Genomic DNA, 72,089 nt, shown 5'->3' with positions numbered 1-72,089 from the left:
TAACAAACTCCCCCTTAACATAAGCTCCCCCTTGAGTTATGCTCGTGAAATACTTTAACTTTATGAAGTGAGATCCTTGTGGTGTTGATGATGGCCAACGGCAACTCGATCATCTTCATCTTTTGAGCGCCTTCTCGTCATGTCTTCATTCCAAAGCTTGTCATTGACCATGTTCTCCTTGCCTTTAGAATCTGCACATGCAAGAAATCTAAACGCGTAATGAGAACAACTGCTTGGAATATATTATAAACAAATGACACACGAATGACCATGTCATAATCAAACACCGTCCGACAGTTTGAAAGTTTAATAAATTTTTCAATTTTAGCCTTTAACTTTCAAAACATGCAAATTTCGACCGTTTATGAAGATTTAGTCAATTCGGTTTTCGTTCAGGTTTCAGGTAACGAAGACTCGAGCTCCAACATCGTACGATCGAAAATAAAGCAGAAATAAAATCCTTTTGGCTTTTATAAAGTTTATATTAAAACACGCCTAAAATCTTTTTGGTATTTTTGAAAGTAAAAGACAACAATTTAAAATCCTTTGAGTGTTATCAAACGACATCACCGCTAATGTCGTGCTGATATGCACCAAACAACGAAACTGTTTAAAAGAAGAACAATAAAAGTTAAGCAGTAAATAAATAAATATATACAGACATTCTTTTTGGCGAGTTTCGAGGGTAAGAGAATCATATCAGTGTACGGTCATGCCAAAACACTCTTGTTGTTCAGTTAGTTAACATTAAAATAAGCATCCTATAACAATTATCGGTATTGTTGTCCACTTAAGCTCAACTTATCAGATGTAATCATGTTTAGAGGATACATTAATGTATGATTTATACTTACCGACCGGTGTTCATCCACATCACGACACATTCCCGTATCAAGGTATGCACGAGAGTTCATCTTACCGGTGAGTATACCGATTATCATCTGTTTGACCGTATAAATTGTGAGATACTCACTTATTTTGATTTGAAAACAAGTCCTATGTGATATAATCACTTATTGATGAGGAACTTGATTTTCGTATGCATGAGGGCACAGGTGCAAGTCCGTGAACAGGTCAGTACTTCCGTACAGCAGAGAGACGAACTTGACACCCGGATAAATGTGATATTTTTATCACTTATTTGATTTGGACATGTGATTGTTTATCACTTATTGAGGTCGAATGCAGTATGCAATATGTACACGTATGTATAGTATCATGGAAGATCTAGACTTGCGTCCCCGTTATTTTTCGGTAAAAGATACAACCATGATACCCAGATGATAAGCAGCATAAAGACCGAATATCTCAGAACCTCGGCAATCTATCAAACGAAATTTCGGTACTAAGACCATATGCCAATGAATGGTTCCCACCTGATCTTCAGTCGATTAAGATTTATATCACCCTGCACACTTTAAAATGATTGTGAGCCTACCGATACATCTTATATAGAGCTGCTTATCGTTTTTCATTTAAGGTTTAAAGAGGTTTGGATAGACCACTGATGTACTATCATTTTCTCTTTTGCTCTCCAGGAAACTCATTTTTGATTTTCTATTGTTTTTGTGTTTTTGAAATTTTTCGATGTTTTTGTATTTTCCGATTTTTGGATTTACTCCCCCTAAAATCAACAAACTAAGAGAAATTTAAAAACACACAAAGATATTTACAAAAATGATTTTCCGATGATGGTTTACTCTTGCTTGACCTTAATGCCATTTACCAATAATAAGAAGTCAAATCTAGATTTGTCAAAAGCTTTGGTAAATAAGTCGGCACGTTGGTCATCGGTGTGGACCTTAACAACATCGATTAGCCTTTTCTCAAAGCAATCACGTATGAAGTGATATTTGATTTCGATGTGTTTGGTCTTAGAATGCTGCACAGGATTTCTAGTGATATCTAAAGCAGCAGAATTATCAACGTAAATAGGAGTAGTTAGGAATTCAAAACCGTAGTCCCGCAATTGTTGTTGGATCCAAAGAACTTGTGAACAACAACTTGAGGCAGCAATGTATTCAGCTTCGCATGTTGATGTAGCTACACACGTCTGCTTCTTGCACTGCCATGTGACTAGGCGATTTCCTAAAAACTGACATCCAGCCGTTGTGGATTTGCCGTCGATTTTACATCCGCCAAAATCAGAATCACTAAATGCGACCAAGTCAAAGTTATTATCCCTAGGATACCACAGACCGGTGTCGGGGTAAGCCTTCAAATAACGAAAAATCCTTTTTACAGCTGCAAGATGTGAGGCCTTCGGGTTGACTTGATATCTGGCAAGTAGGCACGTTGGGTACATTATATCTGGCCTTGATGCTGTGAGGTACATAAGGGATCCGATCATCGCGCGATAGTATGAAGGGCTAACAGGTTCACCCTTCAAGTCAGGAGTTATTCCGTGATTAGTTGGCAGTGGGGTACCAATGGGCGTTGCATCGGACATCTGGAACCGGCTCAAGATGTCTCCAACATATTTGGTCTGATGGATGAATATCCCAGACTCCGTTTGTTGCACTTGTAGGCCCAAAAAGAAATTCATTTCCCCCATAGCACTCATCTCGAACTTATCCTGCATGATGCGCTCGAAATTCCTACACAAAACATCATTAGTAGAACCGAAAATAATATCATCAACATATACCTGAACCAGAAGAAGATCTCCATCTTGTTCTTTGATGAAGAGAGTACAATCGATAAGACCTCTTCGAAAACCGTTCTCCAGCAGATATGTAGATAAGGTTGCATACCAAGCTCGTGGTGCTTGATGAAGACCATAGAGAGCTTTGTTGAGCAACCAAACCCGATCGGGATGAACAGGATCTTCAAAACCTGGAGGCTGTTCGACATATACCTCTTCTTCAACCACACCATGTAGAAATGCACTTTTGACGTCCATCTGGTAAACCTTGAATCCTTTGAATGAGGCATAAGCCAGAAAGATCCGAATAGCTTCCAGACGTGCAACTGGTGCATAGACTTCGTTGTAGTCGATTCCTTCTATCTGACGAAAACCTTGAACGACTAAACGAGCTTTATTCCGAATAACCACTCCACGGTCGTCTTTCTTGCACTTGAAGACCCATCGAGTGCCAATCTTCTTGTAATTCTCAGGCTTTTCAACAAGCTTCCAAACACCAAGCTTGTGAAATTGCTGCAGTTCTTCCTGCATGGCCTCAACCCAAGCACTGTCTTTCAATGCTTCTTTCCACGACTTTGGTTCTTCTTGTGACACGTAACACGCGAAGGACCAGTCATTTTGTTGGCCAGATTCTCTTATAGCTGAATACAAACCAGCATTCCGGTTGTTTCTCAGCTGATTACGCGTCTGCACTCCGCGATGGACATCTCCTATGATATTCTGCTGGGGATGGGTATCGTGAATCCTCATTTCAGGATTATCCGGTACATGAGCATTGATACCCAAATTGTTCAGATCAAGATCAACAACCAATTCCACACCAGGAATGTGGTTAGAAGTGGATGCATTCCCTTCAGCAGTATCGATATTCTGCGTATGAGGTGTATCACCAGAGGCACCTTGAACAGGAGCAGCTGGAGCTGAAGATCCTTCGGCTGCATCATGATATTCATCATCTTCAGAAGAGTCATTATAATCAGCAGCATCTTCATAAACCTCATTTTGAACCATATTATTGACTGACGTAGAAGCTTGAGGGTCAACAACAATAGGTCTAACCAATGGCGAGACAGCAGCGTTGTCACTTTCCAACAGCATCCGAGCAGCTGCTGATTCTTCGTCAAAGGTTGGCAGATTGAAGGAGTTAAATAGTCCATCATAATCGAACATCCACGGATCACCCGGAGCCCTAACAGGACTCGTGTACCTTTGAACCCTAACTTCGCTCCATAGCTCAATCTTCTTGGTAGCTAGATTCCAAACGCGAAAATTAGGAGTAGCATATCCAAGGAAGAAACCCTCGATAGCTCGTGCACCAAACTTTCCATCCGGCTCAATCATAGTACAAGGAGCACCAAACGGTTCAAGGTAAGAAAGATCCGGTTTCCTTCTCTGAAGGAGTTCGAAGCAAGTCTTGCCATGTCTCTTAACTGTAAGAACTCTGTTCAACGTGTAGCAAGCAGCCGATACAGCCTCCCCCCAGAATTGAATAGGGAGTTCCGACTCTACTAACATTGTTCTTGCAGTTTCAATAATAGTCCGATTCTTCCTCTCAGCGACACCATTTTGTTGTGGAGTATAACGAGAACTGTACTCATGAAGAATGCCTTTAGAAGTACAAAACTCATCCATAACTTGATTCTTAAATTCAGTTCCATTGTCGCTTCGGATCCTTTTCACTTTCAACGTATAGAGATTCTCCAACATTGTAAGAAGATCCTTGAGGATGCCAGGAGTTTCACTCTTGTGTGCCATAAAAGATACCCAAGAAAATCTAGAGTAGTCATCAGTAACTACTAAGCAATAAGCATCACCAAACGTTGTCTTGTGCTTCATAGGTCCAAAAAGGTCCATATGAAGACGTTCGAGAGGCATGCTAACAGTGTTGATTTTCTTCAAAGGGTGAGACTTCTTCGTTTGCTTCCCCTTTTGGCACGAGACACAGATATCTTGCAAATGAAAACTTCTTACAGGCACACCATTCACAAGATTATTTTTCACCAAATGGTTCATTTTTCTCAAGTGAATGTGTCCCATTCTTCTGTGCCAAGATATAGACTCCTTTTCTGTGGCTTTTGAGACAAAGCAAGTGACTTGTGCAGATGTTGTAATCGCCTGGCTCATGTCGAGAATATAAAGATCATTAACTCTCGGAGCCGATAAGAGAATCCATTCTTGTGGAATTTTGAATCCAGGTTTCAGCACATAGCAGCCAGCATCATCAAAAATCACTGAGAACTTTTTATCGCAGATTTGCGACACACTGAGAAGATTGTGATCAATTTGCTTCACATAATTGATCTTGTCAAAGCACACGATACCATTGGAGATACTTCCTTCTCCAGTGATGTACCCGCCTTTATCACCCGCAAAAGCAACATACCCTCCTCTAATATTTCTCACGTCATACAGGAGCCGTAAGTCGCCAGTCATGTGCCTGGATGCCCCACTATCAACAATCCAATGACTATTAATAGTTCCTCCTAGAACATCCTGCACATGTCAATTAAACACATCAGTTGAGAATGGGGACCCAAGCCTTAGTGGTCTTGGGTCGTCCCTTGGCATCACGATACGTAAGCTCTATCTCTTGATGGTTTTCAAGAACAACTGCTCCCCCTGAACTGTCACCCGACTTAGGTAACCAAGTTTGTCTTTGCCTACCAGTTTTTGAAGATTCTGGTTTTACAGGTTGTGACACTCTTGGTTCCTTTTGAACTGTTTTAACTCCAGATTTTAAAGCTTTTTCAACAGTTTTTATGTTCTTACGTCGTTGTTTAGTTTCTTGTTCTTTTACAGTTCGTTTATCTTGTTTAGGTGAAACTGACCGACGTTGAGGGTGAACTGCTTCAGGTGGAGCCTTTTCAACCAACTTCTTCTTTGGAGCATTTGGGCAATTTCTGATAATGTGCCCAATTTCTCCACATTTGAAACAAGTTCTCCTTTCAACAGACTTAGGAGAACTTGATCGACTACCAGATGTTGAGCTTGTAGAACCTGAGGTACTTGCTTTTTCATCACACCCGTTTGTGTGTTGGGTGTAATTGTTATCACTGTTTCGTTTCAAAATCTTGACTTGTTGTACAAAATCAGTGTTTGATTTGTTTTCAAAAGTCTCAATTTTATCTGTACCTCTTGATGCTACAAACTTAACATCTTTTCCTTTCTTCATGTAACGAGCTCCTTTTGATTCAACTTTAGCCTTGGGCTTTGGAGCTCGTTGTGGTTGTTTACCCTTAGAAGCAGTCGGTTGTTGATTGGTTGGAGATTTTTGATTACCAAATTGTTTCCTAATCTCAGCCTTAGGAATTGGATCACATTGTGTTACCACAATTCCCGGAAGTGTTTTTCCCAAAAATTTGTTTGTATTGTCTTCAAAGACTTTGTCAATCAAAGACTTATTTACATTTTTAATTGGAAAAACATGATCTGAGTAGATTTTATTATCTCCAACCAAAGTGTACAACACATTACTGCTTTTAACAGTAGACACACCTGTCTTTTCAACCTTGACAGGATCAATCACTTGCTTCTCAACAGATGGAACCTCAGGAGTATCAGGATCACAAAGGATGTGATTCTCTCGTGGAATATCTACTCCTTTCATCTTGCTAAGTGATTTATCCTGATCACTTACAGCCACATCTGATTCATCATCCGATGTCTCATAGTCCTCGATAATTGGAGGACTTTGTTTCATGGATGGTGAAGTTTCTTGTTCCTTAGGGGCTGTGTTTGAAGAACTGTCCGATTTGAACCCTAGGCCAGTAGAAAATTCCTCAAAGTTCAAAGGCACACTGGGTTCATACCGAGGCATTTCCTCTTCATCGGGCATCTTGGTATAGTTGTCCATCAAAGGGGGTGGACACGCCTTATACCCTACACCTTTCACGTTACCTTTCAGTTGTTGAACGTCTATGATGTGATCAAGCACAAATCGGGAGTTAGAATAACTATCCAATTTCTGTTTGATCGCATCATGCTTGCATTGGGCAATGGCTAATTGCTTCTTAGTTTCTTCCACAAGGTTAATGTATTCATTTATACTTACTTGTTTGTGGTAAACTACTTTGTTAACCTCGGACACATTTTTCTTTAATGTTTCTATTACAGATTTAAATTCTTTTTCATTCCGGGTTAAAGCCATGTTTGCCTCTTGGCATTTTGACAGTTCAACAACCAAATTCTGGTTATGACTATGAAGCTTTTCTGATTCAAGCTTCATCTCTGCACATGATTTACAAATACTAGGAGCAGGAGGTTCAGAAGTTACCTGACTAGTAGAAGCTGAACCATTTGCCATAAAGGCAGTTTGAAAAGAAAAAGCTCCATCTTCAGAGAATAGCTTTTCCATTTCCATTGATGTAGCAGCAGCCTTCCTAATCAGAATTGATTTCTGACATTTAAGCTCATCAGCTTCATTCAGTAGCTCCTGTATATCATCATCTCCTTCTTCGTTCACATCAGGCTCTGAGTGATTATCCCCAGAAACAGAGCCTTCTTCATCCGAACTGCCCGAATAACCAGAACTGTCATCGCTCCCAGAAGATTCTTCTTTTTGAACCTGCTCGATGACCTTAGCATACAATGCAGTTCCACTTCCCTGATCACCATCACCAAACTGAACTGACCAGTCACATCCTTCATCAGCTTGAACAGCCAAAGCCCGATTGTGATTGGTAGCTCCAGGCTGTCCCTGATTGTTATTCACTGCCACCATCCTCCGTTCACGGTTTTCTTGTTGGGCATTCACATTAGTCTGGTTTCTGAACGGGTTGTGATTGCCGTGTTTTGTTGGTCGAGTGCACTCACGTTTAAAGTGCCCTTTCTCGCCACAGTTAAAGCACGTGACGGCATTAATATCAAACCCATACTTCGTGTTTTTCTTTCCTTCCAACGAAGTTCTTCCAGTTCGTGCCATGAAATCTTTTGCCCTTCTAACCGCACTAGCAAAAGCCCATTTAATATCCATCAACTCCATTTCTTCCTTGTCGATCTGATCATAATCTTCATTGGTCATGTTGATGTTCCCAAGCTGACCAGCTACCAAACCACAGTAAGCACTGACCATGGTGTTGATAATTTCCATATGTTCCTTAGCAACTTCAATACTAAGGTGTGAAAGATTTGAGTTGTCGACTCGGATTGTGTGATGACTTTGAGGCTGAGGTTGAGGATTGCTTGTATAGTGAGCTTGCTGTTGTTGTTGTTGAGGTTGTGGTTGTGGCTGTGTTGGAACAGGAATGTAAGACCTCAGATCGAATTGAGGTTGTGGTGGAGCAGCTGTTGATTGAGAAAATGGAAAGGAACTCGTATTGGACACAAAAGCAGTTTGGAGCTTCGGTTGCTGAACAGAACTAGCTGAAGGACCAAAACCAGGCAAATACATTTCTGTATTCTGAGGAGCTGGAGCACGCCTTGCTTTCCTAATTTCTTCATCATTTTTATGTTCCAGCTTCTGAATGAACTCATAGATGTTAATCTCATCTAGAGCTTTAGTATGCTTCAACAGCTCAATAAACGAACTCCATTTTGGGGGTAGGGCGTCAGCAAACCTATTCACCATGTCTTGTTGAGTAGCTGCCACCCCATAAGCACACATCTCACTAATCAAATGATAGAAACGTGTGGTCATATCATTCAGAGTCTCGTTTTCCAAAAACTGAAAGGATTCAAATTCTTTCTTCAACAAATCATGCCTAGACTTTCGAGCAGCTGCATTGCCTTCTCCTCTAGCAACTAAGGCATCCCACAATGCTTTCGTGGTCTTGCAATATGAAAACTGATGGTAGATGTCTTTGTTGAGTGCTTGAGTAAGTATGGCATAGGCCTTTTTCTCCAATTCATAAGCCTTCTTGTCATTTTCAAGCATGTTGGCGTAACCTTCTGAAGTGGATGCTCTGCTTTCAAGACTTTCATTGAATGCATTGACAAAACACATCCAAAGGTCGGTGCTTTGTCCTTGAACATATGTGTGAAAGCGGCCTTTCCATGACGGAAAATCGTTCATGTGGTTCAGCTTTGGTGGACGATTGTTACTGCCTGTTTCACTTTCACTAATCAGAAGATTCTGAAGACTTTGACTTTGATTGGATACCAAAGCCCATTGACACGAACTTATTGATTGTTGTTGTTTTGGAATGGCACTCGTCATATATTCAGCCATCGACATCTGTTTCAGATCTGGTTGTGGATCCGTACTCCAATCCCAAGGACTTGTGCAACTCATTGTGATCAAAAATTAATAAATAACCTACACACCACAAACTGTTAACAACAAACAGACAACAATTGAAAGATACAATCTGATCGAAAGATCAAGACTTGTTCGAAGGATCAACAGTGATCGAAGGATTACTGTTGAGTTTCGAGCAATAGTCTTCGAGAGATTCTCAATGAAAGATCCTTATCTTTCGACTGATTATCACGAAAGATTCAATGTTCGAAAGATTTATATCTTTCGAATATTGATCTCGAAGGATTCACAATGAAAGATCCTTATCTTTCGAGATGTATCCTTATCTTTCGGACAACCAACTTTCGAAAAGATTCCAACTACGAAGGATAACCCTTAGACTTCGAAAGACTACTCGAAGGATGCTTATCTTTCGAGCTGCCTTTGATCGAAAGATGTCGAAGGATATCTTTCGATGTCGAAGGATATCTTTCGACAGCTCTGACACACTGACACAAAGTACGACGGGTTGGTGAAAAAGGTGATGTGTTGATGTACCAACTTTCGGCAGAAAGGATGGTTCTGCAACAACTTTTCACCAAACAATTGACTTTCAAAAATTTTTGCCAAAATAAGCAACCTTATCTTCAAGAACTGGTCACCGGAAACACACCGGAGATATGGCCGGAAAAATCAAGGTTTCACAAAAACGATTTTTATGTTACCCAAACCGACCCCGAACACTCCCGATAGGTTTAGTACGCGTTTTTATGCAGAAAACTACCAAAAACGGGTGCTAAACCAAGTGTCCAAACACACCAAGAACTTGAACAAACCGGTTTTAAACAAGGTAAAGAGCGAGGCTCTGATACCACTTGTAGGTCCCTTTTCTCGGAGGATCGAGAACAAACCTAAACCTTGTTATACTAACCCACTAGCGAGTGCGGAATCCAAGCTAGCGGGCAAACCGGAATGATGCAAGAACAAACACAAGAACACACAAAGTTCACCGATTAACACCACTGTATTAATACGTATGAAGATTTACGGTTACAAGCACAATGTTTACAATCTTGTTTGCAAACTCTCTAAAGTGTGTGTGTGTGTGTTTTCCAGCAGAGTTTCTCTAACTCTCCAAATGTGCATCTCTCTAACACTAACACACTGCATGGGTATTTATACCCATACATAGCAGATCTGGTCGAAGGACTCGATAGATGGTCCGAAGGATCATCTATCGATGACAGGGAGCTCGAACGATCAGCATGGACATCGAAGGATCATCCTTCGATGTCTAATGGTTGAACCATGGTCGAACCATATCTTTCGAGCACCTCGAAGGATCAGTTGTATCCTTCGAGGCTATCCTTCGATCCAGACAACATCATGTTGTCCAAGTCAAACTAGGAGGATAGTTGACTTGGTCAACTTACAGACTGACTTTGGACATCGTTTATATACAGACCGAATACAGACAAAGTACAGACACAAGTGCACCAACAAATATGAATATGAATACTCATTGTTGTTTTTTACTAATGTTAAGTATATTAAACGCCAACATGGTATAGCCCAGTTGATCATGGGAGTTTTCCGTAAGGTTTCTCCTCTGGGGAGGGGAGGTCCCAGGTTCGACTCCTACTGTGGGGTAGTGGGTCCTTTGGCCCCTACAATTGCCGTATAAAAAAAAGTATATTAAACAAAATATTAAAAACAAAATAGTAACTGCTTTGCAACACATGTTCATAATTAAGAAACTATTAGTAGGTTATACTGGCTCATTCGGATAATACATTATAAGATTATAAGAACATGTGTAGTGGTGAACAAAAATAATGCCCCCATCATAGGGTATTATCCGACACGTGGCATCCTAGTCAGCGTTGGGCATTATAGCAAAAGTGGCGTAGTGAGGCATTATTCTAATAACGCCCATGCAATCATTTCCCAATTATTTTTTTTATTTAAAACATAAAAAACTTCATTAATTTAAAATAAAAATTACACTACTTGAAATAAAAAAAACTGAAAAAAAATAGAAAATAAAAAAACAAACTGAAAAAAAAAAACAGAAAAAAAACCGAAAAAATATAAAGTTAAAAAAAAAAGAACATTATCTAGAGTCCATATTTTTCTCTAATTTTTTGGCAACGCATTTGCACAAGGATCAACGCATCGCCTTGGAGGTGGTCGATAGGTTTGGACAAAAACTCAATGTCCTTTTCCATTTGCCTCGCCTCTTGCATCTCGTTAAACTTTTTGGTTTCGGCCACTCGTTCTTTCATAATATCATAACGTTGGTGGGCGAGGTCGCAAATGTCTTGGAGAGGACGGTTCATCTCCTCGAAATCTTCCTTTAACTCGAGATCGGAAGACGACTCGACCGTTTTTTTCCCGGTTCCCTTTCTTCTACCGGTGGGTCGGGTCAACTCTTCTTGAATTCCCTCGTCAACGTCCACCACCTCATTTAAATCGACATTGCGGGCATCCGATGTCGGAGTTGACGGGTCAACGGAGCATGATGTTTTTGACCTTTTAGCTCGACGTCTACTACTAGACGTCATTGGATTAACTAGCGCTCACTTTGAACTTTTTCGTAGTAGCTCCCAACACTTATAGTACGTGAAAGGGCATTTCATCCTCTCGAACTCCTCCAAAGTCCTCGTTAAAACCCCGACGTCACTTTCACCGCTCGGGCGAGTATCGTAGTTACGTTGGTAAACTTCTTGGAACGCGTGAGACTTGTTGTTGATGTCGGTCCATTTGCTAGAAATGGAATCTTTGTCCCGATGTTCGCCTTGACCCCACGTGTTAAAAAAGAGTGCACGAACCCTATCCCAAAAAACGGAACCCGTTTGAAAGTTTGCTACAAATTAAAAAAAAAGTAAAAATATAAGTTGTATGTTAAAAATAAAAGTAAAAAATAAGTAAAAAAAAATTATAAAAGAGTTACCTGTTTCTTCGTCCTCCGAAACGTCGAGCCACGCCCGAGTCAACGTGAATTCCTCCTCTTTCGTCCATTTAATGATAGTTTTTGTACGTCGAGGTTCGTCCTTATCCTTCTTCTTATGCGACATTCTGCCGCGTTTTGATTTGTCTTGCACCGGTTCGGGTTGCGTCTCCGGCACGACATCGACATCGGGTTCGGATTCGGGTTGTTGTTGTGACGGTTGCGACCCGCCGGCTTGACCATAGCCGAAGGTGGGAGGTACAAACGGAGTGGCGCCAGTCAAGTAAGCCGCGTACGGTAAAAAGCTCGGGTCCATGTCTTGAAGGTTATACGAGTTTTGCGGTTGGGTTGTGTTCGGGTTCGTGGGTCTTGCGGGGACACCAAAAGGGGGTCAGAATGGATGCATGATTGTATAAAAAATAGGAGAAAGTAGGTGTTTTTTATAAAAAAAATAGAAGAAAGTAGGAGAGAAAGTAGGAGTTTTTTGTATAAAAAATATGATAAAGTGGGTTGATATATATAATGGGTAAATTTTTAAATTAAAAAAATTAACTATTTTGACCGTTTGGCAACGGTATAATTTGGATCCCCAAGATTTTTTCAGCGTTTTAATTAAAACGCCACATGCATTTTTTTTTCAAAAATAACGTTCGGTAACGCCCTGTGTAATGGCGGTCGGGGCGTTATAAGGCGTTTTTTTTTTTTAATTTTTTTAAAAATCACGCCCCACTACGGATGCTCTAAGTGGCTGAATAAACGATCCAACCTAACTGTCCAAGCTTGCTTTGCCTGAATATTTGATAATTTGGTATTTTTATCATTTCTGATTTGGATACTATTTGATTGTGTTAACTTCTTAATTCTTATTTGAGCCTTGTAAAAACAAAAACATAAAAGATCATTACAACATAAAAAAAAATTTGTCTAGGCATAAGCTGACTCAAATTGAATACAAGTAATTAGCTTCCAACTCGAATTCGACATCATATTTGAGTCATCCAACTTGTAATGTTATCGAATCAAAAGGTCGAGCTAATATCTACTTGATATAAACTCGGTCGTTAAACCACGATTAACTATTAACACGAGATAAAATTTTAACGTAATTGATTTATTTTAAAGAAACGCCTCTACTTGAGGTGTACAATTTTTATAAGGTATTAACGTTTTTTTTTACTAATATCTAAACTACAACGTATTTATCGGTAGAGGAAGGTTCATTTGAGAAGAATATTCTTATAAGAAGAAAAATAAATTAATCTAGACCTTATATTTTTTTATCAATGGTTGTGAATCAAAATATCATTTTTGTCCACTTTTAATTAATGTTTTAATTACTAAGGGTAGTATAGACAATTTGATATAGAATATTAATAAATATTTTAAAAAGTTACTCAAGTCTCATTAATGCAACCATAATTTTCTCCTTCACCGCCAATAATGTGTTGGCTCTTACACCAATTTTATTAGAAGTGAAAAAATTATTAAAAAATGTTGTGTCCTACACATATTTTATTATGAGTCGCAAAGTTATTTAAAAGTGTTGTGTCTTACACATTATGTACCATACACCAAAATATTGTTTTAATGGTGTAGGAAACGTTGAATATGTAAGATCATGTGCGTGATTGTTTTTTTATGTAAGGTGCACAACTATTTTATAAGATAGACTCATTAAGTGATTAGTTCATTAATTTGATTAGCAAAAATAAATAATAGACTCATTAAATAATTTGTTCAAATTACTTTTGTATCATTTATTTTTTTGTTCTTAATTTGTAATTTCTTCTCATTTGAACTTTCCACTTTATCAGTATTTGTAGTGAAAGAAACTATCATATTGTATTCACTAATCACTAGGGAATAATCTATCACCACTAAATAAAAATAAGGTTCTATATCAGTATGTGTGTTCATATAAAATGTCCTTTTTAGTATGCGTGTGAAGGGTTTCTAGCCATGAATCAATGAAATGTTTAAGATTACAATGGTGGTAATGTTTAAAATTAAAATGGTCGTAAAACATCATAATATAATTTGAGGACTGTGGGGAGGTAGAAAATTTTGTCCTCTGTAATATAATCACGCCTCTTAAAAATCGTAGCCTTCCTACTTTGTTGAATCACTAAGTTTAGAGTTCGTCCAACTTTAAACTTTCAATCCTACTATCGAGCCCCTTTTTTTCCAATTGTCTGTTTATCAGCCCTAGCCTTCCTTCCCACTTCAAACCTTCAATCGTCAATTGGCCTTTTTGTGTTGCCGCCACTCACCACTTTATTTAATTGGGTGTAAAGTATAATTTAAAACAATATTGGGCAAATGAGATTAATTGAAATATGGATTTAATTGTTTAATGGGCCTAAACTAAATCGAACCTTAATGGGTTTAACAAAAACCTTGGTTTTTTTTACTAAGAGTAAACCTCGGTTTTATTAATACTAAGAGTAAAGTGTCATTTCGTCCGTGATGTTTTGTCACATATGCCACTTTCATTCAAATTGAAATTTTCTTTTTCTTTTTCATCTTGACCATTAAGGTTTACAAATCTTGCGGTTTTCATCCAGTTTTTTAACCATCCAATAGTTTTGTTATATTTTTGTTAAAAGTCCAAAATACCCTTGTTTAAAAAGTCTTAATTTATAAAATAAATAAAACACATCCCATCCCACCTTACTTCTCTCTCTCTCTCTCTCTCTCTTACCACCATTACCATTCTCCGGTCAGCACCACTCCATCGCCATCGCCCACCAAAATCATTCTTCATGAAAGCTACCGGAAAACACTTTGATAGTTGATGTCCACTTTTCGGAGATCAACTCTACCACCGCCGGCATATCCAATCGCCGAAAAGGTTTCAAGGTCGGGATCATGTTGATTCTTTAAGGTTTTAGCGATGGTTGTTGATGGAGACGATGATAATGGCACAAAAACTTTGCATCGGCGGCGGTGACAAAAAAGTACGACCTCTGGCAATTCTTCGACAAATGAGGTAGGTTCCGATGATTTAGTGTTTCATTTTCCAATGATTTGGGTTGTTTGAGACCACATGCGACGACAAGTAATTTAGGAGTGTGAATCGGTGCCTGAATACTAGATGTGGTAAGACTTGATATGGCAGGAAAAGGCAACGACGGAAATTGAAACACCCCGAAACCTAGGGATCTCAGCTGTTAAATTTACTTTTTCGCAAATAGTTCGTAAACCATAGAATGTGGTAAATCCGAGTGTGCTCTATCTCTCTCTCTAGCTTTCTTTCTCTAAATTTCCTATGGTGATTAGGGTTTCCCCAACCTTTAATACCCCATGCCACAATATCCATATTGCCCTTGTAAGCATTTCAACCATAATTCTCTTATGGGTTTAAAACTAGTTAATTTTTTTACATGTCCTATACTCTTAACTAATCCATTTTTTCCATTAAATAATTGGAGCGTTACAACAATGCAATTTCGCATTTGAACTTTTTTGTGAATGTAAACTAACAAAAGTTATCAGTTTTCTAATCTTCAAATGTGTTTAGAATACTTCAATTTATGAGTCTTGCATAATGTTGGTGCACTTGTGTCTGTACTTTGTCTGTATTCGGTCTCGATGTAAAACGATGTCTATGTTAGTCTTGTAAGTTTGACCAAGTCAACTATCCTCCTAGTTTGACTTGGCCAACAGTTAGTTTATGAATGTAACATGTCTGGCTCGTAGGATGACTCATCGAAGGATAGTGAGATCCTTCGATGAGATCGAAAGTTGAACCTTCGATGGATGGACCTCGATAGATCAACCTTCGAGGTCACTGTGAATCATTCGATGGAAGTCTGATCGAAAGCTGATCTTTCGATCAGTATTCCTGATCCTTCGACAGGTTTAACATCGATAGATGATCCTTCGTGACATCTATCGGATCCTTCGGTCAGACCTGCTGTGTTTGGGTATATATACCCATGCAGTGTGTTCTTTTCAGTTAAGACTTGGAGAGACATATGCACACAGACAGAAAGATAGACTCGAGAGATAGAGAGAGTTTTCTGTCAAGAACACACACACACATTAGAGAGTTTGCAATACTGATTTGTAAACATTGTGCTTGTAACCGGAACCTTCATTCGCATTAATACAAGTGGTGTTAATCGGTGAACCTTGTGTGTTTTGTGTTTATACTTGTCTCAACTCGGTTGCACTCTAGCTTGGATTCCGCACTCGCTAGTGTGTTATTATAACAAGGTTAAGGTTTAACCTCATCCTCCACGAGGGACCTACAAGTGGTATCAGAGCCGTGGCTCTTTACCTTGTTAAAAACCGGGTTTTGTTCAAGTTTTGGTGTGTTTGGACAATTGGTTTAGCTCCCGTTTTTAGTGATTTTCTGGGATTTCTTGGCATAAAAACGTGTTCTAAACCAACCGGGAGTGTTTAAAAGCGGGTTGGGTAACTTACAACTTGTTTTTACGAAATTTGGTGATTTCCGGCCAAATTCCGGTGTGTTACGGTGACTGGACTTTTTGGACAAGGTTTGCCATTTTGGGCATATTTTGTTTGAAAATCAAAGTTGGTGAAAAGTTGGGGTCAGAACATCCTTTCTGCCGAAAGTTGGTTCACCAACCAATCACCTTTCTCACCAACCTGTCACCTTTTCGTCAGTTGTGTCAGAAGCGATCGAAGGATATCTTTCGATATCGAACGATCATCTTTCGATCAAGGAAGGCTCGATAGATAATCATCTTTCGACCCATCCTTCGAAGTTGGTAACTTATCCTTCGATACAGGGAATCTTGTTGAAAGATACATTTTCGAAAGATAAAGATCTTTCATTGTGAATCTTTCGTGATCAGTGTTCGAAAGATAAGGATCTTTCATTGTGAATCTTTCGTGATCAGTGTTCGAAAGATAAGGATCTTTCATTGTGAATCTTTCGTGATCTTTATTCGAAAGATAAGGATCTTTCAAATTGTGAATCTTTCGAAGTCTTTGTTCGAAACTCAACAGTGATCTTTCGAACACTGTTGATCCTTCGAACAAGTCTTGATCTTTCGAACAAGTCAGTATCTTTCAATTTGTGTCTGTTTGAACTTTAACAGTTTGTGTTTGTGTAGGTCTTCTATTTATATTTCATCAAAATGAGTTGTACAAGTCCTTGGGACTGGAGCATTGACTCACAATCTAGTCAAGAGCTAACCTCTGCTGCAGCTTGGGCGAAAAGTATGTTTCCACCGCCATCAATCAGTCCAAGTCAATGGGCATTGGTATCCAATCAAAGTCAAAGCATTCAAAACCTTTTGATTAGTGAAAGCGAAACGGGCAGCAACAATCGTCCACCAAAACTGAATCATATGAACGACTTTCCATCATGGAAAAACCGCTTTCACACGTATGTTCAAGGGCAAAGCACCGATCTTTGGACGTGTTTCATCAATGCATTCAATGCTAATCTTGAGGTTGCGGCGTCCACTTCAGAAGGTTATGCTAACATGCTGGAAAATGACAAGAAGGCTTATGAATTGGAGAAAAAGGCCTTTGCTACACTTACACAAGCACTCAACAAAGATATCTATCATCAGTTCTCCTACTGCAAGACCACGAAAACATTGTGGGATGCCTTAGTTGCTAGAGGAGAAGGCAATGCAGCTACTCGAAAGTCTCGTCATGATTTGTTGAAGAAAGAGTTTGAATCGTTTCAATTTTTGAAAACGAAACTCTAAATGATATGACAACACGGTTCTATCATCTGATTAGTGAAATGTGTGCTTATGGGGTTGTATCTACTCAACAAGACATGGTGAATAGGTTTGCTGACGCTTTACCTCCAAAATGGAGTTCTTTTATTGAGTTATTGAAGCATACTGGAACTCTAGACACGGTTAACATCTATGAGTTCATTCAGAAGCTGGAACATAAAAATGATGAAGAAATCAGGAAGGCAAAGCGAGCTCCCGCTCCTCAGAATACAGAAATGTACCTTCCAGGCTTCGATGTTTTGGCAAGATCCGCTGCAGCTCAGCAACCTAAACTGCAAACTGCATTTGTGTCCAACACAAGTTCTCTTCCGTTTCCTCAATCAACTGCTGCTCCGGCTTTTGATCCAAGGTCTTACATTCCCGTCCCAACACAGCCACAAGTACAACCACCACAAAAACAACAGCAGGCTCATTATACAAACAATCCTCAACCTCAAAACCCTAACACAATCCGAGTCGATAATTCAAACCTTTCACATCTCAGCATTGAAGTTGCTAAGGAACATATGGAAATTATCAATACAATGGTCAGTGCTTACTGTGGTTTGGTAGCAGGTCAGCTTGGAAACATCAACATGACCCATGAAGATTATCAACAGATCGACAAGGAAGAAATGGAGTTGATGGACATCAAATGGGCTTTTGCTAGTGCAGTTAGAAGGGCAAAAGATTTCATGGCTCGAACTGGAAGAACTTCGTTGGAAGGAAAGAAAGATACGAAGTATGGGTTTGATATCAACGCCGTTACATGCTTCAATTGTGGTAATAAAGGGCACTTCAAACGAGAGTGCACTCGACCAACAAAACAAGGCAATCACAACCCTTTCAGAAACCAGACGAGTACTACAAATGTGAATGCCCAGCAAGAAAACCGTGAAAGGAGGATGGTGGCAGTTAATAACAATCAGGGCCAGTCTGGAACTTCAAATCCCAATCGGGCGTTGGCTGTTCAAGCTGATGAGGGATGTGACTGGTCAGTGCAGTTTGGTGAAGGTGATCAAGGAGGTGGAACGGCTTGTTATGCAAAGATCATCAAGCATGTTCATAAAGAAGAGTCCTCTGAGAGTGATGACAGTTCTGGTTATTCTGGAAGTTCTGATGAAGAAGGCTCTGTTTCTGGGGATAATCAATCAGAGTCTGATGTGAAAGAGGAAGCAGGTTCTGGTGTTGAGGATTTATTGAATGAAGCTGATGATCTCATATGTCAGAAATCAATTCTGATCAAGAAGGCTGCTACTACATCCAGGGAAATGGAAAAGTTCTTTTCTGAAGACGGATCTTTTTCTTTTCAAACTGCTTTTATGACAAATGTGTCATCCTCTTCGAGTCAGGTAAATTCTGAACCTCCTGCTCCTAGTGTTTGTGAATCATGTGCTGAAATGAAGCTTGAACTAGAAAAGCTTCATAGTCATAATCAGAATTTTGTTATTGAACTTTCCAAATGCAAAGAGGCAAATATGGCTTTAACTCGGAACGAAAAAGATTTTAAATCAGTAATTGAAACATTAAAGAAAAATGTGTCCGAAGTGAACAAAGTAGTTTACCACAAGCAAGTAAGTATAAACGAATACATTAACATTGTGGAAGAAACTAAGAAGCAATTAGCCATAGCCCAATGCGAGCATGATGCGATCAAACAAAAATTGGAGAGTTATTCTAACTCCCAATTTGTGCTTGATCACATCATCGATGTTCAACAACCGAAGGGAAATCAGAAAGGCATAGGGTATAAGAAATGTCCGCCCCCTTTGATGAATAATTATACCAAGATGCCTGATGAGGAGGAAATGCCTCGGTATGAACCCAGTGTGCCACTTGATGTTGAGGAATTTGCTACTGGCCTAGGGTTCAAACCGGACAATTCTTCAAACACATCCTCTAAGCAACAAGAAACTTCATCATTCATGAAGCAAAGTCCTCCAATTATCGAGGACTATGAGACATCGGATGATGAATCAGAAGTGGATGTAAATGATCAGAATAAATCACTTAACAAGATGAAAGGAGTAGTTATTCCACGAGAGAATCACATTCTTTGTGATCCTGATACTCCTGATGTCTCATCTGTTAAGAACCAAGTGATTGATTCTGTCAAAGTTGATAAGACATGTGTGTCTACTGTTAAAAGCAGTAATGTATTGTATACATTGGTTGGAGATAATAAAATCTACTCAGATCACGTTTTCCCAATTAAAAATGTAAATCAATCTTTGATTGACAAAGTCTTTGAAGACAACACAAACAAATTTTTGGGAAAAACACTTCCGGGAATTGTTGTAACACAATGTGATCCAATTCCTAAGGCTGAGATTGGAAAACAATTTAGTAATCAAAAATCTTCAACCACTCAACAACCTAGTGCTTCTAATGGTAAACAACCAGTCAAACGAGCTCAAAAGCATAAAGTCTCTCAGATGAAGTCTGAATCAAAAGGAGCTCGATTTCAAAAGAAAGCAAAAGATGCCAAGTTCGTGTCATCCAAGGGTACTGATAAGATTGAAACTTTTGAGAAAAAATCTAACACTGATTTTGTAAAACAAGTCACAATCTTAAAACGTAACAGTGATAACAATTACACTCAACGCACAAATGGGTGTGATGAAAAGGCTAGTACCTCGGGTTCCACGAGTTCGACATCTTGTGGTCAATCAAGTTCTCCTAAATTTGTTGAAAGGAGAACATGTTTTAAATGTGGAGAAATTGGGCACATCATCAAAAACTGCCCAAATGCTCCAAAGAATAAATTTGTTGAGAAAGCTCCACCTGAAACAGTTCATCCTCAACGTCGGTCAGTTTCACCTAAACATGATAAACGAACTGTAAAAGAACAAGAAACTAAACAACGACGTAAGAACATGAAAACTGTTGAAAAAGCTTTAAAATCTGAGGTTAAAACAGTTCAAAAGGAACCAAGTGTGTCACAACCTGTAAAACCAGAATCTTCAAAAACTGGTAGGCAAAAACGAACTTGGTTACCTAAGGCGGGTGACAATTCAGGGGGAGCAGTTGTTCTTGAAAACCATCAAGAGATTGATATCACGTTTCGTGATGCTAAGGGACGACCCAAGACCACTAAGGCTTGGGTCCCCATTCTCAACTGATGTTTTTAAATGACATGTGCAGGGTGTTCTAGGAGGAACTATTAACAGCCTCTGGATTGTTGATAGTGGAGCATCCAGGCACATGACTGGCGACTTACGGCTCCTATACGACGTGAGAAACATTAGAGGAGGGTATGTTGCTTTTGCGGGAGACAAAGGCGGATTCATCACTGGAGAGGGAAGTATCTCCAATGGTATGGTGTGCTTCGATAAGATCAATTATGTTAAGCAAATTGATCATAATCTTCTCAGTGTGTCGCAAATCTGCGATAAAAAATTCTCTGTGCATTTTGATGATGCCGGCTGCTATGTGCTGAAACCTGGATTCAAAATTCCACAAAAATGGATTCTCTTGTCGGCTCCGAGAGTTAATGATCTCTATATTCTCGACATGAGCCAAGCGATTACAACATCTGCACAAGTCACTTACTTTGTCTCAAAAGCCACGGAAAAGGAGTCTATATCTTGGCACAGAAGAATGGGACACATTCACTTGAGAAAGATGAACCATTTGGTGAAAAGTAATCTTGTGAATGGTGTGCCTGTGAGAAGTTTTCACTTACAAGATATCTGTGTCTCGTGCCAAAAAGGGAAGCAAACAAAGAAGTCTCACCCTTTGAAGAAAATCAACACTGTCAGCATGCCTCTCGAACGTCTTCATATGGATCTTTTTGGACCTATGAAGCACAAGACAACATTCGGAGATGCTTATTGTCTAGTTGTTACTGATGATTATTCTAGATTTTCTTGGGTATCCTTCATGGCACACAAGAGTCAAACTCCTGGCATCCTCAAGGATCTTCTTACAATGTTGGAGAATCTCTATTCGTTGAAAGTGAAGAGGATCCGAAGCGACAATGGAACCGAATTCAAGAATCAAGTTATGGATGAGTTCTGTACTTCTAAAGGCATTCTTCATGAGTACAGTTCTCGTTATACTCCACAACAAAATGGTGTCGCGGAGAGGAAGAATCGGACGATTATAGAAACTGCAAGAACAATGTTAGTAGAGTCAGAACTCCCTATTCAATTCTGGGGGGAGGTTGTATCGGCTGCATGCTACACGTTAAACAGAGTTCTTACAGTAAAGAGACATGGCAAGACTTGCTTCGAACTCCTTCAGAAAAGGAAACCGGATCTTTCTTACCTAGAACCGTTTGGTGCTCCATGTACTATGATTGAGCCTGATGGAAAGTTTGGAGCTAAAGCTATCGAGGGTTTCTTCCTTGGATATGCTACTCCGAATTTTCGTGTTTGGAATCTGGCTACCAAAAAGATTGAGCTTTGGAGTGAAGTGAGGGTTCAAAGGTACACGAGTCCTGTTAGGGCTCCGGGTGATCCGTGGATGTTCGATTATGATGGATTATTTGACTCCTTCAATCTGCCAACCTTTGACGAAGAGTCAGCAGCGGCTAGGATGTTGTTGGAAAGTGACAACGCTGCTGTCTCGCCTTTGGTTAGACCTATTGTTGTTGACCCACAAGCTTCTTCGGCTGTCAACAATATGGTTCAAAATGAGGTTTATGAAGATGCTGCTGATTATAATGATTCTTCTGAAGATGATGAATATCATGATGCAGCTGAAGGATCTTCGGCTCCAGCTGCTCCTGTTCAAGGTGCCTCTGTTGATACACCTCATATGCAGAATGTAGACACTGCTGAAGGGAATGCATCCACCTCTACCCACATTCCTGGTGTGGAGCTGGTTGTTGATCTTAATCTTAACAATTTGGGTATCAATGCACGTGTGTCAGAAAATCCTGAAATGAGGATTCATGATACCCACCCCCAGCAGAATATTATAGGAGATGTCCATCGTGGTGTGCAGACGCGTAATCAGCTGAGAAACAACCGGAATGCTGGTTTGTATTCAACTATAAGAGAATCTGGTCTTCAGAATGACTGGTCCTTCGCGTGTTACGTGTCACAAGAAGAACCAAAATCGTGGAAAGAAGCGTTGAAAGACAGTGCTTGGGTTGAAGCCATGCAGGAAGAATTGCAGCAATTTCAAAAGCTTGGTGTTTGGAAGCTTGTTGAAAAACCTGAGAATTACAAGAAAATTGGCACTCGATGGGTTTTCAAATGCAAGAAAGACGACCGTGGAGTGGTTATTCGGAACAAAGCACGTTTAGTCGTTCAAGGTTTTCGACAGATAGAGGGAATCGACTACAACGAAGTCTATGCACCTGTTGCACGTCTGGAAGCCATTCGGATCTTTCTGGCTTATGCCTCATTCAAAGGATTCAAGGTTTATCAGATGGACGTCAAAAGTGCATTCTTACATGGTGTGGTTGAAGAAGAGGTGTACGTCGAACAGCCTCCAGGTTTTGAAGATCCTATCCATCCCGATCGGGTTTGGTTGCTCAACAAAGCTCTCTATGGTCTTCATCAAGCACCACGAGCTTGGTATGCAACCTTATCTACCTATCTGCTGGAGAACGGTTTTCGAAGAGGTCTTATGGATTGTACTCTCTTCATCAAAGAACAAGATGGAGATCTTCTTCTGGTACAGGTATATGTTGATGATATTATTTTTGGTTCTACTAATGATGTCTTGTGTAGGAATTTCGAGCGCATTATGCAGGATAAATTCGAGATGAGTGCTATGGGGGAAATGACATTCTTCTTGGGCCTACAAGTGCAACAAACTGAGTCTGGGATATTCATCCATCAGACTAAATATGTTGGTGACATCTTAAGCCGGTTCCAGATGTCCGATGCAACGCCCATTGGTACCCCACTGCCACAAAATCACGGAATTACTCCAGACTTGAAGGGTGAAGCTGTTAGCCCTTCATACTATCGCGCAATGATCGGATCTCTTATGTACCTCACAGCATCAAGGCCAGACATAATGTACCCAACGTGCCTGCTTGCCAGATATCAAGTCAACCCGAAGGCCTCACATCTTGCAGCTGTAAAAAGGATTTTCCGTTATTTGAAGGGTTACCCTGACACCGGTCTATGGTACCCTAGGGATAATAACTTTGACTTGATCGCATTCAGTGATTCTGATCATGGCGGATGCAAAATCGACGGCAAATCCACAACGGCTGGATGTCAGTTTTTAGGAAATCGCCTAGTCACATGGCAGTGCAAGAAGCAGACGTGCGTCGCTACATCAACATGCGAAGCTGAATACATTGCTGCCTCAAGTTGTTGCTCCCAAGTTCTTTGGATCCAACAACAATTGCGGGACTACGGTTTTGAATTCCTAACTACTCCTATTTACGTTGATAATTCTGCTGCACTACAGATCACTAGAAATCCTGTGCAGCACTCAAAGACCAAACACATCGAAATCAAATATCACTTCATACGTGATTGCTTCGAGAAAAGGCTAATCGATGTTGTTAAGGTCCACACCGATGACCAACGTGCCGACCTTTTTACCAAAGCTTTTGACAAATCTAGATTTGACTTTTTATTGTTGGTAAACGGCATTAAGGTCAAGCAAGAGTAAACCAACATCGGAAAATCATTTTTTTTGTAAATATCTTTGTGTCTTTTAAATTTATCTTAGTTTATTGATTTTAGGGGGAGTAAATCCAAAAATCGGAAAATCCAAAAACATCGAAAAATTTCAAAAACACAAAAACAATAGAAAAACAAAAATGAGTTTCCTGGCGAGCAAAAGAGAAAATGATAGTACATCAGTGGTCTATCCAAACCTCTTTAAACCTTAAAATGAAAAATGATAAGCAGCTCTATATAAGATGTATCGGTAGGCTCACAATCATTTTAAAGTGTGCAGGGTGATATAAACTTAAATCGACTGAAGATCAGGTGGGAACCATTCATTGGCATATGGTCTTAGTACCGAAATTTCGTTTGATAGATTGCCGAGGTTCTGAGATATTCGGTCTTTATGCTGCTTATCATCTGGGTATCATGGTTGTATCTTTTACCGAAAAATAACGGGGACGCAAGTCTAGATCTTCCATGATACTATACATACGTGTACATATTACATACTGCATTCGACCTCAATAAGTGATAAACAATCACATGTCCAAACAAATAAGTGATAAAATATCACATTTATCCGGGAGTCAAGTTCGTCTCTCTGCTGTACGGAAGTACTGACCTGTTCACGGACTTGCTCCTGTGCCCTCATGCATATGAAAATCAAGTTCCTCATCAATAAGTGATTATATCACATAGGGCTTGTTTTCAAATCAAAATAAGTGAGTATCTCACAGCTTATACGGTCAAACATGATAATCGGTATACTCACCGGTAAGATGAACTCTCGTGCATACCTTGATACGGGAATGTGTCGTGATGTGGATGAACACTGGTCGGTAAGTATAAATCATACCTTAACGTATCACCTCGCCATGATTACATCTGATAAGTTGAGCTTAAGTGGACAACAATACCGATAATTGTTATAGGATGCTTATTTTAATGTTAACTAACCGAACAACAAGAGTGTTTTGACATGACCGTACACTGATATGATTCTCTTACCCTCGAAACTCGCAAAAAGAATGTCTGTATATATTTATTTACTGCTTAACTTTTATTGTTTTATTTTAAACAGTTTCGTCGTTTGGTGCATATCAGCACGACATTAGCGGTGATGTCGTTTGATAACACTCAAAGGATATTAAAATTGTTGTCTTTCGAAATATTAAAACACACCTAAAATCTGTTTTAATATAAACTTTGTAAAAGCCAAAAAGATTTTATTTCTACTTTATTTTCGATCGTACGATGTTGGAGCTCGAGTCTTCGTTACCTGAAACCTGAACGAGAACCGAATTGGCTAAATCTTCATAAACGGTCGAAATTTGCAAGTTTTGAAAGTTAAATCTAAAATTGAGAAATTTATTAAACTTTCAAACTGTCGGACGGTGTTTGATTGTGACATGGTCATTCGTGTGTCATTTGTTTATGCTAACAATTCCAAGCAGTTGTTCTCATTACGCGTTTAGATTTCTTGCATGTGCAGATTCTAAAGGCTAGGAGAACATGGTCGATGACAAGCTTCGGAATGAAGACACGACATGAAGGCACTCAAAAGATGAAGATGATCGAGTTGCCGCAGGCCATCATCAACACCACAAGGATCTCAAGCTTTGAAGATCAAGTCATTCACGAGTATAACTCAAGGGGGAGCTTATGTTAAGGGGGAGTTTGTCAACACACTTCCTACATGATACGGGTAGTTTGTTGATACACTTTCTGCTTTCAAGAATTGAAGACCTTGAAGAACCTCCGACTTTGATGACTCGAAAGGACATCCGAGACTTGAAGACACGAAGATCAAAGATGATCAAGATCGAGACAAAGCTACAGCCAAGGGGGAGTTTGTTGGTGCACTTGTGTCTGTACTTTGTCTGTATTCGGTCTCGATGTAAAACGATGTCTATGTTAGTCTTGTAAGTTTGACCAAGTCAACTATCCTCCTAGTTTGACTTGGCCAAACAGTTAGTTTATGAATGTAACATGTCTGGCTCGTAGGATGACTCATCGAAGGATAGTGAGATCCTTCGATGAGATCGAAAGTTGAACCTTCGATGGATGGACCTCGATAGATCAACCTTCGAGGTCACTGTGAATCATTCGATGGAAGTCTGATCGAAAGCTGATCTTTCGATCAGTATTCCTGATCCTTCGACATGTTTAACATCGATAGATGATCCTTCGTGACATCTATCGGATCCTTCGGTCAGACCTGCTGTGTTTGGGTATATATACCCATGCAGTGTGTTCTTTTCAGTTAAGACTTGGAGAGACATATGCACACAGACAGAAAGATAGACTCGAGAGATAGAGAGAGTTTTCTGTCAAGAACACACACACACATTAGAGAGTTTGCAATACTGATTTGTAAACATTGTGCTTGTAACCGGAACCTTCATTCGCATTAATACAAGTGGTGTTAATTGGTGAACCTTGTGTGTTTTGTGTTTATACTTGTCTCAACTCGGTTGCACTCTAGCTTGGATTCCGCACTCGCTAGTGTGTTATTATAACAAGGTTAAGGTTTAACCTCATCCTCCACGAGGGACCTACACATAAAACGTGGAGAAACGTGTAAAGCTATTCTAGAGGTGCTTCTCATTCTTAAAGGGTATTACTTTAGCTGCCTTTTGATAGATTTTGAAGGCTAGAAACGAGAAAGAATTCAACAACAAAGTTTGTCTGATGCTAGAACGGTAGAAGATATAAAAGAATACTTTTTTCCTTTGGATTAAATGTAGGTCAAAATTTCATGTAATAAACTGTGAGCGATGGCGTAATTTTAATATGTTTGATGTAGTGGCGTAACCCTTCTTTTATTTAGGTGCCGATCATTTTAACTGCCTTTTGGCAGATCTTGAAAGCTAGAAACGAGAAAGAACTCAATAACAAAAGTTTGTCTTATGCTAAATGGTAGAAGATATAAAATAAAACTTTTTTTCTCTTTGGATTAAAAGTAGGTCAAAAATTCCATGTAATAAATTGGGAGCGATGACATAATTTTAATATGTGTGATGTAATGTCATAACGCTTCTTTGGTTTAGGTGTTATAACTCCTTATTGGCCCGATTTTCATATTTATATAAACGTTTTGCCATTAAAACAATATATATACGCACAACTTCCTAAAAATACAAATATATATGATTTCTAATACGGTAATACCCTTTTGTATGATTGCCCTATATGTACACACAAAGATTGAGACAGCCGATCTTGACCTTTCATTTTCTTTTCCAATCATAGAAAATTATGGTTAAATGACTAATGATTTTTTTTTTCTCATCCATTCTAATGGTACGATAGATAACTTTACATAATTTTAAGAGTTCAAGTAATTAAAATTTTTAAAATGCATGGTACAACTTTTTAAAACATATAGTTAACTATAATATCAACTACCTCACAGTTTTTAAATAATCGAGTGGCGGTATCAGTGAGTATCGCGCATGCACCCCTTTTATCTAAAATGATAATTAAATACACAATTGTAAGGTGTTTAAAAAGGTTCACATTATCAAACATAAATATTTTGTATGAAGTTTTAATAAATCAAAACATGTGTTCAACTATATATTACATCCACAGATTATTTCATATATATGAAATTTCCATAACTTAATATGAAAGCTTAATGAAAACAAATTTCTAAGAACTTGTTTTTGTCACATAATATAAAGGGCCGACTAATCATATGCTACTCAAACAGTCGTTCGACAAAAAACTCAAACGGTCGTTTAGAAGTGATGGGGTGGGTTGGGCTATGACACAAACCCCTTACTTTCAAACAGTTGTTCGACGAATCATCAAACAACCGGTTTAAAGTAAAAACAGAGGACAATGACACAAGTCTTAAACTTCAAATGGTCGTTTAAAAACGGTGTGGATTAGATTGTTAGTGGCGTATGTATAGCATACCCTATTTTATATCAAGTACCATATTCATATATTTTTTTATCTATAATTAAATAACTGGTGATAAAAATAGGATTTGAGGGTTTAGCTTATATTTATAAACAATATTGGATAGTTTTAGTTAAAAAGTAACTAGAAAAATGGGAAGGACTAAACAAGTTAACATAGTTCATTGGTATAAATGATCAAAAATATCCTAAAACATGTGATAAGGTATACAAAGCTGTGCAACACAACAAAAAAGGAAATGTCTCTTCCTTCTCACTTGATTATGATAATTTTCTTTAAATGCCAACTACAAGAAAAATATTTGCATATATAATTATATAGTCTCTCCCTTTCCCTCTCCTTCTCCCTCCCCCTCTCTCACACACACACAAACACACACCTCTTAGATCTCTCTCAAAGCATAATTGTAAAGCCAGAAGGAAGAATTACTTGTGAACAAATATGTTGAGTCAACTCATGAAAGCAAGCTAGATCTAGCTTGGCAGGTCATGACTTGCACTGGAATGGCCTTCTTCCCAACCAATTTCATGCTACAAGCTTCTCATGAAGATGACCATCAAACCCCTTATTTTCTTTCTCCAATTCTCCAACCTTGCAGCAATACTCAGGACTTTAATGGTAAGATATTCTCTCTATAGATCTATGAAGTTTTATAACTACTAATGCTATGATACCATATGAATTAAGAAAGCCATAAGAAGAATCTTGATTCTCATGCATTTGTTTAGTTGTACTGTACAATTGTTGATGCATAAGTGGGTCAATGTTCTGATGCCACCATATAAAAAGTTGACTCTTTTTAACTTGGAATTCTGATCACCACCACTAGTGGTCTGTGCTTCAAAATTCTTGATCCTTTTCCATTTTGTTACCAAGCAAAAAAAAAAAAAAAAAAAAAGCTTCAACCTGATCCATACATGAGTTGTACAGTACAACTTAATGATGCACTAGGGCAAAAATGTTTCTAATGACACCCCCCAAATGGGTCTTTGACAAAGTTCAGAACTTCACCTTTCATAGTTTCACCATCTTGATATATTAGTGCATGATACTGATTGAACTTGATGCATGATTGAAATGTACGGTACAACTAAATGATGCACTAGGGCACAAAATTTTCATTATCACCATACAAATGTGTTTTTAATACTTTCCATTCTTGAGTTGTACAGTACAACTCAAAGAAGTGTTTTAGGGCACAAAATGTTCCCAAAAATGTCACCACACATGGGTTATCAACAAAGTTGAATTTTTTTTTTTTATATATATAACCAACCATCTGGATCAATATATGCAGGATCAGTTGCCTCATTCTTAGACAAAAGATCAATGCCGTATGCCGCGGATGTTTGCGATCAAGAAACCAACAATGGTGATGATGAAGGATCGGATGATGGATTGATTGGTGGAGAGAAAAAGAAAAGATTAAACATGGAACAAGTGAAGACACTTGAAAGAAACTTTGCTTTAGGGAATAAGCTTGATCCAGAGAGGAAAATGCAGCTTGCAAAGGCACTTGGGCTGCAACCAAGACAGGTTGCCATTTGGTTTCAAAATAGAAGGGCAAGATGGAAAACCAAGCAATTGGAAAAGGATTATGATGTGCTCAAGAAGCAGTTTGAAGCTATCAAAGCTCAAAATGATTCCCTTCTATCTCAAAATCACAAACTTCATGCCGAGGTAATCGCGTAATTAACTCAATTCATATTTGAATGTTTATGTGTGATTTTGTGTCTTTTAGAAACCGTATGTAAAATTTGTGTTATCATATCCTCACATGTTAGTTAGAGAACGCTAAATATTGAAAGAACCGTGAGAACGAATGAGAAAACCAATCAAAATCAATTTTTTTAACAATATAATTAAAATACAACACTAAAAAAAGAATTTACTCTATAAATAATTCATCTCTCCTACCAAAATCACTCTTAATAAGTTTTTTACGCATGTGTAAATACAACAAATTACACATGTGTAAATGACAAACTTACACATGTGTAAATTTTCTTTATTTACGAATACATGTAAATTTAAACGTGTAAATTTAATTTCTAATATTGTATTCGAATATTAATGATAAACGTAAAAGAATTTTTGAATTTGAATTATTTTTGTATGTTAATTAGAATCCAAAGCAAAAAAAAATATATGTCAGTTTTCGAATCCATCTTCTTTAGAAAAGCTGAGTCGACCCTGAACATAACCATGAAAATCTTGAAGTCGTTAAATTAAGCTCGTACTTGAGTTAGGAACTCAAGTACGAGCGCAATAGTCAATTCTATTTATTATTTTGTGACATATTTACACACTTAAAATGTAGAATTATAAAATTGTTATGTAAATCAAATTAAAATATTCACACTCAAACAAAATTTATAAAGTACAATTGCTTAATCATAAAGGTCTTGTTAGATCTCCAAATTTTTCTATGTCACACTTTTAGGTGTGGACTTTCGCAAGCCATGGACATTTTTTTTATTTTTTTATTAATTTTGAACATTTATGGGTAGTAAATTTTATTATTTCCTAATAATTATGGACTTGAAATACAGTTACGCACTTTTTAGTACGATCATTATTTTATTATTTACGCGTCTGCATAACGCGAAGATTGCACGTATTTCTTGACTTTTCATCCCTTGAAATGCTTGTGGATCTGTCAGCTTTGTCTGTGCGGTTTAGGTTTGTTATGCAGGTGTGTTTATTAAAGTGAAAGTGTCTTCTCTAATCTTGTGGTATGATAGTACTATTTGAGTGTTCTTTTAGGAATAGAGTTGTAGTCTTTTGGTCGCTATTTTAGTAACTAAATCGGACTGGCCGGTTGGACTGGAAAGCCTACACTGCCGATCGGATTAAGTATTTGAGTTTATGATCTTGAACAATATATTTATTGTTTCTTTTCAAAATGTTATAGACTATATTTTGTTAACATTACGAATACGCACACACTAAGAAATTAGATTTTAAATTATTTATGATATTATCTGGTTTTTGAAACTAAGTTGGTCCGTCTAACTGGTAAACCAATAAAGCGGGAGCGGTCCGATTATGAAAAGACTACCAATGGTTCCCTCTAGAAAGTCATGTTTCCTAAGACCACCCGTAGTGGAACGTGGTTTTTAAAAAAAATTGAAAAAAAACGCCTAAAAACGCTCCCAACCCATTACATGGGGCGTTTTGGGGCATTATTTTTGAAAAATGTTTTGTTTAGCGTTTTTAAAACAACGCTCAAGATCCGGCCAACCATGTTGACTAGCCAATGGGTTTGGGGCACTTGTAGTTTCCTTTTTTTTTTGAATCTCAAAAATAATTGTTTAATAATTGGAAGAGACATTATTTGGGCATTATTCCCACTACGCCACTTTTGCAATAACGCCTCATGCTGACTGGACTGCCACTTTGCCACGTGTCGAATAATGCCCTATGATGGGGGCATTATTTTTCTAAACCACTACACATGATCTAAGGGTTTTCTTTGATAATATTTAACATTTATATTTTCCACACTTGTGACAATCATGAAAGCTTGCTAAAAAAACAAACAATTTTTTTTGTACACTCAATACTATTATTAAAATACAACATTAAGAGAAGAATTTACTCACCAACTAATTCATCACTTCTCTTTAAATTACTCTTAACATTTTTTTACACGTATGTAAATAGTAAAAGCTTACACATGTGTAGTTTTTTTTTTTTTTATTTACGAATGTATGTAAATTTAAACGTGTAATCTTTTTAATAGTTGTAGCGTAAAAAATAGATTTTGATTGGTTTGACCTAGTAATTACGGTCTCACGAAATATATGAATTCTCATTTGAACCTCACCCAATATGTACACATTATTATAGCAACATTTTTTTGTTAATTTACACAATCTACCTTCGGTGAGTACACAATTTAAACATAAATATAGCGACAAATTAAATCCATCCGTCACAAAAATAACATGTTCCTGTTGTGAATTTACTCAAAATGATTGCAAAGTTACAGATAATGGCACTCAAGAACAAGGAACCAACCGAATCAATCAACCTCAACATCAAAGAAACAGAAGGATCTTGCAGCAACAAAAGTGAAAACAGTTCTGAGATCAAACTAAACATTTCAAAAATACCGGTACCAGATAGCCCGATATCGTCACAACATCATCACCACCATCATCAGATCTTCCACAACTCATCATCACGGCCCGAATATGATCATCATCATAATCATCCTCATGCCCTTAAACTTGATCAACCGGTTAACAATAAAGACGAAAGCTTGTGCAATATGTTTGTTGGCATGGAAGATCACTCAGGGTTTTGGCCATGGTTAGAACAACAACCACAATTCAACTGAATGGACAAGAAAAACTGGTTTGGACTATTAAAATTCTTGTTAATTGGGATTTGCATGTTCTTTATGTTTAAATTCTTGTTTTCAGTACTTGAATTAAGTATGTATAAATTATAAGAAGAAAAAGAGAGTATTCTTTACTTAAGTTTTTAAATTCCAGATTTGATTATCTTAATTATCTATTTAGGGAATTAATTAAAAATCTGCATGGTGCTTGCATGTTATTTAAGAGAAAGGTTTTCTTATAAACACCGAACTAGTAAGATTCTAGACAGATTAATGTACAAGAGCATCAAGTGTTACCAGTGGCGAAGTTTGAAAATTTTCATCGGAGGGTCGGAAGTCACCGAACCTAAAAATTCTATATAAATAATCGGTTTTTTTAATAAAACTAGGGGGTCAAAAACGTATATATACTGTTACAATATATACAACCAGTGGCATATCGAGCCACAATTTTCAAACTAAACCAAACTTCTGACACCTGACAGATATCTAATTGATTTATAAGATATATTTGATTTCGGAATCTTGACATGAAAAGAAAAAATAAAAAAAAAAACTTTGAAGTTAAATTTATATATACATCGACATGTAAATTATTACCAGAAGTTTTTAACTAAAAGTTTCTTAATAAAATTCTTTTAGATTCCTCCACCCCCTTACTTTTCATACTTATAAAAATATCACATTAAAACTTGTCATAATTCCTTGTATAAATTATTATTTTTAAAATGTTTTTTTTAAGTTCATAAATACTTGCCATCAAAGATTCAAAGATTGTTTAATAAATAATAGAAAACGCAATATATACCGCAGAAAAAAACGTCTTTTTACACATAATAACAATTTATACTATAGATATTTATATAATGTATATATGTGTGGGCCTTCGGGGGGCAAAAGTGAAATTTCACTAATTTTAACGTCATTTTACTGATTTCGTGAAAATAACGTTAAAAGCGGCGGATGACTAATCATGCATCATGTGGTGGCGTTGATAGCCGAAAGACAAGGAGTACATGTATAAATCGGTCTTTGTCCCAGTTGCCGAGTGTTATGTGCCTCATGTCCAAGGCTTGATACAAAACTACTATCGAGTCGGGGGTCTCATTGGAAGCAGTCTCTCTACTCCTACTTGGTAGAGGTAATAAATCTTACTATCCTCAGATCATGCCTCAGCTTTGCTATTGGTGAGATTGACTGAGTATGATGATGATGACTATAGATATTTAGGGTATAAGAAGTGGTTAAACAGTTTAAAGTGGCAAACCAAAAAACCGACCAATCAGAGCGTGCCATGTCAATTAGGCAAAAGTGTTTAAACTTTGCTGAAAATTGTTGGCATTGGTTTAAACACTTGCTGAGTGGCAAACTTTATTTTTATTTTATGTTTTTTTTATATTTAAGATAAAATGGAAAAAAAACATAAACTTTTTAAAAATAAAAATAAACCATTACATTTTAATTAAAAATTAAAAATAAAGCATTACATCTTAAATAAAAATAAAACATTACATTTTTAATAAAATCTAACTTAAAAAAAAAAACTAAAAATCACAAGGCCATCCATATTTTTTTGCGATCTCCCGTTTTCTAGCGAGTGCGACTTCCAACATCTTCGGGTGAAGGTCGTCGGTAGGCCGATTATACCACTCAAAGTCCTTCTCGTACATTGTTTGTCGCAACGCCTCTCGTTGCTCATCCGCCAAGGTCAAATATTTTTCTTCTCGTACACGTTTAATTTCCATTATCTCTTTTTTCATGGCCTTGTACTCTTCGAATTTGCTTGTTATATCTCTTGGATCTTCGTTTTTTGAAGACGGCCCTTTGTCCTTTTTCTCCTTTCTCGTTTGTCGTCTTGGTGGTGGTGGTGAAGGATCCTCGTTTATGTCGGGAATAGTGAAACCGCTTGAGATTTCGACATTCGGTGATCCTCGGGCATAATTTCCCGAATCCGAAGACTTTCTTTTTAGACCCGAACCGGAGCTTTCTTCATTCAACAAAGGTACCGGCGACCACTTTTGACTTGTTCTAACAACCTCCCAAGCCGCAACATGAGCGAACTCAATATTTTCTTTGCTTTTGTAATCCTTTAACGCTTGTTTCATTACATATGCGTCGTCACTCCCGCTAGGACGTAAACGATCCTATATTTCGTATAAAAAAATTACCGCTTGATAAAAAAAAATAAACCGTATAAAAAAAATAAACCATATAAAAAAATAAACCGTATATTTCGTATAAAAAAATAAACCGTATAAAAAAATAAACCGTATAAAAAAATAAACCGTATAAAAAAATTACCGCTTGATGATATAGACCGTTGAATGTGTTAATTTTTGTTTGCATCGTCACCCATTTTAATCGAACTTGGTGGTGGGTTCGATTACTTCCGCCGACCGTTTCGTTAAAGTGGTTTAGAACTTTCTTCCAAAAGCTATCCTTCTTTTGTTGATTGCCTTTCCTTTTATTCAAAGTGCAATGAACAAAAGCCTTTGCCAACGCCTCTTCTTGTCTAGGCGACCAATTTTCCCGTTTGGCTTTTGCTTTTTTTTCCGGTTCATCCGCAACATCTTCATCATCCGCAACATCTTCATCAATATCATCTAACTCATGTTCTTGTGTTTCCGGCACGAACTCCTCATCGGCGTCATCTTGTTCGTCTTGGGTTGGTGATTGTGACATTGGGTTTTGAAAAGCAAACGGGTCAAAAGCATTTTGCGCTTCTTGGGAGTAATCATAATAACCGGCTTGAGTCATCCTCGGACCGTATTGCATCCAATTTTGGGTGGGTTGGGTATCATAACCGAAAGGTTGATGCATGGGTTGGTTAAAATAAAATGGAGGTTGGGTGTGACTCGCAAACCCAAGTTGCGGATTAAACGGGACACTACTACCACCCGAACCACGTTTATCTTGAGGCCTCGACTTTGAACCGGACCCTACCATTTTCTTCTTGCCTTCACCCTTCTTTGAGCCTTCCATATTTTTTAAAGTGTAGAATAGATTGAGAGAGTATAGAGAGAAAGGTGTATTTTTTTAAAATGTGTGAGTGGTATTTATATAGGGTGAAAAAAAATTTAAAAAACAATTTTTTTTTACATCAAACGGTAATATTACCGTTGTAGGGGTAATAAATATGGCAACAATCATCTTTCTCGAATCGGTAACCCATCACCGCGATCAATGTTTTGCCGCGACCTATGTTGGTCGGCGGCGGTGTTTGCCGCGCGGCAAACTTCTTTGCCGCTGGGTTGCCGCACCCACACCGTATCCCCTTATATCTATATCTATACTTATCTATACTTACTATGTAAAAAAAATATTGAAGACATGTGTTATTTATTGAAGCTATCTATTTTTTTTTCCTTGTCTTTTTACCATTTAATTATAAATACTTATTTTTATAATTAAAGATATTCATTATACATAGATATTAATAAATAATAAAGATTAATTATGAATACGTCTTTTAAAAATCCGTGCATTGCACGGTTTGAATAAACACGTCACGGCTTGAATACTTATAATTTAATCAGTCAACACACACAGTCGTCAATAAATGTTTTATTTTTGAAAAAATAAACGTTGTTGTACTATATCCTTTTTATAACATTTTACTTTGTTTTTTTATAATTATTAGGTTAGAAACTTGTGTATTACACGTGATTGAATCAATGAAATATTAAATAGTCATTAATAAGTAGAAAAATAAAAGAAATAGTTAAAAAATAAATATATTAAACTTAGTATATATATATATATAATTATTATTTATTAACATGTGTAATACACGGAGTTCTAACCTAATAATAATAATAATAATAATAATATAGTAAAAGGAACTTAAAATAAATGCATTAATTCAGAATAATTAGCAAGGTCACAAATTCCACCGCGATCTATGGTTTGTGTGTGAAAATGATGGAGGGGTGGGGTAACGATGCTCATATTTCAATAGAGGGAGAAGACAAGGTAGAAGAAAACAATGTGGAGTTGGAAATGGTCACTTTTGCAAATGACGTTTTTGACATGAAATATGGGACACTGCCTTTTTTTCTTATTTTCTTATGTACACCCATTTCTCTTTAAAGTGTCCCTAGAACCACTTTATTTTCTTTTCTATGTACTCTCATTTTTATAGTGTCCCTTAAACCACTTAATGGTTTATAAAAGGTTAATAGGATAACATTTCAAGTTAGATTAACGTCGAAAGATTAATAATATGTCCTTACAATCAACATTACCTTACCACTAAAGCATCATAGATGCTTTTAGATTATATATAGCCCTCATGACACAACAAAGCTGATTTAGGTACTTATACGAAGCTGATCCATGAGATTACATATCATACTTGAAGCAACTAGATATGCACAAATAGGTTACAAAATGGCACAGCTTAAAACGAGTATAACTTTTGTTCTATTTAGAGTTACGAGACCCCAAAATAAAAGGACAAAATGTCTCGACAGGCAAGTCATGTTAAGAATGCCATAGACTATTTGTCCCATCTGTCAGACCCGAATTCTATCATCTGTAGCTTCATTTTCGAACTCACTTGTTTATCCCTAATTTTAGCAATTATGTGGTATTTCTATTTTTGGTAAAAAAACATGAATCTTTGATTTGAGACAATTTCTCATTTATTTAGGAATTCAACTCGAATATTATTCAGTCAACTTTAGTTTTCTAAAAGTTCGCTTGACCTATTTACACTACTAAACAAAAGAGTTGCCCCGAAGACCAACTACCGACAAAACCATTTTGTTGGTAACTATCGACGAAAAACCAAAAAAAAAATAAATATTTTTAAAAGTAGCACTATAATTTAAAATGCCACTGGTTTTGTGGGAAAGCTTTACCGACGTAAAATCCTTCCCTAATCCGTCGATAATATTGGATTAGAGTTCTGAGAAGATTCTCACCCATTTTCCAAACGATCGTTGATGTGGACGAGGATTTCGCTAGCAATTCACCATTATTATTATGGAATAAGACTTTCGAATAATAAGCACCTAGGATTTTCAATGTTTGCCGAACTAGGTACCATTACCTTGGAAATCTGTCAATATTATTGTTGTCTATAAATAACATGATAATCCAATCCTCAATAGCAACCCAACCTTAATCATACTATAACTGATAATATTTGTTCGTTTGCGTTATCCTTTCAGTTTACCAGCCAAACTTATTTAGAAAAAATCTCCATCGCCATACAACAAAACACCTCTACCTTCAGAGAAAATATCCATCACGGGAACCACCACCAGTAAACAACAAACTGCCTCCAACTTTAGATAAGCGTGGAATCACGCTTCTATTCAAATTATCGCAACTCGTCAACCTATGTAGCACTCGTCGACAATCTCGAATCACATACCAAGTGTGACGGTTTGTTTACTAATTATGTTTCTTTATTTTTGTGATTTCTCTATTTGAGTTCTAGGTTATATGCATACCAAGTGTTCATCAAAATGTCACAGAGAAGTAAATATGTGTTTTGTGTCTTATATTTGTTTGGGGATTACTTTTAAGTGTTGTAAATTACTTCAAATCATCATGATTTTGTTCAAAATGCCCAAACTTGCTTTTTTTTTTCTCAAAACTTAGGCACATATTACAACTTTCATTAATCAACATGTTAAGTTTTATGATTTGTGATGCAACCTGCTATTACAAAATTCATTAATCAACATGTTAAGTTTTTATGATTTGTGTTGCAACTTGCTATTAAGGACTTTACAATCAATGTTGATTGGTGTTTGTTGTAAAACAATTCAGGGTGTGGTACTAATGTTTAGGGGCAGGTACAATTGTATCTTTATTATAATTGTGTTCATTATTTTTTATATAACTGATTTATTATACTGTCGACAATAAACTAATCATTTGTCATTGCTTTGGAGTTTGCCGCCATAGAAACAAAGTTAGAGGAGATGTGGAATGAGAATGATGTTGAACGGACGTGGCGCAAGGCTGAACGGGACTTTGTACGACACTTCAAAGCGCAAATTAATAAAATGAGTGTTAAACGACAATAAGACACATGATGACTCGAGACCTAGCACCACCCTTGAGAAACCCCCTCCACATGACGACGTGTCATTTTTGTTGTCATTTTCAACTAAATCACTAACTCAGTTAAAATGTATCAGTTAACTCAATGAAGATATTGGCAATTTCGTTAACTTAGGGATGATTTTGGCAATTTACCCAATTACTCTTCTGTTTTTTATTTTATTTTTTATCTTTAAACAAAAAACAATAAAAATAATTATAAATATAATATATACATATACACACATTTATATATATATATATATATATATATATATACACACCCATTTTTTATTTTCTTTTATAGCTTTAAATAAAAAATAATTATAAATTAATAATGTCTGATAAGACGGGAGATACGGGTGGTACTAATGTTTAGTAAGACGAATCGACGAGGGGAGATGAGGTACGAGTGCCGAGATAAACGAAGTGGTTGTGGCGGCGGTGGAGGCGGGAAAAAGAAGGATAAAAGAGAGAGCGGGTGTGTGTATAAAATTATAAATGTGTGTATATGTATATAGGGTAGGGATAGTGTACAAGGTGCCTCAAGTATGAGAAGTGTAAGAAGTGTTTTAAACTTTGATCTAATGGCTGAGATCAATAGGGACCAAATGATAAATTGTGTTTTAATTATATAGACTGGTTTGGAAATTGTAGGGGTAATAGTGTCTTTGTATATGTTTCAAATTAGGTAACCTCTCATAAATTCTAGTGATTCACTCCTAAATTCTAGCGATTCAAATTTAACTGCTAAATTCTATCGATCCGAAATTCTAAAAATACATAAATATGTAACTGGTACAAGAAATGTATAACACTATACATCCATCATATAACACTATACATCAATCATATAACACTATATAACACCATAGAACACTATGTAACACCATATAACACTATGTAACACTATATAACAATATATAACACTATACATCCATCATAGACATGCTACCAGAAAAATATAACACTATATAACACTATGCATCCATCATATAACACTATATAAACCAAAGAACACTATATAACACCATATAACACCATGTAACACTATATAAAAATATATAACACTATACAGTTCTGAATGGTGGTTGCACTACAGAATTAATAATTGATGGTGTTATGTAGTGTTTTTTGGTGGTTGCACTACAGAATTAAATTATATGACACTACAGAATTATATAACACTATATAAAAATATATAACAGTATACAGTTCTGAATGGTGGTTGCACTATAGAATTATATAACACTACAGAATTAATAACCAGTGAACAAGATGACACTAATTCGTAGATTAATTCTTAAATTCGAATTCCTATAATAAAGGGTGACGGTTATTTTGGGCAGTTATCTTTTAATCAATTAATTGAAAGAAATAGAAAATTACTAATTCACCCTTTTGAATTAATTTAGATATAGGACACTTATTTCTCACCCTTCTCACAATATTAGATTATTCTTAATTTATTAATTTTTATTTAAAGGTAAAAAGGAAAATTAAAAAATAGATATGTATCTATAAATGTGTGTGTGTATATATATATATATATATAGGTTTCGGTTCAAATGAAAACCACCACGAGTTGTGAGAACTGTGAGAACTTTTTGATCCCGCGCGAGTTGGGCTAATTTTTTTTGCACAAACGTAAACGAAAACATTATAAACACATCTGTAAAAAAAGTAAAAAAAAAAATTGTCGAGGCGTTAGTTTTGACTGATGCAAGTTTTTTTTTTACGCGCGGGTGTAAAATTTTACTATTGATAACTATTTTTTTATCAGGACGTAAAAAAGACTTGCAGCGGTCAAAACTAACGACCCGACAATTTTTTTTACTTTTTTACAGATGTATTTATAATGATTTCATCTACGTTTGCGCAAAAAAATATTTGGCCAACTTGCGCGGGATCAAAAAGTTCTCACGGTTCTCACAACTCGTAGTGGTTCTCATTTTAACTCATCCCTATATATATATATATATATATATATATATGGTGGGGTTCTAGAGTGAACACTAGTGTATTTGCGAACTGAGTGAACAAATCCTGACCATTGATCTACACGCGTGTATGGCCAGGATCTCATCATCAAATCATAAAATACATTAGTGTATTTCAAAATCAAATACTGGCCATTGATCTACACACGTGTATGGCTAGGATTAGTTCACTCAGTTCGCAAGCTACTCTAGTGTTCACTCTTGAACCTAATCCTATATATATTATACTTAAAAATTCTTATTTTGGATTTAACATGCAAAAGTGCCCAAACCTCGCGTACGGATCTTGGCATTACTCTTTATTTAAAATTGGTTGTGTGTTTGGGTGGGCAGGGGAAAATACGTTTGTGTGGACCTTACAAGAGTGTCCCTTCTTGTTGGGTTCAGGGACAATAGGTTTGTTGAAGGCCAAACTGTGTTAAAGGAGGAATCATACAAAGTTATATTTGAGAAAGCTTCTTTAGAGAATCAATACGTATTTATCTTTTTACTTTTGTTACATTTGATTTCCTAGCTTCAAAAGCTATGAAATTTGTGGACCGTATTGAGTGGGTCATGCATACTAATATTTTAACACCTTTAGCATCAAATGCATTAAGAAATGGGTTGAACCGGACTATATGCAATCCTGAAGGTTGGTGTGCGTACCATTTTAGAATGGATGTTTGTATTTATATGTTAAAGGATTTTATAGATTTATGATATATTCGAGATGTCATGTATGTAAAATGGAAAAAAAAAATATTTCTACAAGATACTTGATGAAGGAAGTGATTTAATTTTCCTAAGATAAAAAAGAAAGTATTTAGTTTCAAGTTTTATAAAAAGTAGATATTCAAGATCAACTTGATTTGATACAAAGTCTGCTTAGGCTATAGGGTGTGGTCATGACCCTCATGACCACCATGACCCTCCACATAGGCATCACATCATCCATCTTTAATCCATTATTCAAAACCACTACCCTAAGGGTGTGGTCATGAACCAAACCACTATCCCCTTTATTTTTGTTAATTTGTTTTTGTCTTAAAATTATCAAATGGGAGGGTCATGATAAACGTGGTTTAATCCATGGGAACCACCGTCAATCAAGAAGAGGGATGGTATACCATTTAATTAATGATCCTATGTGGAGATAATGTTCCAATCCATGACCCCCACACCCATAGCCTTAGAAGTTAATGATTCGCTTTTTTAGCCGTAAATTTCTTTTTAATCTCACTCGTTTGTGTCAAATGTGTTATTGGCTTGTATTTCTAACTTAACACTATACATTATATTTTGCAGTACAACATTCATAATTATTTACACAATGGTATTTATAATTAAGGGTGGAGATACAATAGGAAGTTTATTTGGCTAAGAAGGCTAGGAAGTGATCTTGACCATCCATTTAGTTAATCAAAGGCTAAGATTAAATGATGGAAATTAAAGGGAAGAAAAGAGGCGCATGGGTTTGTTTAGGGTCATTCTAGTCAATCCAAGACAATAGTTTCTCTCTCCTCCAATTCCCCCCATTTTTCAAACGTTAATAACTCTTTCATACGACATTATTTTTTAATAAAAATTGCACCAAAAAAACGAGCGTTTTTTTATCTTTAAAACGAGTATACTATTGCTATATTTTCGAAATTTTTTTTTGAAAACCCAGTTGCGTAAAACGCAATGAAAAAACCCAGTTGCGTAAAACGCAATAGAAAAAAAACCCCTAAAAAATGGCATTTTTCTAAAACGCAATGCACAAAAAACACAAAGAAATGTCTTATTTGTAAAACGCAATGGCCAGAAAACACAAAGAAATGTGTTATTTCTAAAACGCAATAGCCTAAAAACACAAAGAAAGTGTACTTTCTAAAACGCAATGGACTGAAAACACATAAAAATGTGTTTTACCTAAAACGCAATGCACCAAAAACACAAAAGAAATGTCTTATTTCTAAAACGCAATGGCCAGAAAACACTTAAAAATGTCTTTTTTCTAAAACGCAATGGACTGAAAACACATAAAAATGTGTTTTACTTAAAACGCAATGGCCAAAAAACACTTCAAAAGTGTGTTTTCTAAAACGCAATAGCCAAAAAACACATAAAAATGTTTTATTTATAAAATGCAATAGCCTAGAAACAAAAAAGAAAGTGTTTTTTTCTAAAACGCAATGGACTAAAAACACATAAAAATATGTTTTATCTAAAATGTAATGAACTAAAAACACTTAAAAATGTGTTTTACTAAAACGCATTGGACCAAAAAACACATAAAAATGTGTTTCCTAAAACGCAATAGATAAAAAACACAAAAAAAAAAATGTTTTTTTTATAAAACGCAATGGACTAAAAAGAACAATACAAAGGGTAGCATGTGGTGTTTTAATTTGTGCATAAAAAAATAATATTATTGAATCTGTTGCGTTTTATAAGTCAGTATGTTATTTATTTTTTTTTTTTATATAAGTCAGTATATTATTAAAAAATCAATAAACTTTTCAATAAACAGACAAATGCACAATGCTCAATGCTCAATGCATGTCATCATTTCTTATCCAAAACTTTGGTTCTCTAAACACATTGTACAATGCATATCATCAGTCTTTATACAAACTTTGATTCTACACACTTTCGGATGTCAATAGAATGAAGACCACCAAAAGAGTAGTATAAATCAATTATATAAACAACAGTATAAAACGCAATGGGTCTCTCACCGGAACTTCCGGCATTGGCTCCGACAGCGACGGGTTCTCTAGCTCTTTCACGACTTTCAGTGGCGGCATTGGCTCCGACGACGGCATAGACAACTTTCGGTTGAAAGATAAAACAGATCTAGTTCACCTGGTAAATTTGGTGGAGAAGATTGAAGAAGAAAGGAAGATGGTGGTGGTGGTACGACGACGGGTAGTGGAACGATGGCGGAGGGCTGGGTGGTGGATTGGTAGTGGTGGTGGTGTGGAGGTAGGATGAACTATGACCTGGGTTAAGGTTAAGTTTGGAGTTGGGGTTGTGATCTGTGGACAGTGACGGTGGGTGGTGGTCGACGGCGGCGGTAGTGGTTGTGGTAGGCGACGGCGGCGGCAGTGGTTGTGGAAGGTGACGGCACTGGTGGTGGTGGTAGGGTGTGTTGGTGGTGGTGGGTGAGATAAACAAGAAGAAAGAAGTACTGGGTTTTCTAACATATGAAACTAATTTATGGTGGACCAGAATACCCTTCCTTTGTTTTTTATATCTTGCCACGTGTAAGGTTAGGATGGCTTCCTACCCTTCCTAGCAAGATCAAACTTCCTATTTGATCTTTTCCCTTATAATTAATTTTGTGCAAAAGAACAAAATAAAATTATTCGGGCACAGATTGTTCTATTTCAATGCAACATATTATATCGAACTATTTAAAATTTATTAATAAAACTAAAACCAAATGGGCCATTTCTTTATCCTTCATGGTGTCATTGTCACATCTCAACTGAAAAGACGTCATATTAATTATTTAGTTATTGATTATATGCTATAAAAGTATATTCTTGAAGGGCAGTGGCGATGCTTGAAAATTTTCATTGGGGGTCGGAAGTTACCGGACCTAAAAATTCTATATAAGTAATTTTTTTTATAAAACCGGGGTTCGAAAACGTATATACCTAAAAAATTCTATACGAAACGTACATACATAACACTACTGAGCGAAAAGTTCGGGGGGTCGGACGCCCCTCCCAGCCCCTTGAAAGTTACGCCCCTGCTTGAAGGGTGGTAGTATTATTGACACAGTCTAGTCTGAATCCTTAAACCGACACCTTTAATACGGGTCGTATAGGACTATAAGGAGCCGTATAACTTTTTTAATTCTCAATAAAGACTAGTGTGTCAAATTTTGTCTAGTAGACTGAACCTATATGGGTCGTATAGGTCTATATAAATTGTATTATACATTTATCTATAAAAGTTGACATAAAGATAATGTAGTGTCTTGGGATGATTGGTGTGGCCGCCCCCGTCTTGGGGTGGGTTGTGTTTTATTGAATTCCGATTTAGAAAAAAAAATCATATAATATACGAGATTCTAACCTAGTAAATAATAAACTAGTTTAAGTTTGTTAATTTGGTTAATTTTGATATGTGAAGCTTACAAGGGCGGATCTTAGTAGAGCCGTGGCAGGGCCACGGCCCTGGCAAGTTTTTCGGCCGTAGTACTAATTTTCCACATTTTGATTGAAATTTTGTATATATACTATGTTCGGCCCTGGCAAGTTTTTCGGCCGTAGTGCTAATTTTAGTGCCCGTGTCTTTCGGCCCTAACAGGTTCAACGGCCAAGATCCGCCACTGGAAGCTTAAGATAAAGTTGAAACTTAACTACTTTAATCTTATATTCATCTGAAGTATTAAAAAACGTATCAAATAACTCCTAACTCACTCCCGCCGTCATGAGCATATATCTTGAAAATCTGATCTGGTATCCTGCTTTGTCTTTTCAAATGTGATATATTAAATACTACGAGAAAGATCTACTTTATTAATTGTAAATAGTTATATTAGTTTTCTAATTTTGAATATTTAAAAATAAATATTCTTCTTGGATCATGTGCAGAAATTAATAAAATGCTCTTGAACATGGTTGAAACCTTGCAATTTGACAATTTTTTATATTAAAGCATTTTAAGTACACAAAAAGTAATATTATTGTTATTGACAAAGTGGGTACAGTCGATATTTGTTTAGTGGCCACGTGCATTGCATGTGGTATACAGTGAAATGACTAATATTATTTTTTATTATCTTTAAATGAGGAAAAAACGATTTTTAAAAAACTTGTTGTTAAGGCCTATATTAATAAGCATAGATAAAGTCTTTCTTTGTAGTCTAGCGGCATTTTGAGTGGGATAAAGCTTTGTGATCAATAAGTTATGGGTTCAATTCTCATAAAGGGGTATTTCTATATTTATTTGGTTTCCAGTAATCCGTCAGTGATCAAAATTTACCGTTCAAAAAAATTAAGCATAGATAAAAATGTGACCAAAATAGTTGTATCTTTTTGTTGGTTTTTAGCTTTAAGTCTTTTTTCTCAAAAAGCGTTCGGGTTCGTCAAGCGGTACTTTTATGTCTTTATCAGAGGTAGAGGTCATGCACCAAACTATATCCTGCGAATTATATAGAATTGTGTGATTTTCTGCGAACAAAAACAAAAAGAATGCATGTTCAGAACGTTAGCATGGCCCCGTGCTGTGGCTGGCACGGCCCGTGCTGTTCGGAAAAAGTTTCTGTTTTCAAGTTCCCAGATACTGGAAGTTCAACACGGCCCCGTGCTCCTATAACACGGCCCGTGTCTCTGTTCCAGTAACAAGAAAACAGTTTTTTCCAGATACTGCAGGTTTAACACGGCCCATGTTGACCCCACACTGCCCCGTGTTATTCCTGCAGAAAAGTAGAAAATCAGAAGAAATAGAAGAAAAATAAAAAAGAAAAGGTAGAAATGATTAGGCCGTTAATTTAAGCTTTCTTAAAATCCTTGTGTCCCCAGCAACGGCGCCATAAACTTGACGTGTGAGGGTGTGTATATATTTTTTAGTATATTTTTAACTCTTTTTACTCGCCGATTCAAGTTTAAATTTATAAAACACGATATTCTACTATCATTCTACACACACGTTAGGGCAAGTGCACCTATCACGGAAGTAGTATAGTGATGCCAAGATACCGAGGTCGTCCAAGGACACAAGAACTTTTAATACCGGCGTATCGTCAACGTCTAATCGAACCAAACTTTGAAAAAAAAGGTTTTTAATGCTAATAAAAGATAAAATAAAACGCTAAATTAAAATATAAGAAAAAACAGATAGACAAGAAGGAATCACTTGGTTCCAACTCCTCTTTTATATATCCATTTAATGATTTCCGCACTTTGTGCATTTTAAGAGATTATCTTTAAGTTATAGTAGTAGGCCCCCTTCTAGGCATCGTTACCTTCAACCTATTGGTCTTAGTCAGCAGGGATACAGTCTCGCAAGGTCGGATTATTGAAAGATAATTAAGTAAGTTATTAATGCGTTACCCAACTAAAAAGTTGTCACAAATTGGAAATCAAAAATGTGACAACTCGTATTTAACCGTTTCTTTTATTACGTGTTAACTGTATGAACTATTGGTGATTTTGTGATAATGTTACATGCTACGTGAATGTTTTGCTTTATGTGTTTACATGAACCGAACCGCACAAGACTCACTCGACCGCACAATGCACACAAGCCCGGTTGGGCCGCATTCCTTAAGCTTGAACCGAATGGGCAGCCCAAGTTGGGTTCGGCCCATCCCTCCCTTATCCGATTTACACTTAGAATGTTAGTAACATTCTCACAACTTGCAAAAAGATTAGCACACACACAAAACCCTAGGAGCTCTTTCTCTCCTCTCAAGCGCGACGGCAAACATCCCCCTTCAACCGAAGCATTTTCCTTCAATCGGACCACCCTTTCATCCTACCTTCTATTTCGGTTAGTGTTTGGATTCTTTGGTGACATGTTTTATGATGTTTTGATGTGTGTTTACAATTTTGCATGTTGATCTAGAATTTACTGTTAACATGATTGATTATGTTGTTGTTCATGTTATAACCGGCTCATAATTATATATTAGATTATGTTCACATAAATCAGAATTGTATGATAAGGATTTAGAACCGAATGCATGGTTGATATGATGAATCGATTAGGGTTACATGCTAGTCTTTGAGTTCAATAGTCGAACGATTAGGTTGTATGTTCATATGGTACTGATTGATTGTTCTTGAATTATTATGAATATGATTGAATGCTGAATAATCATTGATTTGATCCAAGTTGAAACTGCCAAAAATTGTTAGCAATTGTTACGGAATTAATGAGCTGTAAATTAGGAAGTTGGTTACATTCCTGATCTAGACACGGATTGCGAGTCGAGAACTCCTAGTCTCGACTCGAGATCACAACACTCGCACACAAACAGCACAACTCGAGACCAGCATTTGCGAGTCTGGTTGCGACTCGAGACCGTGTAGTCTCGACCAGACCATGAAGACTCGAGATCTCCTTTGTTGCGACTCGAGACCCCGAAACCAGTACACCTCGAGACCGACTAGTCTCGACTCGAGACCGTGAACACTTGCACATTATTATTGGACTTGCACTGTCACGAGCCCAATTGATTTGGGCCGGATACTTGGACTTGTTTACGTGACTGCTATTGGACTGCTATGAATACTTGTGTATGCCATGATTATATTTGCCACAATACGTGTAGAATCTATGTGCTATATTCGAACACGAACCTGACTTGTATGATAACCATGCTAGGACGTGGTTGATCACCCTATAGCTTACTCGAACTTTCTGTGTATCTGCCGAGCAAACCAAGGTGAGTTCACACAGCCAAGGCATGGGGTTCCCGGGTGGGAATGGGATTGGATGACTTATTGTATATACTTAGATGGTAGAACCTCACGATAAGACACTGCTAGACTAGTAACACTTATTGAACTAATCTTCGCACACCTGCCAAGGGTTGGCCGCGATATTATGACTGACTTCGCACACCTGCCATAGGAAGGCCGCGAACTAAATTTACTAATCTTCACACACCTGCCTGGGGGGCCGCGATACGAATAAACCTAGTCTAGAATACTTGGGAAGAACATCCCCTAATAATCTTCGCATACCTGCCTGGGAGGCCGCGATGGAAACTAATACGATGCATGACATAACGAACGAACATACTACTACTCGCACTATTACTGAACTATTAACTGTGAACTCGCTCAACTAGTTGTTGACTCTCTGCTGCATGCCTTGCAGGACCTTAGGTACTTATGGAGCTTGCACAACGAGGAGCGGGTCGTTGTGGGCAATGGATCGTGAATGCTTGCTAAACACTTAAGACATTTCATACATTATTATTTATGTTGGGTTTTACTTACATGCTTCCGCTACTTAAACAAAGTTTGGTTTGAACATCAATCGTATTGAATTGGGTTTTATGAATTACTTTAACTACTATACAAAATGTTTGATATGATTGATGGCTTGATCCTGGTCTTGTCACGCCTCCAAGCGGTGGTACTCCGCGTGTGGATTTTTGGGGGTGTGACAGATTGGTATCAGAGCCATTGGTTATAGAGAACTTGGTTTTAATATGGGAAAAACATTTTTATTAAAACCAGACTATAACCAGAACAGTGCTCTCAACGATCCACAACGACGCTTCGCTCCACGTGCAAGACTCGACATCTTAGGTAATAAGGTTTATGTTTATTGCCTACTTGTTAGAACTACATAGAACTTTGCTCGTGGTATGCTTAGATTACATTGCCTACTATTCACTATTGCTTGAGAACATCTACGTGCTTACTCTCTTCTGTCATCGCACTACTCGCGAACCATTCTCACTTACGCTACTTTTACTATGAAGATCATGTCTGGACGAATTAACATGACTCAAGCCCAGTTGACGGCTCTCATTAACGAACAAGTTGCTGCGGCATTTGCAGCCGCACAAGCAGGAGGTATATCCTGTAGTCATAACTCACACTAGGATCTTTAGATCCTACACTCCTAAACCAACTCTTGTGTTTAACTTTGCCCTATTCGTACACAATAGGTCAACACGCACCGCAACCAGTTTGCACTTTCAAGAACTTCATGGACTGTCGTCCAAGTACGTTCAGTGGCACGGAAGGAGCGGTGGGACTACTCCATTGGTTTGAGAAGCTCGAGTCAGTGTTCGAGATGTGTGAATGCCCTGAGGCTCGCAGGGTCAAGTACGCCACTGGTACGTTAGAAGGAATCGCGCTAACCTGGTGGAACGCGCAAGTTCAGATTCTAGGGTTGGCAGCTGCTAACGCCACCCCTTGGAACGATTTTAAGGAACTCATCAAACGAGAATACTGCACACGGGATGACATCCACAAGTTGGAAGATGAGTTTTACCACCTGAAAATGACGGGGTCAGAAATTGAAGCCTACACGAAACGATCGAACGAACTGGCCATCTTGTGTCCAACCATGGTGGACCCTCCAATCAAGCGTATCGAATTGTACCTCAAGGGTCTAGCCTCAGAGATTCAGAGCCATGTTACATCGGCAAACCTCGACAACATCCAAGACATTCAGCGTCTTGCTCATCGCCTTACGGATCAGGCGGTGGAACAGAACAAGCTGCCCAAACGCATCAGTGCTACCACTCCAGCTGCTACTTCTGCTACACCCAGCGACAATAAACGAAAATGGGATGGGGATTCCAGCAAGGGATCAGTTTCTATTCAGTCTCAAGCACAGCAGCGCAAGACAAATGACTACCAGAGTCCCAATCAGCAATCATCAGGCAGTCAGGGACAGGGTGGATATCGGGGAATTCACCCATGGTGTAGTAGGTGTAACAAACACCACAGTGGAAGATGTCGCATGGAACGTTGCCAAAGATGCCTCAAGATGGGTCATGAGGCTAAGGATTGTAGACGCTCACGGCCAGCAAATCAAAACCAACAACTCCCACCGCCAGCTCCACAGAACCAGCAACAGCAGCCACAGCGTGGAAACCGGGGATGTTTCCAGTGTGGGGCTGAAGGCCACTTCAAACGTGATTGCCCTCAGTTGAACCAGAACCAGAATCGCAACAACAACAATAACCAGGGCAACGGGAACAACAACAACGGGGGAAACAACAACAACAATGGCAACGAGGCAAGGGGTCGAGCTTTCGTGCTGGAGCGAGGAGACGCAATGAACGATCCCAATGTGGTTATGGGTAAGTTTCTCCTCGACGATATTTATGTTACTGTTTTGTTTGATTCGGGTGCTGATACAAGCTATATATCGCTAAAAGTCAGTAAATTGTTAAAACGTGCACCAACACTCTTACCCACCAAACATGTAGTAGAATTAGCTAATGGTAAGAGTCTAGAAGCCACGCAAGTAGTCAAGGGTTGTAGTATTGTCTTAGCCGGTCAAGCTTTCTCGATTAACCTTATTCCCATAGTCTTGGGTAGTTTTGATATCGTTATTGGGATGGATTGGTTATCCCAACATCAGGCAGAAATCTTATGCAGCGAGAAGATCATTCGTATTCCACGTTCTGGTCAAGAACCTCTCGAAGTTCAAGGCGACAAGAGTAGTGCTGTGGTTGGCATCATCTCTTTCTTAAAGGCGCAGAAATGTTTACGTAAGGGGCACACTGCAATTCTGGCACTTGTCACTGACGCATCAGCAAAGGAAAAGAAGCTGGAGGATATTCCAGTTGTACGTAACTTTCCTCAGGTGTTTCCTGAAGATTTACCTGGTCTACCGCCTCATCGCCAGGTCGAATTTCAAATCAAGCTCGCTCCAGGAGCAGCACCCATAGCTCGAGCACCGTATCGTTTAGCTCCAACCGAATTGGAAGAACTGTCGAAGCAGCTACAAGAGCTCTTGGAAAAGGGCTTTATTCGTCCAAGCTCATCGCCTTGGGGAGCTCCAGTACTTTTCGTGAAAAAGAAGGATGGCACATTCAGGATGTGCATCGACTACTGTGAACTGAACAAGGTGACGGTGAAGAACCGTTATCCACTTCCACGTATAGACGACTTATTCGACCAGTTGCAAGGGTCGAGCTACTACTCCAAGATAGACTTGAGGTCAGGGTATCATCAACTGAGAGTCCGGGATGAGGACGTCTCTAAAACCGCTTTCAGAACTCGCTACGGTCACTACGAGTTTCTCGTCATGCCATTCGGGCTAACGAACGCACCTGCCGTATTTATGGACCTCATGAACAGGGTGTGCAAACCCTATCTAGACAAGTTCGTCATCGTTTTCATCGACGACATTCTGATTTACTCCAAGAGCCAAGAGGAGCACGAACAGCACCTACGATTGATTTTGGAACTTCTTCGAAAGGAGCAATTGTACGCCAAGTTTTCTAAATGCGACTTCTGGCTTCGTGAAGTCCACTTTTTAGGCCATGTGGTGAACAGGGATGGGATTCATGTCGATCCATCCAAGGTAGATTCGATCAGGAACTGGCCTGCACCGCGTACACCAACGGAAATACGCCAATTCTTGGGTTTGGCGGGTTACTACAGACGGTTTATCAAAGACTTCTCCAAGATCGCACAGCCGCTTACACTACTAACACAGAAGGGTGTCACCTACCGTTGGGGAGGTCCCCAGGAAACCGCTTTTCAGTACCTAAAGGATAGGCTTTGCAGCGCACCTATTCTCTCATTGCCAGAGGGCACGGACGACTTTGTGGTTTATTGTGACGCGTCGATACAAGGTCTTGGGTGTGTATTTTTGCAGCGTGATAAAGTTATTGCTTACGCTTCGCGGCAACTCAAGATTCATGAACGGAACTACACGACGCACGATCTAGAGCTGGGAGCTGTTGTTTTCGCGCTTAAGATATGGCGACACTACCTGTACGGTACCAAGTGCACAATTTACACCGATCACAGGAGCCTCGAGCATATCCTTAAGCAAAAGGATTTGAACATGCGTCAACGAAGATGGGTCGAACTTCTGAACGATTATGAATGCGCCATCAAGTACCATCCAGGCAAGGCCAATGTTGTGGCTGACGCTCTCAGTCGAAAGGACACTCTACCTAGGGCTGTTCACGAGCCGAACCGAACTGATCAGACCTTTGCTCGTGCTCGGTTCATTTACAAACCGATCCGAACCGAACTGAGCGTTTTTTCAACCAAGCTAAAGTCGAGCGAGCGTCTTTCGATCCAAGCATTTATCGAACGAACGTCGAGCGAGTATCGAGCGTCGTAGAACAAACAAGGAAAGTGATGATGGGAGTGCTAGTTATTAGAATAAATTGCAATTTTCATCCCTGATGTTTCATCCAATAGAACACAAGTAAAAAATTTAACAAATAACATGGAATACAAAAACACTTAACTAGTTCTATCGAGATTAGCTAAGCGGGAAGATAAATTGTCGACCGATTGAAACATACCCTTGTTTTATCGGAAGTTTGTAATTGAAAGAACCAATTGAAGCAAAACCCTAGCGAGCTGCCCTATTGGGGAGTGGCGATGGAGAAATCGAATAACGATGGCCAATGAGGAGTTTTGATTAGGGTCTTGTACTTCTGAATCGAATGGCGGGTTGAGACTTGACTATTTATCGACGATTCACATTTTAGTATTTGAAATTTTGACTTAATTACTCAAATAGACATTTAAGTATTGAACAATGGACTATTGTTATTGGATTTCAATTCTAATTACTTAAATGAGCTCTATTTAAATCTTGGACCAAAAATCGTTGATGTTGGTCTATAGTCATTTCATTAAAAATGACACACACAAATATATATACATATTAAAAAATAAGACGAGCCAACCGAGTCGAACCGAACTGAGCGGACCTTTGCTCGTGCTCGGTTCGTTTACAAACCGAACCGATCCGAACCGAGCATTTTTTCAATCGAGCTGAATCGAACGAGCACATTCTGAGCATTTTTCGAGCGAGCATCAAACGAACGTCGAGCGCCGAGCAATTTGAACAGCCCTAACTCTACCTAGACGCGTACGAGCCTTGCAGCTCACTATTCAGTCCAGTCTTCCTGCACAGATACGAACTGCTCAGATGGAAGCACTAAAGCCCCAAAACGTCAAGGCTGAAGCCTTACGCGGCTCAAGGCAGCAAATGGAACAAAAGGAATACGGCGCCTACTATGTAACGGGGCGTATTTGGGTCCCACTATATGGCGGATTACGGGAACTTGTGATGGATGAAGCACACAAGTCTCGCTACTCGGTACATCCAGGGTCGGATAAAATGTACCACGACATCAGAACTACTTATTGGTGGCCTAGCATGAAGGCCCACATCGCTACTTACGTCGGCAAGTGTTTGACATGTGCAAAAGTCAAAGTGGAGTATCAAAAACCAGCGGGCCTACTTCAGCAACCCAAGATACCGCAATGGAAATGGGAAGAAATTTCCATGGATTTTGTTACAGGCCTACCCAGATCCCAGCGTGGGAATGATACTATATGGGTGATCGTGGATCGACTCACCAAGTCCGCACACTTCCTGGCTATAAGGGAAACGGATAAGTTCTCCACTCTCGCAGACGTTTATCTTAAGGAAGTTGTTTCGAGGCACGGGGTGCCCACCTCCATCATTTCGGATCGGGATGCACGATTCACGTCAGAACTATGGCAAGCGATGCACAAATCTTTTGGCTCACGGTTAGACATGAGCACAGCATATCATCCTCAGACGGATGGGCAGTCTGAGCGAACGATCCAGACTCTCGAAGACATGCTTCGGGCATGTGTTATTGATTTCGGCAACGGCTGGGAAAAGCACCTCCCTTTGGTGGAGTTCTCATACAATAACAGCTATCACACCAGCATACAAGCCGCTCCATTCGAGGCATTGTACGGGCGTAAATGCCGGTCACCTCTCTGTTGGGCAGAGGTGGAGGATAGTCAGATCACGGGTCCAGAGATTGTAGTGGACGCCACGGAAAAGATTGCACAGATACGACAACGCATGGCGGCAGCACGCGACCGTCAGAAAGCCTACGCGGATAAGCGTAGGAAGCCATTGGAATTTCAGGTCGGGGACCGGGTTTTACTTAAAGTCTCACCCTGGAAGGGTGTGGTACGTTTTGGCAAACGGGGCAAACTAAGTCCGCGGTACGTCGGACCATTCGAAATCATTGAGAAAATAGGCAAAGTGGCCTACAAGCTAAACCTACCAGCTGAACTTGGTGCAGTTCACAATGTATTTCACGTGTCGAATCTGAAGAAGTGCCTGTCAGATGAGACCCTCATAGTTCCTTTTAAGGAACTCACTATCGACGAGCGGTTGCAGTTCGTCGAGGAGCCAGTTGAAATCACGGACCGGGATGTTAAGGTCCTCAAAAACAAGAGAATCCCTCTTGTCCGAGTTCGTTGGAACTCCAAATGTGGCCCAGAGTACACCTGGGAACGCGAAGACCAGATGACAGAAAAGTATCCCCAGTTATCCGGAACCAATGCAACCACTACTGAGGCTGAAGCTACTACTGCGGAATTTCGGGACGAAATTCCAGATCAACGGGGGGAGGATGTGACACCCCAGGAAAACCAGTGAACTATACAACTTACCTAGCTTCCTCAGTGAGTGCGTACCAAATTTCGGGACGAAATTTCTTTTTAGTTGGGGATAATGTGACAACTCGTATTTAACCGTTTCTTTTATTACGTGTTAACTGTATAAACTATTGGTGATTTTGTGATAATGTTACATGTTACGTGAATGTTTTGCTTTATGTGTTTACATGAACCGAACCACACAAGACTCACTCGACCGCACAATGCACACAAGCCCGGTTGGGCCGCATTCCTTAAGCTTGAACCGAATGGGCAGCCCAAGTTGGGTTCGGCCCATCCCTCCCTTATCCGATTTACACTTAGAATGTTAGTAACATTCTCACAACTTGCAAAATGATTAGCACACACACAAAACCCTAGGAGCTCTTTCTCTCCTCTCAAGCGCGACGGCAAACATCCCCCTTCAACCGAAGCATTTTCCTTCAATCGGACCACCCTTTCATCCTACCTTCTATTTCGGTTAGTGTTTGGATTCTTTGGTGACATGTTTTATGATGTTTTGATGTGTGTTTACAATTTTGCATGTTGATCTAGAATTTACTGTTAACATGATTGATTATGTTGTTGTTCATGTTATAACCGGCTCATAATTATATATTAGATTATGTTCACATAAATCAGAATTGTATGATAAGGATTTAGAACCGAATGCATGGTTGATATGATGAATCGATTAGGGTTACATGCTAGTCTTTGAGTTCAATAGTCGAACGATTAGGTTGTATGTTCATATGGTACTGATTGATTGTTCTTGAATTGTTATGAATATGATTGAATGCTGAATAATCATTGATTTGATCCAAGTTGAAACTGCCAAAAATTGTTAGCAATTGTTACGGAATTAATGAGCTGTAAATTAGGAAGTTGGTTACATTCCTGATCTAGACACGGATTGCGAGTCGAGAACTCCTAGACTCGACTCGAGATCACAACACTCGCACACAAACAGCACAACTCGAGACCAGCATTTGCGAGTCCGGTTGCGACTCGAGACCGTGTAGTCTCGACCAGACCATGAAGACTCGAGATCTCCTTTGTTGCGACTCGAGACCCCGAAACCAGTACACCTCGAGACCGACTAGTCTCGACTCGAGACCGTGAACACTTGCACATTATTATTGGACTTGCACTGTCACGAGCCCAATTGATTTGGGCCGGATACTTGGACTTGTTTACATGACTACTATTGGACTGCTATGAATACTTGTGTATGCCATGATTATATTTGCCACAATACGTGTAGAATCTATATGCTATATTCGAACACGAACCTGACTTGTATGATAACCATGCTAGGACGTGGTTGATCACCTTATAGCTTACTCGAACTTTCTGTGTATCTGCCGAGCAAACCAAGGTGAGTTCACACAGCCAAGGCATGGGGTTCCCGGGTAGGAATGGGATTGGATGACTTATTGTATATACTCAGATGGTAGAACCTCACGATAAGACACTGCTAGACTAGTAACACTTATTGAACTAATCTTCGCACACCTGCCAAGGGTTGGCCGTGATATTATGACTAACTTCGCACACCTGCCATAGGAAGGCCGCGAACTAAATTTACTAATCTTCGCACACCTGCCTGGGGGCCACGATACGAATAAACCTAGTCTAGAATACTTGGGAAGAACATCCCCTAATAATCTTCGCATACCTGCCTGGGAGGCCGCGATGGAAACTAATACGATGCATGACATAACGAACGAACATACTACTACTCGCACTATTACTGAACTATTAACTGTGAACTCGCTCAACTAGTTGTTGACTCTCTGCTGCATGCCTTGCAGGACCTTAGGTACTTATGGAGCTTGCACAAGGAGGAGCGGGTCGTTGTGGGCAATGGATCGTGAATGCTTGCTAAACACTTAAGATATTTCATACATTATTATTTATGTTGGGTTTTACTTACATGCTTCCGCTACTTAAACAAAGTTTGGTTTGAACATCAATCGTATTGAATTGGGTTTTATGAATTACTTTAACTACTATACAAAATGTTTGATATGATTGATGGCTTGATCCTGGTCATGTCACGCCTACAAGCGGTGGTACTCCGCGTGTGGATTTTTGGGGGTGTGACAAAAAAGTAATACATAAAAGATTTGTCTTCACCAAGTGATGTAAAAGTTGAGCCAAGCATGGCCTTTGTTTGAAAAAGACTCTTACGATCGATCTTGGATCCTGAGACTACTACACACACTCTAAATGATGGAAGATAGATGATGGTGGTGGATGATGGTGGTGGATGATGGTGTTGTAGTGGTGGTGGAGTGGTGGCAAGTGAGAGAGAAGTGGTTTGCCAAGGGATGGTTTGGAATGGAACCAAGCACATCTATTTATAGCTGAAAACAGGACGTTCACCATGGCCTGTGCCCGCCTGGCACGGCCCCGTGGCCATCTCTCTCTCTCTCTCTTCCTCATTAACTTTTGTGTCAGGTCTTGTACTAATACGGCCCCGTGTGTCAATGGCACGGCCCGTGGCCGATGTACTTGTTGTACTATCGCAGATTCTACAAATCTTTGAGTTGACCACGCCCCGTGTTGGCTTAGCACGGCCCCGTGTTGGCTGTTTGTTTTGTCCTTTGTTGTTGTCTTTTCTTCTGCACAGATTCCGGTCTTGAACACAGCCCGTGTCAGGTCTTCTGATCTTGCTATTCTCATGGTTTGGATGTGAATTGGGGCTTGGCGAGTTGCGGCAATCCTCCTTCTTTGTAATTATGTTGGTTTTTGCTGTTATTTTGCTCCTTTTGCACATTTAAGCTCTTTTTACCATGTAAATTAAAAAGGAACAAAGAAACAAGTTTTTTACAACATTAGTACCGAAAAAGAGTTGATTTTACGCCGTATTTGATACAATTTATATGTTGTATTTTATGCACATCATTAAGCCTGGCTCACTATGCATAATGTATTATAAACAGTCCAAAACCTCATTTCATCAAATTCATATATTTTGCCTTCAATACGGGTTCCGAAATCCCAATTAAGACCCGACTTTATTACGCTGCAACAAATCATTCATTGAGCATTTTTACTAGTTTCGGGTCAATCCGAACCGTTATGAGAACTGAGCATTCTAGCTCTAGTCTCCAACAATTTTTCCATCAATTTCTTTACCCGACATCATGTTCAGGTAAGTAAATCATTGTTTATTTAATCAACACTTAAATTACTTATAAACCATCAACTTGATGTTTTAAACCGTTTCAAGGGCAGTTTGGTCCCAAACGACCATTTATTACCCTTATTTGCCAATGTAGTCCTTTAAATCACAATTGATCATTTTGTGACTTCACCTACCGAATTTCATTTGGGCCAAATGATCAACTCGATCGTAGGACCCATTATTCTAATTTTACCCCTGAAGGTGGTTTTCCAAATCTCATTACCCGAAGAGCACTTTGGTAATTAAAGCCTTTACCTAACCGGAAAAAATTTACTAGTTTATATGAAATCTACTAGACTCTTTTAACTCATTATCCCATTAAGATCATCTATTTCCCTGAAGACATAGATGTTTCCAATGTCTTCGCATTTCAAGACTCATTAGTCGTGTTTGCATAATCTCATAAAAAATAAGTTCTCGGGTTACTATACACCCATTTCGTAATATGATAATGATTTAAGTAAATCAAGTATCTAACTCCCGCTAGATTATTCGTAAAATATATTTACATTTATGTACATCTCGTACTTGGACTAGTTATTTTTTCGTTATTAAGGTTACAACCCAACCTTGAGTTTAACCAAAATTCCCAGATTATCCTTCTTTAAATAACTTAAATTTTCCACAATGAAGTTAGTCAATTAAACAAATCTTATCTATCACGAAGGATTAGAATTTGTAAATGAACTTTTAGTATGTCATAGATATAAAGAATCAAGAATCAAGTTTCACATAGCATAAAGAATCAAGAATCAAGAATCAAGAATCACAAGTATCAAGTTTCACATTCACAGAGGATAGAGTTTAGATTCAAAAGTTTCAAGTTTCATAGAATACATGTTGCATCCCAAAGTTTAAAACGAAAAGGGATCGAGTATACTCACAGTGATTGCTTAACAGTAACACTATTATTGGATCAAAGGGAGCTCTTTAGGATTAGCCTGATTAGAGTACAACTGATAAGCGTCGGACAGAGTATCAAATCGTGCAAAGTGTCGGATCAGTCACCTGATCGGATGGCCATCCGGACGGATGGTAATCCGGTCGGATGACTTAAGTGATTCAGACGGATCGTCATCCGATCGGATGGTCATCCGTACGGATGGCCATTCGATCAAATGGTCATTCGATCCAAGGTTTGAGTTTCCAAAATGTTAGCTTTTATAACAAGTGTTCATATCAAATCATTCGATCGGATGGTCATCAGATCGGTATGGCTGTTCGGTCGAATGACCCTTCGTGTGCAAGTTTCAAGGTTCAAGGTTTCTGATTCAAAAATAGACTAAGTATTGAAGATTGTAAGCACATGACCCTTGATCGGACGGCAGTCCGATCGGATTGCCATTCGACTGTAATGGTGATGTTCCTTTTTGCAACCTTGTAAAGTTTCTAAGTTCCTGGTTTTACGGTGACAGCATGGTACGTATTGAGACAACGGTAAACACATCAAGGCTCAGCCTGTCTGATCGGATGGGAATCACCCCGTCCGATCAGGTGTCTGTTCTTGACGGTGTTCATGTCGGAACCTGTCGGCCATCTTCTCCAGCGATAATCCATTTCCAAGCCGACTTCAGACTAATCATCAAGTCTACAGCCTGTTTAGGTCTGGATTACACCGTTTTAAATATAAAGTTTAAGAAAGTTTGAAGATAAACATGAAATTGACTGAAAAGCTTAGATTTAGTAATGATTTGGTATAAAAGCACATGAAATTCCTTAGATCTGAGCTAGATCTTGACTGGAATGACATTACACAACTGTTTATACAACCGCCATGATGACGTCATCCTCAAGAGCTCAAATCTTAGAGATTTCACGGTGAAAAGTGTGATTTCGAAGAAGAATCATGTAGAGAATAATGTGTAGATTAAAGTTGTACAAGATTTAGGTTGAAAACTTACAAGAATCGGCCTAGAATTAACGAAAAGTGCCCAAGAATGAGAGTGTGTGCGTCTGGATCGAAGAAGGCTGTTACATGTAACACCTCGAAAATTTGTGTCCAATAATGTATTGACACGTGTCTTGAGTTTACACGTGGCATTTAATATTAAATAAAGGACTAAAGTTGACAAACCTTGAAAGTATGTAAATTCGAGGGTTATAAATGTCAAACAAGGGTAAGTATACTGTATAGTAACCCTAAACGATGCTCGTACCTTCAAACGAATAAATCATGGATCGTACGGAAGCGAAACGCGGAAGAAAGTGAGAGATTACAAGTTGCGGGGGTTAACTGTGTCAACATGTTTAATTATACCTCTGAGTGACCCTTTGACGTACCCGAGGCTTTGTAACAGTAAAATACGCTCACTAGAATATACTGTATAAATTCCGCGAAGTTCCGTTTTAAAACGAGAAAGTTATGATCAAATTCGTACGAGAAGGGTTAAAAGCGTCAACAATGAAAGTTAAGGCTTTCTGAATAACTAACAAGATAACCGGGGACTTAACAGTGCGGGTAAATAACACGAGGCCCTTAGTTGTAAATAATCGAGGGCCAAATCGCAAAGTTACCCCTTCAAACCCGAAAGGTCAGGTTATTAATTACCAAAGATTTCGTTACTAAATACCAGGATTTTATTAATCATTACAAAAGATTGAAAAAGATTTAAAAATAACCCTTACGGACCGCAAGGGTCCTGCCTTACAGACCGTAAAGGGGTGAATGATTAAGCTTGTCTCCGCCACAGGCTTACGGACCGCAAGGCCCAAGCCATACGGTCCGTAAGAGATGCCCAGCGACAGAAAGTTGGCTGTTGGCTGTTTAAAGCGGTAAAACATTTATGAATGGGTTTCCCAGAGGTATGGGCGTCCCCTACTCGACCCATAGCACCTTTGGCCACCTGCCCATCATCCATACTCACTTGTAGGCTAAGTTGTAAGGATCTTAAAGCCAATTCTTGACCTATAAATAGGCATACATGGTTCACAATTAAAACACACCTCAAAACACATTCTCTGATCATCTCTGAAGCTCCCAAGTGTTCTTCTCTAGTTCTAAGTCTTACATCAAGTCTCTGTAAGTATGCCAAACCTTCTATGGCTTTTTTTTTGCTTAGTTTAGCCAAAAAGTCAATCCGTCGTAACTAACGATTGACTTTGCGATAAATCACGAATGGTTCAGTGAATTCTCGAATCAAAAGTAGTTATGCGTTGGTATTTATGTGGGTAATAAACCTCTAAAAGGGTTCCCCCTGATCACCACTCTAACTAGTTCAAATATCGAGTCAAACGTATGCTTAAAAAGTCAACAGAAAGCCGTTTTGCGATTTTGTACATAATCTGTAATATATACGATATGAAACCTGTTTTGATGATCATAAAACATGATAATAAGTATATAAACTCGTCTAAGCATGTTTGATCCGACCGTTTGCTATATTAACCCGGTTCGGAGCCGAATGTCGCAAAAGTTTGACTTTTGCTTTGACTTCAGTTCTGACCCGTTTTAGTGCAATGTAGATATGCCTTAGGACTCTCTTAGGACTAGGTCACGTGATGGTATCACCCTCTGTGACCGGTTCGTTGTTTGTCCGAGTCTTTTACGCATTTCCATTAATTACTTAAAAGTTGACCGTAACGCCCTTTTTAAAATAAAACAAGTATTTCGGACACCTGAAGGGACCATAACCTTGCTTACTAAATTCTAAGCATGTCCCTAAAGTTTCACGCCAATCCGAGTTCTAGAATGGGAGTTATGCTAAATAGCGCATTTATAAGAAACTTTTGTAATAAACGGCGCAATTAGCATAACGCCTACCTAAACCAAGATTTCGTCACCAAAACTTTTACCCACTATAGCAAAATAATATTTTGGGTTTTTTAAAGATTTTTAATTAATTTTAACCTGCTCATAACCTGCGGTTATGGCTACGGTTCGGTAAATACCGAATATGCCCTTTTTGGCCAAAACTTGAGTTCTACAAGGTCTTTTGACCCGATTCCAGTTGCTACTGATTTTAAATAATAAATAAGATATTTTAGACTTATTAAACTGATCGGGAAACTCAGGTTTCCTATAGAGCTCAGAAAGCCCTTTAAAAGTCTTTAAAATGACCGGAAAACCCCTACGGGGCGTATAATGAACTAAAACTCGTTACGGGCATTATGGAAGGTATCCTACTGATACCACAACCTCTTTAAAGTATATTGACTTAGGAAAACAGTGTAGGACTCCTACGGTTACCCGTTGCGCCTATTGCGCGCACGGTTCGGCTTATGTAACTAGTTTACATAAATTAGCCGATACGGGTCAAACCATATCATTTTGACCCCAAGATTCAGAGTGTGAATAATAAACCCGTATAAAACAAGTCTCCGAACTCGTTGGGTCAGAATCACATTCCATTCTCGGTTTTCGCCTTTCACGCGATTAAACCGTATCTATCCCTCGAAACTAACCGGTCTAGGCTACGGCTAATATAAAGACCCGTTAGGATTCTAATAGGTTATTTTAAAACCTTCGTTCCAGAATAGGAGCCCCAGTAAAAGATATCTGTGATTTAACTGATTAAGGACAATACTTGCAAAGGTAAATACTTTTAACTTATTTTCCCTTATACGGGCTTGGGTTACGGTATATAAAATACCGCTTGATTGAGCATCAAATCTTCCATCGCTTAGGTGGTTAATTGAATAATTTGATCGACTCATTTAAACAGTCTTGTTACTTAAAAGCCTTTGGGGGGTTAATGACCATGTCCCGGATATCCTTGGCATCATTCGAAGAAATGGCCACGACCTCGACATCCGGGTGTAGGCGTACACCCGGCATTATGTCTATACTAATAAAAGACGTAGCCGATGGTTTACCCACCTCGGTTTTACGCAATGTGGTGTGTCTATTGATCTTTAACCCGGACTAGATCCGGGCTACTGAATGCATAGAAGGAACATGTAATTCGTTCACAAGATTATAATTTTAAATAATTCTCCCAAGTTATAAAAGAATTTGTGCCTCGTGTATTCAAATCAATTTTAATAAACATTTTTCAAAAGTGTCGGTTGAATGTATTTACCAGTGTAAACTGACGTATTTTCCCAAAAAGATTAAGTGCAGGTACTACACGTAATCGGCTGGCAATAGCTCCTTAGCATCTTAAGAAGTCTCGCAAGCTTGATGTCTTATCTGTTGAACAACATTTTTATTTATTTTGATCCCTCCTGTGGATACTATTCAACTACTTGTGATACATTTGATATTATAGTAAATGGTTGAATTATATTTATCTTTATGCTTCCGATGTGCATTTATATATTGTGGTTTGACTATATTGTTGCCAACTACGTCACGGTAATCCCCCATCGGGCCCACCGGTGATACACGTGGAAATCGGGGTGTGATAGGTTGGTATCAGAGCCAACATTGAGTGAATTAAACACTATCCTAATGTGTTTAATCTCAGTGACACAATTGCACATACTTGAGTCTAGACAAGAACTTAGGACAAATTCGAATTATTATTCCAAGTTTGTCTTTTTCTTTTATTATGGTATTTAAAGTTTTAAAAAGCAGGAAATATGCCGCCAGTGATTTTCCGAGGAAGAGGAAGGGGAAGAAGAGGCAGAGGAGAGATCGTTACTCACAACGATCACGAAGCTGGACCTTCAAATACGCGAGCTCCTTCGACCACAAGGAGTGAAGAACCGCAAAGGCGAAGAGACCTTTATGAACCTGCGAGGCATTCCACCTCGCATAGCTCGACGCCATCATACCGGCACTCATTCGGGCCAAATTCCGAAAATGATCCCAACAACCCGCAACCCTCCTTCATACCTCTACAGCGTTCGGTATCGCACCGGAATTTTGACGACCCTACTCCATACTTCAGAGGTCTGTTTAATCCAGCTGACTACATCCAGGAACCTTCAGGCTTTGTTCCGTTAGGACCACAAGACCACTTCTCCGAAGATCATATGGACGAGGATACTGATCCGACAGAACCTGCTCGTGGTACGCCCACGCATCCAATAGAAATCTCTGATGGGTCACCCTTTCATGGTACACCCTATCAGGGACCAGATAGCTTCATGGCATTGTTTAATCAACACGAGTGGTACCACACGCCACAGACATCACAACAGCCGCAACATCCGCGAGATCCCTCTGAGGATCCACGTTTCGTGGCAGTTACGCCACCACCTCCGCCACCGGTACAGCCAGTAATGCCTGATCCGCCAAGGTGTAGGAGGACAAATGCTCGTATGTCCACCCGAGGAGGGGAATTTCACTTCAGCACCCCTCGACACTCTAGTAGTAGCCACTACCCACCACTACAAGAAGAAGGACCTTCAAGTCCTGTACAGGAGGTGAACTCCGCACCAGTTGCACCGTCTTCGCCACCGTTTGGGTATGACCACCCAATACCTGCGTACATGGGTCCATCGGCATACAACCCGTTTGAACCATCGTCGCACGCTCATTACAATTACAACTATGAGCAAGACCCATATGTGGTAGGGGCTAGGTATAATGCCCGATATCCAGACGGAGCATATGGAAACATGGGAATACCGGACTACTCAGCTCATGGGTATCCAGCACCTCCTAGACCTCCAGTTCCGCAACCGGCGCCACAACCACGTTTTTCCCCACCTGAACAAGAAGAAATACTCCACCGTTTGAGCCGTGTGGAAAGAGACTTCGAGGAAGAACGTAAGAGCCACCGAGGATTCGTCAAGGGCTTGGCAAACCTACTGAAGGGCAAGAAGAAGAAACGAGACCCTTAGTCTCCTTATGGATTGTTGTACTTACAATTTAGTCCCTGCGTGGACATTCATCGTATTTCAGTCCCTACGTGGACTTATCTTTTAGTCCCTGCATGGACACCTATCCTGTACTTGTGTTTAGGGCAGCGTGTAATCATATTTGAAATTATGGAATGTTATGTTATGAATTTCATTTTTGTTATTACTATATATGAAATAAATCAAAATCATTCCTTTTAATTTAATCCGCCTAAATAAAGAATCTTAAGAGTGAAACCTAGCCAGGTGTCTTTTAAGATCCGGCCAAGATGGTAAGACCTAAATTAAAAGATTCAGATTCCCTGTTAACCTCTGTAAGCATGTTAACAATCATGACAGATGTGATTCGTTAAAATCGCACACGTCATTCTTATACAAGAATCCTTTAAAGGATTCCCAAAGCCCAAATTAATGATATAATAAATCATGGGTTAGATCATCAATGAAGGTGATCGCTTGTTAAACATCCATTAGTGATGTAGTGCCTACGGGCCATAATAGTTGTCATAATAAGTATCAAGTGTCAAGAATCAAACATCAAGAATCTAGATTCATAGTATTAAGAATCAAGTGTCTAGAGTTAAGCACCAAGAATCAAGCATCTAGAATTAAGTATCAAGTCTCATAGTATTAAGAATCAAGAATCAAGATTCAAGTTTCATAGCATAAAGATTCACAAGTCTCATAAGTATCAAGAATCACATAGTATAAGGGATAAAATTGACAATAGCTAAAAGTTCAGGGATGCAGGCGTTACAGTCTCCCCTCCTTTAGGAGATTTCGTCCCCGAAATCTAAGAGGAAGCCTATTCGAAGAGCTGCGGATACTTGGTCTTCATCTCACTTTCGAGCTCCCAAGTGAATTTAGCGCCCCGCTTTCCTTCCCATCGAACCTTGACGATGGAAATTTTGTTGCGCCTTAATGTCACACCCCAATTTTCCACGTGTCACCGGTGGGCCCGGTGGGGAGTATCGTGACGTCATTGATATTATCATAGTCAAACAATACAACATATAAAATGCACAGCGGAAGCAAAAGTTATAGATTTATTTCAACTGAACAAAATGTAATGCTTAAGTATCACAAATGGTTGAAACAGATCCATAGGAGGATCAAATAAAAAGGAAAACTGATCAACAGACTTTGACATCTAAAGCTTGCGAGACTTGAGTAATGATGCCTGGAGTAGCCAGCCTATTTCGTCTAGCACCTGCACTTAGCCTTTTTGGAAAATACGTTAGTTTGCACTGGTAAATACAACTTAACTGACTCATTTTGAAAAGAGTTTGAAAATTGATTTAAATGCACTTCGGCAAAAATATTTTATAACTTGAGACAATTATTCAAAATAATCTTGTATACAGTTTTACTCATTTGTCGTCCATTAGGGCCGGTTTGTAGGGCCGGACTTAAGTTAACTGACACGCCACAGGTATAATGCCCACAAGGTCGATTCCTTATAGTGGGATACCAGTTTTTACATAAATGCAGCTGTCAGGTGTACGCCTACACCCCGTGCTTAGGTCGTGGCCATTTCATGAATGATGCCAAGATATCCGGGACATGGTCATTTAACCCCCAAGGGCCATACACCAAATAATACATATCAAACAGGTTATGTAAATACATCAATCACAATACGATTTAAATGACTACATACACCCGACCAAGCGGTACTTTTATAGTACCGTATCCCAAGCCCGTATAGGGAAAATAAGTTAAGGGTATTTACCTGAGCTGAATATAAATTCAATCCCAGCCGTATATCAAATCAGAAAGTACAGATAGCTTTTACTGGGCTCCTAATCTGGAACGAAGGTTTTAATAACCTATTAGAATCCTAACGGGTCTTTAATTTAGCCTAAGCTTTAGACCGGTTAGTTTTCAAAGGAAGGCACGGTTCAAACGCATGATAAAGCGAAGACCGGCTTAGAATGTGGTTTTGACCCAACAAGCTTGAATACTTGTTTAGTATGGGTAACTTAATCACATTCTGAATATTGAGACAAAAAATGATATGGTTTGACCCATTTCGGCTAATATATGTAAACTAGTTACATAGACCGATCCGAACGCGAAACATGCGTAACGGGTAACCATAAGAGTCATGAACATGTTCCACAAGTTAATATGCCTTTGATATGTTGTGATATCAGTAGGATATCTTCCATTATGCCCAAAACAAGTTTAAAACCAATTTATGCCCCGTTGGGGTATTTTGGTCATTTTAAAGGTTATAAAAGAGGTTAAATAGTAATCTGAGTTTCGGGTCTGATTATATCAGTAAAAATACTTAATTTATCAAGTTATATCATTTGGGTATAACCTATACGTGAAATTTATCACTTATAACCAAACTATGCATCTTAAGGGCATTTTGGTAATTTCACATAGGCTTAAAAAGGTCAAAACTAGAATTCTGAGCTTCAGACTTTTGCTTACTGCTAAAGTATGAAAATTTACTTAAAACATCAGTAGGTATTAAGTCTTATAGATTTAAAATGGTTTCAATATATACTATGCGTTAAAAAAACGCTTAAATAGGTGATTTTGAGCTATTTCCGGGTTCTAGAAGGGAAGCTGATATTTTTATTATTTTAGAAGGCTCAAAATACTTTATTTATCATATTAGATCCGTATAAAAAGGTTTGGGGTCAAAAGGTTTTGTAAAACTCATTTTCTAGCCTAAAAGAGCAAAATCGGCAATTACCGAATCAAGCTTAGAACTCTAGGTTACGATCAACCTAAAAATAATAAAAATCTTCAAAAATCCCAAAATATTATATTACATCAGTGGGTAATAAGTTTGGTATTAAAAATTGGGTTTAGATAGGCTATATGCTAATCATACGGTTTATTTACCGAAAAGCTTCTTAATTACGCTAATGAGCATATCTCCTAATCTAGACCTCAAATTGATGTGAAATTTTATGGACATGCTTATAGATCATTAATAAAGGTTTTAGTCCTTTCACATCTTCAAAAATCTCGTTTTAATATCAAAGGGCATTATGGTCAACATTTCGGCATTATGGAAACATGCGATGGTCTTTAATTCTAAAGAACCAAGTAGTATAACTTTGGGGGGTTATACTATCATATAACATGATCACAAAGGACACAAAGGCATAAATAAACTCAAGCTAATTCGGGTCAGAACTGAAAGTCAAAGCAAAGGTCAAACTTTGCGACTTTCGGTTGCGAACCGAGCCTATACTTAGAATTGTCGGGTTGAATCATGTTTAGACATGTTCAACTAATATTTACCAAGTCATTAGAGTGACAAAACTGATTTTAAATATTTTATATCATTAGTTATGAATTTTATTTAAAACAACCCGATTGACTTTAATTTGACCCGACAATTAAACTAAGTAAACGTGGTAATTAGGAGATGCCCTTTAGAGGGTTAAACACCTACCTAATTACGATCACGTATCCATGTTCAACGCGAACCATGGCTCAACCGATTAAAAGTCAAAGTGTTTATCAATAACGCTTGACTTTTCGGTTTAAATTCTAAACAAAAACTAAGCATGAAAGGAATCACTTACATAAGTCCAAAGGACTTGGAAGAGGTTCTCAAGAAGCTCAAGACCCTCAAAGATTGCAGAGAAATCAGAGAGCAATCCAGAAATGAGAAGAGGTGCAAGTGAAAACCCAAAATCTAAGGGGTATTTATAGGATTTTGAGAGCCGTTAGGATCGTTCATCGATAATCGTGCTTCAATCTCAGCCCTACACTTCATACCCATGGTTTACAAAACAATGGGCAGCCCCTAGATTCGATTATGAGAGTGTGAGAGCAAAACCAAAGCTGGTTTTCAAAATTCTGGAACTGGGCATGCTATACGGACCGTATGGTCCTGTATACGGTCCGTAAGGGACCTGTACAGCACATGCAATCTTTCATTAATTGACAGATTTGGCCCCTTCACACCCAAATGCCATTTCCGACATATTTGAGGCCCGTTAAACCATTTTTAAGGCTCTACCATGATGCCTAAGCATAGGGAACATGAAACATGCTCAAAAATATGCCGGATGTCGGTTCGTTTCGTCGTACGGTCCCGTTGTTCGGCTAATTACGACGAAACACGGACGGACGCTTAAAACGATCCAAATTACGCGACGAATGGAATTTTATCAAGCCAAACACTAAAATAAAATATTTTAGTGCTTACATAAATTTTTGGGTGTACGGGGATATTCAGAATGCAAGATATGCGCGAAAATGCAAACTTGTGCACTTTTTGACACTTTTAGTCCCTGCATGACATAAAAGTTTATTTTTGCGCACCAAACACCTCTAAGCCTATATCTAAGCTATATTAAGGTTAAATTGAGTATTCTAAACTCATGGTCATATTCCGGAAGGTCCGAAACCTTACGAATTGACATACTTTTGCGATTTGACGCTTTTAACCCCTCGCATACGAATATTGTCATAACTTTCTCATACTTTATCGAAACCTTGTGAAATTTTTATCAAACATTCTTGTGAGTATAATTAACCATTACAAAGCTTTGGGTCTGCTAAAAGATACTCAGAGGTATACTTTAAACATGTTGACACATTTAGCCCCTGTAGTTTGTAATTCCTCACTTTCTTTCACAATTAGCTTCGTATGATCCATGATTTATTCGTTTAAGGGTATAAACATCATGTAGGGTTATTGAAAGATATATTTATCCGATGTTGACATCTTGAGCCCTTACGTTCACATACTTTCCTTGTTTGTCAACTTTAGTCCTTCATACGTAATCTTGCACATGTTCAAAGCTTATGACACGTGTCAATACATTATTGGACATGAATTTTCGAGGTGTTACATCCTCACCCCCTTAAAAGAAATCTCGACCTCGAGATTTAATGAAACAAATGAGGGTACTTTTCTTTCATTGTGGACTCTACCTCCCACGTATACTCGGGTCCTCTGCGGGCATCCCATTTAACCTTTACAATAGGCACATGCTTTCTCCGAAGCTTCTTAACCTGTCGATCCTCAATCGACAAAGGTTTCTCCACAAATTTCAAGCTCTCATCTATATGCACATCTGTATGTGGTATGACTAGTGATTCATCAGCTAGACATTTCTTCAGATTGCAGACGTGGAACACATTGTGAATACCACTGAGCTCTTCAGGTAAGTTTAACTTGTAAGCCACTGACCCTACACATTCGATGATCTCGAATGGTCCTATATACCTCGGGCTTAGTTTACCTTTCTTACCAAATCGCATCACTCCCTTCCAGGGTGATACTTTAAGTAGGACCTTATCACCAACCTCAAACTTGAGAGGTTTTCGCCTCTTATCAGCATAACTTTTCTGCCTATCCCTGGCAGCTTTCAGGCGATCACGAATCTGGACAATCTTGTCCGTCGTTTCCAAGACTATATCTGGTCCTGATAATTGAGCTTCTCCTACTTCTGCCAAACAAATGGGTGTTCTGCACTTTCTACCATATAGTGCCTCAAAAGGCGCAGCCTTAATGCTGGTATGGTAGCTGTTATTGTAGGAGAACTCGATCAGAGGTAGGTGCCTATCCCATCTACCTCCTAAATCGATCACACATGCACGCAGCATGTCTTCCAATGTTTGAATTGTACGCTCACTCTGCCCATCCGTATGAGGATGGTAAGCCGTACTGAAATTTAATCGCGTGCCCAAAGACTGTTGGAAACTTTTCCAAAAATGAGATGTGTATCTGGTACCTCTGTCCGAGATAATAGCCACTGGTACTCCATGCAGAGACACAATCTTATCAACATATAACTGGGCCAACATGTCGGAACTGTAAGTTTCCTTATAATGTGCTGACTTAGTCAGTCTATCTACTATCACCCAAATAGTATCATTTCCTTTCTTAGTCTTTGGCAATTTGGTGATGAAATCCATTGTCACCATTTCCCATTTCCAAGTGGGAATTTCAGGCTGTTGCAGCAAACCTGACGGCTTTTGATGTTCGGCTTTAACTTGAGCACACGTCAAGCATTTAGCTACATAAGTGGCTATAGACTTTTTCAAGCCTATCCACCAATAGTTAGCCCTTAGATCCTGGTACATCTTATCAGCTCCAGGATGAACGGAATATTTGGAACTGTGGGCTTCCTGGAGGATAACATCCCGAAGTCCTCCATAAATTCGAACCCATATTCGTCCATTCAACCTTAGGATTCCGTCCTTGCCGTAGGATAACTGCTCCTCAGTTACTCCTAGCTTCTCATCAGGATAGTTAGCTTCCAGCGCTGCTTCCTTCTGTGCTGCTAACAATCTTTCATTCAAATTATTCTTTATCTCAATGCTTTTAGCATTGATTCTTATAGGCCTTATCCTTTCCTTTCGACTTAAGGCATCAGCAACCACATTTGTCTTGCCTGGATGGTATCTTATTTCACAATCATAGTCATTTAAAGTTTCCATCCAACGTCGCTGCCTCATATTTAAGTCCTTCTGATTAAACAAATGTTGAAGGCTCTTGTGATCAGAGTAGATTACACACTTCGTTCCATACAGGTAATGCCTCCAAAGCTTTAGTGCAAATACAACGGCACCCAGCTCCAAGTCATGGGTGGTGTAATTCCTTTCGTGCACCTTTAACTGACGTGAAGCATAGGCAATGACCTTGCCTTTCTGCATAAGCACACACCCCATCCCGGTGTGTGATGCATCACAATATACTACAAACTCATCAATTCCATCAGGCAACGTCAGAACAGGAGCGTTGCTCAACTTTTGCTTCAATATATCGAAGGATTATTGCTGCTTAGGCCCCCAATTGAACTTACTATTCTTGCGAGTTAGCAAAGTCAGGGGTGCTGCAATTCTTGAGAAGTTTTCGATAAACCGTCTATAATATCCTGCCAGTCCTAGAAAGCTGCGAATCTCAGTAGACGTCTTCGGCTCTTACCAGTTCATGACAGCTTCAACTTTAGCGGGATCTACTTGGATACCACGCTCACACACAAGATGTCCAAGAAATTGGACTTCACGAAGCCAAAATTCACACTTCGAGAACTTGGCATAAAGTTTCTCCTGCTGAAGTAGCTTCAGAATGCAATGGAGGTGCTTCTCATGGTCAGCTTGACTCTTTGAGTATATGAGAATGTCATCGATGAAGACAATGACAAATTTATCCAAGTATGGCTTGCAAACACGATTCATGAGATCCATGAATGCGGCAGGTGCGTTAGTGAGCCCAAAAGGCATCACTAGGAACTCGTAATGACCATAACGAGTTCTAAACGCAGTCTTGTGCACATCTTCATCTCTAACCTTCAACTGATGATAGCCTGACCTCAAATCAATCTTGGAGAAGTAGCTTGCCCCTTGAAGCTGATCGAATAGATCAACGATCCTGGGCAAAGGGTACCTATTCTTGATAGTTACCTTATTAAGCTCACGGTAATCAATGCATAGACGCATTGATACATCCTTCTTCTTGACGAATAAAATTGGCGCTCCCCATGGAGACAAACTAGGTCTTATAAAACCCTTGGCTAGCAAATCATCTAGCTGCGTCCTCAATTCCTTCATCTCTGTTGGTGCCAACCTATAAGGTGCTCTCGCAACAGGCGCTGCTCCGGGGATGATATCAATTCTGAATTCCACTTGCCTATCTGGTGGCAAACCAGGTAGTTCTTCAGGGAAAACTTCAGGGTATTCAGAA

General features: G+C 38.6%; 1 protein-coding gene across 2 annotated transcripts; it reads left to right on the top strand.

The window, feature by feature from the left end:
- The first annotated feature begins 28,239 nt into the window (after nucleotides 1-28,239).
- On the top strand, nucleotides 28,240-32,487 carry LOC110915423 (homeobox-leucine zipper protein ATHB-13). Of its 2 annotated transcripts, none has more exons than XM_022160122.2 (3): nucleotides 28,240-28,609; nucleotides 29,289-29,671; nucleotides 31,986-32,487. In XM_022160122.2, exons 1-3 carry the CDS (start codon nucleotides 28,480-28,482, stop codon nucleotides 32,334-32,336), a joined length of 864 nt encoding a protein of 287 aa, XP_022015814.1. In that variant the 5' UTR covers nucleotides 28,240-28,479; the 3' UTR covers nucleotides 32,337-32,487. The 2 variants fall into 2 exon arrangements, with proteins under 2 accessions (XP_022015814.1, XP_022015813.1); XM_022160121.2 differs by having other exon boundaries at nucleotides 28,247-28,609; nucleotides 31,980-32,487.
- Nucleotides 32,488-72,089: the final 39,602 nt, after the last annotated feature.

Source organism: Helianthus annuus, chromosome 17, assembly GCF_002127325.2.
Source record: "Helianthus annuus cultivar XRQ/B chromosome 17, HanXRQr2.0-SUNRISE, whole genome shotgun sequence".
Taxonomy (NCBI): domain Eukaryota; kingdom Viridiplantae; phylum Streptophyta; class Magnoliopsida; order Asterales; family Asteraceae; genus Helianthus; species Helianthus annuus.
Note: the sequence above shows the minus strand (reverse complement) of the source record. Positions and strands in the feature narration are given on the sequence as shown.

What these genes read in the sequence shown, in the direction of transcription:
- LOC110915423 (XM_022160121.2), top strand. Translation starts at nt 28,480, where the DNA reads ATGACTTGCACTGGAATGGCCTTCTTCCCAACCAATTTCATGCTACAA. An exon ending in CAATACTCAGGACTTTAATG is followed by an intron (nt 28,610 to 29,288) that starts GTAAGATATTCT and finishes CAATATATGCAG; the next exon opens with GATCAGTTGCCTCATTCTTA. An exon ending in ATCACAAACTTCATGCCGAG is followed by an intron (nt 29,672 to 31,979) that starts GTAATCGCGTAA and finishes ATGATTGCAAAG; the next exon opens with TTACAGATAATGGCACTCAA.